Raw genomic sequence first — 72089 nt, forward strand, 5'->3', positions numbered from 1 at the left:
ATGTAAACATAAGTTATCACAAATTCAATCACACAATTTGGCACAAAGATTTAACATGGAAGCCCAATTTGGGAAAAACCACCACTAACATGCAACCAATATTCACTCTTCTGAAGTAAGCTTTGTCAGGAGCCAACCCTATTGAAGGTTATAATACATAGTGTTAAATGTAACCTTTAATAAAAGATTTCAATCACCCTATTAAAAGTGAGCTTTGTTAGAGGACTTTAGAACATTCCCTTAGAATGTCACCAGTTTAAAGGATTTACTCATGATTGTTAGGTCAACCTTAATCCAAAGGATTTATCTAGACATATAAAATTTCTAGAAAGTAATAGTAGTACTTATCTGATAAAAAAATAACTTACTTGAAAATTTTAGATCTCTTATTCAACTCTCCATTCTACTTGGCATTCATTAACCTTCATCTCTATTTGCTTGTTCACCCTTCAAGCCTTCACCTCCTTAAGTCTTATTTCTTAGTATGCTAACTATAGATTTATTCCTTTGACAACCATATGAATAAACACCTCCAAATTCCATACTTTCTCGCTCACACTTTATTTTTGGCCTTGTATCTCCTTAAATGGAGAATTTTGATCTTTTGCCACTTAATCACAATCATCCATCTTAGCGTTAGGTTAGCTTCATTGAACCCTCCTTTCTTTCCATTATGTTCCCTCTAGAAACCTCTCTTACAATCCTCATCAAATTTTTCTAAAAATAGTTTATCTTGTATTCTGTGTCACCAACTCATCATACTTATCATCAATATGATCCACATAATTCAAGAAATCAATCTATGTTGTCTTAGATTCATCAATTCTTCATTTAAACTCTTTATGTTGTCACTGAACAATAACTAATTGTTAATGCTCGATGAACACTAGGTTGTTGAGTGTAAACTAAATGTTGCTTAGTCAATATTGCCATTTATTGATGCTTGACACATATTCAATTTTACTTTTCTCAACACATAGTTAACTTTCTTGACACTTAGTCAAAACTATCTTTCTACTCGGCCTAAACTAAATTCTTGGCTTACATTGTTTGTTTGGTCAAGATTGGAAAATACATTCTTTTTGTATAGTCTTCTTCTTGTCTTTGCTTCAATATCATTTGATTGTAGCCTTAAGTAGATAAACAATACACTATATCATCAAAGTCTTACTTGGTCATAGTGCTCCTTTTATACACCATATAACTAAACCTTTCTAGATCCTTTCTTTTGAAATCCTCTTCATCAATCAATCAAATGATAGCATTTTGATCCAAGTTAGCAATTGTCTTACCAGAAAGTAGTAGACTTGACATCAGTGGAAAAATAATTATTGTACCCATGATAGGTTTCTATAATTCAACAATCTTCTTTTTCAATAATCTCCCTCATTGGCATTGATGGAAAACCAATACCAACAACAATACCAAAAATAAACTAAATACCATTTATTGAAATATCTCCCTCTATCAATATCTTTACTTACTTTGTATACGTTACCATTTTTCTTTGCAAACTCTCTTCTTCTTTAGATTAACTCTCTCTCTCTCTTTGAGAAAACTCTCCCTCTTTGACAAAAATACCAAGGACTTGTCATCTATTCATGTAGATACCTACAATTCAATTTTTCTTAATATGGTTCTCCCTATGTCATCCTATTTGTGCTTATAAATATTTTTTCTTAGTTCTTTCTCTACTTTAGGTGGTTCCTAAAGTAAGATCCACTGCATCAAGTTGTAAATTATGTCATTTGACTCAGTTGATGTAGGGTACTACTATTACTTCTTTAAGTAGCATGAGATAGGGGTATCACCCCTAGCTTACCTCTAAGATATTCATGTGCATCTTTAAAGGTAAAGCCTTCATGAATATATCAGCTATCTATTTCTTTGTATGCACATGTTCCATTCTCACTTCTTTGTCCTAAACCAATTCTCTCAAGTAATGATACTTGATTGCAATGTGCTTTTTCTTTGTGTGCATCATAGGATTCTTAGATATGTTTATAGCACTTGTATTGGCATGGTAGATTACCACAAGTTCAGTGATTTCTTCCTTAATTTCTTTAAGTAATTGTTTGATCCATACCACATTTATACAATTCATTGTAGCAGCTACATATTCAGCTTTAGTAGTAGATTGTGATATACAATTATCTTTCTTGCTAGTCCAAGAAAATAATCTTTTTCCTAAGAAAAATGCTCCACCACTTGTTCTTTTCTTGTCATCAATGTCTCCATCCCAATCAGCATTTGTATAGGCTCTAAAGTCAAACTTGGCATTCTTTTTGTAATATAAACCATAGTTTTTTATCCCTTTTAGGCATCTCATAATTCTTTTAACAACCATTAAGTGATTATGCTTAGGATTTGCAAAAAATCTTACAACAATCCCAAAAACTAGTGAAATGTAAGGTCTATTATGATCTACATATTGTAATTTTCAAATCATAGACATGTACAATGTTTGATTTACTTTTGCAGAATCATCAATTTTGATAGTTTATGTCCTATCACCGTGGGAGTACTAACTAGTGTTGAATCTTGCATACCAAAAGTATTCAAGATTTCCTTTATGTACTTGGACTAAGTAATGTAAATATCATATTTCATCTAATATACTTATAATCCAACAAAGATCTTTATTTCTCAAAATGTAGGCATCTCAAATTCCCTCATCATTTCATTTGCAAATTTCTTACATAATGCATTTTGTCCTCTAAATATGATATCATCAACAAATATTTCAGCTAATAAAATTCCCTTACCTCCTTCTATCTCCAAGGATAGATTTTTTTTGTCAGTAGTCTTCTCAAAACTAATATTCACAAGATAATTGTGCTTTCTTTCATACCATGCTCTGGGATCTTGCTTTAAACTATATAAATCTTTATGTAAACTACACACCATTTTTTTATTGTTTGTATCAACAAATCCTTTAGGTTGTTCAATGTAAACCTCCTCTTATAGTATAGCATTCAAAATTTTTTACTTAACATCCATTTGATAAAATTTGAATCCTTTATAAGTAGAATAAGCAAGTAGAGTTCTTACTCCATCCAATCTTGCAATTGGGACTAATGTCTCTCCATAATAAATTCCCTCTTCTTGTGTATATCCTTTGTAGACTAATATTTCTTCCTAATTACTTCACCATTATTGTCTAATTTATTTTTTTATACCCACTTGGTTCCAATAACATTTCTTTTATGGTCTCAGAACTAGTGTCCATGTTTTGTTCTTCTCAATCTGATCAATTTATTCATTCATGGCTTGAATCCAATCTTCATTCTCTAGTGCATCGTTCACTATTTTAGGTTCATGTATGCTTAACAAACATATTTTATTTCTTAATCTATTCCTTGTCATTAGTCCATCCTTTTTTTTCTCAATGGTTTGTTCAGTAGGATGATGTCTTCTAACATATTTTGATAAATTTGGCTCTGTTATTCTTTCTTCAACAATAGATTGTTCATGAAGTTCAATTGTAGGTTCACTGTGTGCTTCCTTGTTAGGTAACTCAACATTACTTTCCTATAAACTAATATTGGCATCGAAATATATCTCAGTTCTTGAATGTAACATGACTTCCATTATATGTGACTTGGCACTCACTGATTCTTGTTGATTAGCAGCTTGGTTCTTAGTATCATTAGTGTTAGTACATAAAAATTTTGTAATTTGCAAGTTCCTTCTTTTGTTCATCTGTATTTCTCTATATTCATCAATTATTACATTTTCACTTTCCATAACTTTGTTAGTGTTAGTGTTTAAGCACTTATAAGCTTTACTTCTTGTGGAATATGCTAGGAATATACCTTCATCACTTTTGGCATCAATTTTTCCATTTTTGTGGTCCTCTAGGATGTAACACTTTCTTACAAATACTTCAAAATATTTGACATTAGGTGAGTATCCATACCATAATTCAAAAGGTGTGAAATGTGTACCTTTCTTGACTTGAACTCAGTTCAAGGTATAGACAGTTGTAGTGATAGCTTCTCTCCAGTATTTAAACATTCTTCTCCATCATGAGTTTTTGTGCATAATCCATCACATATCTATTTATCCATTCAGCTATCCCATTTTTTAGAGGGGTCCTTGGTATAGAATTTTTTCTTTTGATTCCTCTATCATTGCAGAAATGGCTAAGTTCATTTTATGTAAACTCTCCACCTCTCTCAAATCTCAACATTTTAAGTTTTTACCAATTTCCTTTTCAAATCTTTCTAGATACCACTTAAACATTTGAAAAGGATCATATTTTTCTCTCAAAAATATCATTGTCATCATTCTAGAGTAATCATCAACAAATAGAATAAAATACTTGTCACCTATGTAGCTCTGCACATTAATTGGTCCACATAGATCAGTATGAACTAATTAAAAAATTTCATTTGAAGTATGAATCTTACTCTTAAAATGAGATTTTGTCACTTTTCTTAACTAACATTGTTTATAAATCACATTATCAAGTTTCTTCAATTTTGGCAAACCTCTGACTATTTTCATCTTATTGATACCAACCAAGTTGTCAAAATTTGCATGACATAACCTTTTTTGACATAGCTAAACATCATCAAATTGTATAAGAAGACAAGTTTCTTTAGTCATGTCAAGATAAAATAGATTACCTCTTGTCTAATCACCACTTCCTATAAGTTTTCCATCAGTATCATAGATCTTGGCCTCCTTATTTTCAAATTCAACTTTGTATCCTAAACTAGTCAATTTTGACACATTCAACATATTCTAGTTAATTCCTTCCACATAGTAACCATTGTCACAAATGATTTTGTTTATCAATCTTATTGAACCTTTACATTTCACAAGATAAGATGCATCATTATCAAATCTAACATTATTTCCATTATAATTCTCAAGAGTTATGAACTTACTTTTTTCACCAGTCATGTGATGAGAAAATCCACTGCCAATGATCTACCTATCATTTTTAGTCACATAAGATGCAAATGTAGTTGCCTCATCTTCATTTGAATCATCTTTCATAGTAACATCTAGACAACCTCATCATCTTGATCATCTGATTCACCATCAGATTCTTTTTCAAAAATGTAGTATGTTGCATTTCCCTTGTCTTTATTGTTGTTCTTAGATTGGTTTTGACAATTGAGTGTCAACACACTTAAGAAAATTCTAAGGCTGATGCAAAGTATAATATAGATGTTGAGCTACAATATGTGTCGAGTTAAAAATTCAATAGGTGCCAAGTTATTCAAGTGCTAAGAAATATTCAAGTGTCAAGTGACAATTGATGCCGAGCTAGTACATGTACCAAGTAAAGTATAAGTGCCAAGCAAGACAAAATTCCTATATGTGTTGAGCATTAGAAAATTAGTAAGCGTTGAGTAAAAAAAAATTAGCATAAGATTTTGTACCTTTACAAACTCAAATGTAAACCATTTTTTAGCTCACTCAAGATGAAACTTGAAGGATCTAAAAGATAAGATTGAATCTATTACATTCCCTATGTAATAAACATGCACCCAATTAGAAAAATGGACAGAGCATTGAACTAATCAAAAAATTGGAAAGAATTGAGTAGGAAATATGGATGAATCTCAATTGTAGATTCATATGTAACCCTAAGTCTCAAAACCTTTAAAAGGAGGTCGAAACCCCATAATTCATGTGAGTAAGAGGTCATGCAAGAATACATGAGAGAATGCTAGCAAATTTTTGAAGGAAGTAAAAGGGGTGTAAAGACATAGAGGAAGAACAATATTGTAGAATCAAGTTTATTAAAATAGAGAATCAACACCATGAATAAGGTTATATCAGATCAAGAAGGATTAGATTAGATTGAACAAAACAAAGATCTAGAATCAGCAATTGAAGATTCGTTGTAAATCTTTTAACAAGGTGACATTCCAAGTGAATGTTTGTAAATCCTTTAGACATGTCACTTTTAACAGGGTGTAAAGCCTTTAACACAGTAGGCCTTTCATAGTGCAGACCATTAATGGTGGTCAAACTTTATAACCTTAACTAGTTACATATTGCTGTAGTGATAAGTTGCGGGTGTCATCCCCACCCCAGTTTTACCTTCTCATTTTGGAGGATATTTGGATGACCAAATCTTATGTTGTCTATTTTCATGCATGTCTTTACTTTCATGTTAATTAGATATGTTAGATGCATCTAATTGATCTTAGTCAAAAAATTTAGACATAGAGTTTGTTATTTCTTATTCACTACCACCACCCCCCCCCCCCCCCCCCCCCCCCAAGAAGTAAATCTTCCCACTTGTAAATTATAACATTGGTATTAGAGCCAAGTTCTCAAAACAAGAAGCCTTACAGCTTGGAGAAAAAGATCTAGAAATGGAAGTCTACAAACTTGGGAAGATCATAAAGAACTAGAAAATTGAGATACATCTCATTCTACATTCTCTGGAAGAAGCTAGGGAAGAATTAATTAAATCCATAAAGAGAAGAAGAGAGATTTCTATAGTTTAGAATGATACACAGTACAAGGAGATTAACACCTCAAAAGTGTTTGCAAATGGAGATTCCAAGGAGTTTGATGCAGCAATAATAGATCTAATGGAGAAGAATAGAGCTCAAGTAGAAGAGATCAAAACTCTTAAGATTGAACAAGAATCTTAAGCCATGATGCTTTTTGAAGTGACTAAACAGAAGAGAAGAGATATTGAAGATAAGGCTATGATAGAAGATGACAAGAGAAACCTTGCTAACAAATTGGAGGAAAAGTCAATTGAGTTTGCAAAAATTTCCAACATGCAGCTAGACACCCTAAGCCATATGATGAATGCACATAATGAACTGAATGTCAAGGACATTGATGTTTCCATGCTGAAGATGCAATAAGAAAAACTACAAAATGACCTAAAAAGAGAGAAGGAGATTGCAGAGAGCTTCAAAAAACCCAATGAAACCATCAGGTATTTTGAATAGCTTCTGAAATCATGAAGATCCAACAATGACACTTTAGGACTAGGATACACTAGCACTAAAAAAAGGACAGTCATCCAAGACTGTAGAAGAAAGAAGCAATAAAGGTAAGAATACTAAACCTACTTGTAATTTTTGTGGTAAAAAAGGACATACCTCTAATTTTTGCAAGAGTAAGAATGCCAATTAGCATGACAAACCTAAAAACATGGGTCACTATCAAAAGTTTAACAAGCAAGGACATCAAGCACATGGCTACAGGACTAGAACCACTAGAGCACCAAGATTTGAAGGTAATTGCTACAATTACAACAAGTATGGACATAGAGCTTTTGAGTGTAGACCAAAGCCTATGTGGACACCAAACCAATCAGCAAAGACCAAAAGTCATGGACATCACTAAAATTGGGACTACAACATTAGGTAAAGCTGTCACTACTGTCAGGAGTATGGACACATTCCTAAAAATTGCATACGAACACATTTTAGTGGAAACTATAGTAGATGGTTGAGCCAAACTACATGCTTCAGTTGTTTAAAGATTGGTCACATCAGCAAGAACTACCCAACAAGGTCAAAGACACCCAACTTAGAGTTCAACAGAGGAAAAGAAAAGGTAGATGTTGAACACATCAAAAGAGAGATGAATAAAACATGGAAGAAGAAAGATGGAGGTAGCACATCCAGTGAAGGGATCACTTCACCCAAAAGGTCAAGTGGTCAAACTTCATCCAACTAAGCAAATGAAGGTATGTGGAGCTGATATACAGCTTTATCATATATCAGTTTCAAAATAAGTAAGTACTAAAAAGGAAAGATCAGCATGAATAGAGGTGCAAAGTTAAAACTTCAATTTTTACAAGTGTTGTTGAGTTGCCTTGAAATGCCAAGTAAAATCATAGTACATGCCAAGTTGTTTGCCAAAGTTAGTAGAAGTTGAGTGATTAATTACAACTAAGTTAGTAGAGGATGCCAAGTGAAGGGAAATTCTAGTTGAAGTTGAGTAAAGGAAACTCTAGTGTATGCTAAGTGTTTGAAAATCAATGGAAGCCAAGTAAAGAATAATTTCTTAAGAAGCTAAGTGGATAGCTATAAATGGACTAAGCATTAAATACTATGAAAAGATGGTATATGATCATATTTTGAATCATTTTTCACCATCAAAAACAAAGAGAAAAAGATGAGAAGAGCGTAGAATAATTTTCAAGTAGAGTTTGAAGCATTTGAGTAGATTTCCACATAGATTCAACACAATTTCGATAATTCTAGGTATTTATACTTGTGCCAAGCTACATAGTTTTGAAATTTCTTTGTCTTGAAACCCTAGATTGCACAAATGGGCTCTAGCTCTAGAAAACCTTAGGAGAAAGAGCTATTTGAAGTCTAGTTAGTGTCAAATGAAATTAAACAGCCCAATTGCTAAAGATGCCTATAAAAATGACCCTGTTTTAGCCCTATCCATAATCCCTCCTAAGGTTGTAATGGTTCAAGATGCGAGGAGATGCTACAACTAAAAAATATGTGCTATTGGAGACATGGAAATTAGGGAGACATATGATAGATTGTGTGAGAATGGACTCTTAAAGGAAGAATTTCAAATCATTGAGAAGAAGGGCTTAACCTATGCCCTAGAGTTGCCTACCATCTTTAGGACTGAATGGATTAGAATTGTACTCAATAGGATACATGATGGTAGCTTGTGGTTAGAAGATGGGCCGATTAAAATATCAAAAAGGATTATTCATAGGGTAATAGGGTATCCAACCCTAGATTGGCCCAAAATATTAAGGAGTGACTCCAAAGAAGCTATTGAAAAGCATACTGGAGCCAAGTGGAACAAGAGAGGCATGACAATAGATACCATTAAGGATGCTCTTATTGATTTTTCTATTAGATTCATTTCCCACAAATTCTACCAATCTAGAAGACTCAAAAGTGTTCCATGTATTGTAGTGGATGTTGGTTATAAACTTTTTTAAAAGGATCATACCTATGATCTAGCAAAACTGCAACTACAACAAACCAATGAAAATTTGGGAGCTATAAGAAGAACAAAAGGAGCTCAATGTAAGTTTGGAGCAATTTTGATATGTATATTCTTTTATGTACAAAATGAATTCCCATTTTTTGGAAAGGTTAGCTAAAAGACAAATAGGTCCATAGTAGCGTAGGTGAATGAATACATTGAACAAATGGGAGGCAATTTTGAGACACTCATGACTAGCTACTTTGAAGATTTCAAGAAATCTATGAAAAAAAGACCTAGGATTCTAGTTTCACTTGTGGAATAGCACATAAATGATATTTTTTTCTTGTTGATATTGACTGCACTTACATTCAAGCAACCATACCAAGGGTAAGATGGCTTAGACCACTTCAATATGAGTTAAATATTGATGAAGTATTTGCAATAATTATAGAACTACTTGTAGAGAAGGAAGATAAGAGTACTCCACACTTTGGTACATATGATGTTGTCAAGTCCAAAGTGGATATGGAACTAAAGACTACTTCTACACTAAAGAAAAAGGATAAAATAGTAAAGAAGCTCAAGGCAAAATTTGGAGAAGGCACAATAGAGGAAGAAGAAGAAGAAGAAGAGGAACAGGGGTAAGGAGCACTAGCACTAACCCAAGGCATGGGTGAAGATGCTGAAGAAGAAGGTGATGAGGAAAAAGTGGAAGCACCTAAGGTAGAGCCTGAGAAAAGGAAAACACAAAAATAGTCTGTTGCATAGCCTAAAGGCAAGAAGAAAGCAAAGTCAAGCCCAACAAAACCTACCATAAGGGCAGATACAAGGGCTACAAAAAAAGTAGCCAAAGAACAAGAAAAGAAGAAAGCCATAGAATAGGGAGGACTAGCAGAGAAAAAGAGGAGAAAATATGTATCACCTCTAGAGTCAAATGAAGAGAGGACAGAGTCAGATGACAATGGACAATTTAGAGTGGTAAGTCACACCACTAAGTCTAATCTAGAGAACATATGTGACAATATAAGAGATAATCTAGACTTGTCTAGATTAAAAAGTATTGACTTTAATAAGTTTAGTAGAGAGGAGAAAAACATAGTGGAAGAATCAGTCTACACCATGATGGCCAAGTTCAAGAATACTCCACTTGAACTAGATAATGTTATGCCTAAGGAATTATATTCCATTATAGAAAATAAATGGCATTATTGCCTAAATATGGGAAAAACAAATAAGAGAGTCAACATTGGCTTGTGTGATGCCTAACCTCAAAAAAGTTCAAATAAGTAAGGCAAGTAAGAAACATGGGAGAAAATTTGCACCTAAATACTGAGCATTTAATATTTTGCTAAATAAAATTGAGGATGTTGTAAAGAAGTCCACTCTCATGTGGAAAGTAATTTATGGCCTCCAAAAAATTAAGGAAGGACAAGAAGATCCCTTTGAGTGAAGGAATAGTGATGAGGAAGAAGAGGAAAATAAAAAGAATGAAGAAGGAGAGAAAGAAATAGAAGAAGTTACAGTGGAGAAGGAAACACAAAAGGGTGATATGGCAACAACTAAGGAGCAGCAATAGGAATAGAGTGTGCAAGGCACACAAATGCCACCACATAGTCCTCCACATGCAACATCCACACCTATAGAGACAATAATTGTGAAGGATGTTCATGACACTTCTAGTTAGAACATCAACCCATTAACTATAGAGGATATTAGAATGATCCTTCACCAAACCGCACTACAAGCACAATTATGTACCAATCCAATCTTGGTGAGTATAGAGGAACTAAAAAAGGCTATAGCTGAGATAAAAAAGGAGAAAGTGAATCCACAAGAACCGCCTTCACAAACTCCAACAGCTACAAGTGGACAACCACAAGAGCAAGTAGCTCAAGATGCATCAATTAAGGTTGATTCCATAGTCATAGTGACTTCGAGCAAGAAAAGGATAAAATAGGATAGAAACATATCACCATTCCTACAACACAAAGTCAACGTGCACCTCCTTCGATAGCTATAATTGATCAAGGTAGAACTGAAGAGGACAAAGAAGAGGAGAAGACCCCTAAGGAGAAAGAATAAGAGGCAATACAAACATTGTTTAATTTTCCTATAATAAGGACTCCCACTGGAACAACACACTAGCTGAGCACTAAGGTAGTACCACTACAAATATTAGCAGTAGGCTCGAGCTCTACCAAGTTAGCAAGGGTACTTCACTATGGAGACCCTACACTTAATGAAGAGATAGTCATTCCAAAATATGACTATGCAAATATGAACATGGATCAAATAAATGAAGTGCAAGAGGCACTTGAGAGGAAGAAAAAATAAGTGATACTTAGGAATGAGTATAGGAAAAGGAAAGAATTGGTAGAAATAAAACACATCTTTCTAGATGCTTTCAACTTGCAAGTACCTAATGAGACAAAGCCCATAATGGAGAAATTATCCAACATAGTGGACCAGGTGCAGAATGAAGACCTAGACAGAAATGGAAAATCACTTGAATTATCTAAAAAGAAATTCTAGATGAAGGTAAATGAGAAAATATCTAGTGAAATATCACTTTCTTAGGTGGAGTTAGTGAAAAAGGTTGAAAAGGTAAAACAAGTACTTGGGAATATAGTCTCACTTTACTCCAAACTATGTGATTCCTCGTACTTTACACAAGAGACCAGCCAAAGGATATTGTGCTTGGAGAGGAATCTGAAAGTATCTAGCATGCAACTACCAAAGGATCTAGCACAAAGTAAGAAGCATTTTGCTACAATGCTTCACACACAAAAGGAATTAGTTGTACTCATAGAAAATAAGGCAAACATCAAGGCAAAATAAATACAAATAGAGTCTACCATAACCCCTCACATGGAAGTTTTGCATGAAGAAATGGCCTATGACGAGAATATCTTGAAGAAATATCCCAATATTTCTACATTAGAAGGCCTAGTACACCTTGTAGTAGAGATAGTTATCTAGTTAAAAGCACTAGAAATGACATTAGACAATTGGGATGTTTCTCTAAAGATCATAATGAAGGTAAACAAATCTTTTTTGGCTAAGTATTCAATTAATGCATAGAACCCTTTGATGGAGAGATATAATAAATTGGGGAAGATAATGCATTATGAAGATAATACTTTTTGAGGGAGGTAATAAAGGAGACCCAAAAGGGGAAGATACTCAAAAAGGGGGAGATAATAAAATTTTGAGTTTTGAGGAGAGATAAAGAGATAAAGCGAAAATGATATAAAAACTGCAAGGGAAGACATGTGAAAGGGGAAGTAAAAATAGTGTAGATAAAAATAGGATAGGTAAAGGAAAGGAATGACATGAAAAATATAAAGAGTATCAGGATAATCAGCATGATACAAATTCAACATAAATAATTTTGGATACAAAAATGGCACATTAGCTTAGGGGGAGTAACAAGTTTTGAGTTATATTATAATATCTCTTCCTATATTTTCTACTAAAAACTAAGATATAGATTTGTAGATTTAATCCTGACTAGCAAACCAATATTCAACACAAATTTTAGAACCTTAAATGACTTGTAACCCACTGATTTACATTCAAAGAGACTTAGAAAACTTTGTTTATTGCTCCAATATTCAGAAAAAGTACATATATAAATTAGGAGTTAACTCAGATAACCATCAAATACATTACTATATTTTACAACAACAATACAATAACATGCTAATCACTAAATGATCCAATCTTACAAACAGTAAAAAATAGTTAGATTGGCAAATGCAGATAAAACCTATAAGAAGGCTAGGTTTGCATCCAAGCTCCCACACTTCTTCAAGGGTTTGCATCCTATAAGAAGTAACCAGAAACTATTTCCAGCTCCTAGATTAATATTTTCTTGAATATTATAATCTTTGTGTATATCTCATGTGAAGCTTGTTGTACCTTTTATCACTTTTCCCAATGTGATGCACGCCCTTGTAGGCAATGTGGGATAAAACACTTTATTTTGTCCTTTAGCCACTTAAGTGACATAGTGCCTTTTTAAAATAAAGTGATACATTACATGAACTTTAATAGTCACTTAGTGAAAACCCACATAATCATCAAGCATTAAAATAACTGATCAAATGACCTCAGATAAGCACATGCAATAGCTCGTTGAAAATCTCTCAATGAGACACTTCCAAATCAAAATTGATATATCAAGAATACTGAGCTCTATTTACTTACTAAAAATAGTAAGCATCTAGACAACCTATCAACTACTTTGATGGGTCTAGAACTGGAAATGTCTAGGCCAAATCTCTAACTTGACCCCGTAAAGAACCTTTTCACCACCAAAACCTAGCCAAAGTGAGCTAGCCACACAGAAATATAATGTCCTTGAAAAAAGGGACATTACAAATCCTCCCCTCTCAAAGATTGTTTGTCCTCAAGAAATCCACACATACCTATAGAAATCAAATGCTAGGATGCCATACTCGCCTTGAGAAGGCAATTCTACTCCTTAGTCAATGTAACCCAGCATGCAACATCTCAAATCTTGAATGGAAAAATAGTACAAGAGGAATCAATGTGCCAAATAATTGAATGCTAGGGTCCCAAGGCTCACCATTAAGGGTCACCAATTGCCACCTACTACTGCCTTGAGTACCAAAACCCTTAGTCAAAATGAATGTCTCACTCTATGAGTGACCCTACGAGTCTCTACTATCAAGTAAAAATGGGAGCTTGACACTATGCCAATATCCTCCACAAGATGATAACATCCCAATTCTCCTTCTAGCTCCCTGATGAAAGGCAATACATAAGGATGCTCTCCCTAGATCCCAAGTGAGAATTTGAGCACTATCTAAGATACCTCTGACCAACTCATGTAATATCTACACCATTGTACCCATGTACCACCCCTACAATATCTATACTGAGGATAATGATAGATCTGCCCAATCTAACTCAATCACTATATCACCCAAGTGAAAATGAAGTAATCCTAAACTCTGGAACTCTGATATGTAAGAAAGCTGAAACACATAGATCATAACCCTATGATTGTGTAACAACACAACATAAACCACCAAAAGTAAGATGCTATTAGTACCTGGATTCCTAATCAACTAATACATCATGTCAAACATGTCGCCACCTAGACCCCAAAATAATCAAACCCCACATCCATTCTCCATATAGAGGTAAAAATACCTGGTAGCACCTATAACACAACATCTCTCTATAGCTCCCACTAAACTCCCATGGATGTGATAACTGACCAACCCATCATGCTAACTGACACCATAGTCATCCTGTAACCATGTACCCATAAGAGAACTTTGTGACATAGAAGTAGCAAACCATGTTGGATACATTTAAGCATGATGTACAATTGATAGCTTTCCCTACAAGTAATCCCCCACAAATAGCGGAATTGGATGCTTGCATCCACTAATTCCACCTTTCGAAGATGGTGTATACCCATCCCACAAAGGATGATATAATTTTGGAACCACCACACACCGATGCATTATCAAGTCTTCCGTGCATGGGTCAAAATAAAAATGATGAGCACTCCTCACTATGTATTTGTAGTAAAATGATCCAACCTCTATCAATGACTCATCACTAAAAACACTTGAATCAAATAGGTTATCCCTTTGACTCTAAAAATCAACAAGCTGACACACAAAATTAGCTGCATGGAGTGAAATGACAGATTTGCTTCTAGGAGATGGAAACAAATCAGCATGAGAGCTATACTTCCAATAGGATGACACTCTATGAATGTCCTGTGTGGATGATGGATTAGTGTCATGTACTACCACACAACTCTTAGGAGAATCCACCATTGTGACACAAGAGCTAATAGTAAATTGTCTTGTATCAACTATCACGACACTAACCTTAGGAGAACTTGATACAAATAGTGGTTCTCTACTATTCTCCACCAAGGTACTCATCCCCACTGAAATATCTATGATAGATGTAACCACATTCCTAGTACAACCCATGGATATAAAATTCTTATCAATTTCCTCTATATGTAATCGTACTATATCTATAGTTAATGGAGACTATGCCAAACTCAACTCTTATGTAAGCTTCTCAATCTATAATTGTGACTGCTGAAGGGCCAACTGGGCACTCTACAAAGAGTCCATAGTCACCTCAAGCTCATAAGTGAGCTTATCAACCTTCTCCTCATTTTCCTACAATGCAACATAACAAATGTGATCCCACTTGAGAAGAAAATCTCTATCTACAAGTAGTTGTAGGTAATTTTGTTTCGTCATTCCAATCACTTCTCGGAGTGCATGTATCTCTGCAAGGGAAAAAACACTATCACCATGCTCATCTATAAAAGGATTACTCCAACCATAGGTGGCCAACATTTGATGAGAAACATCAAAATGCTTAATGGTTGTGGCAACTATCTTGTCATTAACCTTCAATTGGCTTGCTAAATGATGATCCCATTGTGATGAAACAATTCCACACAAATCTTCCAATTTGTCATCCACACTGTGATATGAGGTTGAATCCATGTCACTCACCATATGATAAGAAGCATCGTGTATGCTATCATCTGGGCACTCCTCAATATCCAGGGATTCATTGTCATCAAATGAATTTTTTGATTTGTTTTCTAAGGTCTGATTTCTTCCCTCCATAAGGTTAGTTGTATGATGGTTACTAACTACTGGGAATTCATCATAGAGACTTCTCAATACTATAGGGACTTCTTGTTCCTCTTTCTCTTCGTTCTATGATGGAGTCCTCTTAACAATGGAAACCATTCCTCATGCTACTTTATCTAGTTTTGCAGGACCTAAAATCAATTCATCCATCCTTTTCTAATTTTCATCCAACTTTTTTAAACTTTTTTTAAGCTTCTCCATACTCTTGTTCCACTACTTCTAGTTACTTGGGGTAAACATGATTAACTAACTAATTCAAACATTGCAATGATCTTCGACTATTTTGATTTTTAAATTCTAACACTACTGTATGAAGAAGATGGCTTAAAAATGATCTTGGCCCTTTTCACGTGTCTACAACTGATATCACAGATTTCCTTAGCATTATACAACTTATATTCTTCAAATTACTATATTAGGGTATTCTAAAGATAGCAATTGTATACATACAAAATTTAAGATTGATATAGAGCCAACATACAGTTCTACTATTGGAGTTTGAAACAATAGCAAATTGGTCTAATGCCAAACTTTCTCTTATACCATTGTACTATTCTACACTTAATTTCTCTTGGAATCATTGAAGGTATTAATTCAAAATAGCCTGTAAATAATGTGTTATAACCCCACTAAACTTCTGAATGCAAACTACTGATTTAGAAGTAATTTAGTCAAATAGTTCACTGTAAGATTGAATGATATTACAAGGGTATCCTTGTGATGAGTTTCAAAATTTAACCAAATAGAAGAATGTCAAAATTTTGTCAAATAGCTCATGAATAATTTGAACATATCACTATTTTCAGCATTAAGGAGATTACACCAGCCCAATCCATAGATTCAAAATTTCTATTTGTCAACTATTATCAAAGAACCTTGAATACCATATATTACTATATTGATGTCATTGAAAATGAATACAAAATCTTGCACCAGATTTCTAACTGATAAGGTTCCAGTCAAAAGAAAGTCCCAAATGCTGCAATTGTTTGCAGACTTGCTCGACACTCCCTTGACATCTACAGACTTGAATGGCACTTTAGTAGGACTTCATACTTGTATATGACCTAGTTCTAGGTATTTTGAATCTTTAAAGATGAGAAAGTTGACACTGCTCTAACCCCTAGTCACATTGGAATGCTTCTTCCAAACATGACATTGCTTCTAACATTACTGTAATGAACTAAACTCAATTTTAAGCCTGAATTACTAATGGTTTAGCTTCTAACATTAATTCAAATATTTTATAGGTAGTCTGGAATATGACTTATACCACTAAAGTTAAGGACTCAAATCTTCTACAGTGATGTTACTGATTCACAGTGTAATTTTAACAAACAAATCATAAATAGTCAAACATAAAAACTTCATTCAATGTAGACTAGTTCTTAAAAGTCATTGCCTAGCATTTTTAAATTAACTTGAACCTAGAATATTGCTTACAATGGTCAAATGAACACTTAACAACTACTATCGGCTACTTGAGACAACGCCAATGAGATATTTAATACAAATACTGGATACCTCCCTCACTCTTACTTTTTGGGTAATATATGCAATCGACTAATGGATCTCTAGTTTAAGAAGGTTTAGGAAAAACACATTAACATACCAAACTAATGACTCTTGACTATGCATCTACATATGACTGTTGGAGGAATCTTAGGTAAATGCTCAGAATGTAAAACCCATAATGCAAAGACCCATCAATATAGCTATGGTCGTTTGTAGAGATTGTGTTGAACAATGCAACAACTCTTAAGAATCTCATAACACAGCTACATCAAAGAATATCACCATGGGAATCCAACTACTACCTGAACACCATGAGCTTGACTAGTCTGACTGAGTTCCATCTATCCTCCTAGACATTCCATTATCTATTGATGTTTTTCCTCCAAATAAGAATGCGTATCAATGCACCAACTAGAAGTGTTGAATCCCGTGACCCTACTGTGACATTTCTAGAAAACCTGTTAGGCTTGGTGAAGCCACTTAAATACAGTGTTCCATGTGTTTAATCAATATTTTAGTAAATTTTCTTGAGAAGAGTGTTTACGCAAACATCCATCTAACAACCATAAACAAATCCTAACCTACAATCTTCCATACCAGTAACATGACGCTTAACTATTAAACGAATTGCAAAAGATATGGTGATTCAAATGACTCTAACTCATCAAAGTAACTATGTTTTTATGTTGTGCATGAAAGAAATACTATCTACCAATGTCCCCAACTACACACCCTGATACCTGTTGCTAGACATATAAGAGGGCAACTTAGTCCTATTCAAACTTGATGTTCAACTTGCTCATTTCATCCAATGTAAATGACCATCTTCTCCAATGTCGTTCAGTAGTGTCTTAATGTCGAATGGCACTTAAATTATTCCCTCTACAATGATGTTCAAAAGGGTGCACTAAATCTGGGTTAGAATACCAATATGCATGTTCCTCCTTTATCCCAGCCTATCAAGAGTATTTTTGGACTTAGAGGGTTTTTTGTCCTCCCAGTCCAAACCCAGTCACATTAAAGCAACCAAAACTTAGAATAATTTAGTTCAAAAATTCTCTTGTGTGTTTTATTTGCTGATATAATTTTGTAGGTTGGTAGGAAGACCAACTCTGATACCACAATAATATCCCTTCCTGGATTTTCTACTAAAAAATGAGATATAGATTTGTAGATTTAATCTTGAACAACAAACCAATATTTGACACAATTTTTAGAACCTTAAATGACTTGTAACCCATAGATTTACATTCAAAGAGACTCAAAAAACTTTGTTTATTCCTCCAATATTTAGAAAAAGTACATATATAAATCAAGAGTTAACTCAGATAACCATCAAATATGTTACTATATTTTACAAAAGCAATACAATAACATGCTAATAACCAAACGATCCAATCTTACAAATATTAAAAAAATAGTTAGATTGGCAAATGTAGATAAAACTTGTAAGAAGGCTAGGTTTGTGTCTAACCTCCCATGTTTCTTCAAGGGTTTGCATCCTAGAAGAAGTAACCAGCAATTGTTTTCAGCTCCCAGATTAATATTTGCTTGAATATTATAATCTTCATGTATATCTCATGTGAAGCTTGTAGTACCTTTTATCACTTTTCCCAATGTGATGCACACCATTGTAGGGTTTTTGGGATAAAATACTTTATTTTGACCTTTAGTCACTTAAGTGACATAGTACCTTTTTAAAATAAAGTGACACATTAAATGAACTATAATAGTCACTTAGTAAAAATCCACATAATCATCAGACATTAAAATAACTGATCAATGACCTCAGATAAGCATGTGCAATAGCTCATTGGAAATCTCTTGATGAGATGCTTCCAAATCAACATTGGGATATCAAGAATACTGAGCTCTATTTACTTGCTAAAAATAGTAAGCATCTTGACAACCTATCAACTACTATGATGGGTTTGGAACTGGAAATGTCTAGGCCAAATCTCGAACTAAACCCCATAAAAAACCTTTTCACCCACAAAACCTAGGCAAAGTGAGCTGGCCACACAAAAATATAATGTCCCAAAAAAAATGAACATTACATATATAGTCTTCTACAAAATTCTTAATTTTTGTACATATGGTGAACAAGATGAATATTGTACTCATAGAGATTAGATTCATAATTCTTAGTTAAGTGTTTTTGACAATCATGTCCAAGGGGCAGATTGTCGGTATTAGATTGGTTTTGACAATTGAGTGTCAACACACTTAAGAAAATTCTAAGGTTGATTCCAAGTATAATATAGATGTTGAGCCACAATATGTGCCTAGTCAGAAATTCAATAGGTTTGAAGTTGTTCAAGTGTCGAGAAAGTTTCAAGTGTTGAGTGACAATTGATATTGAACTAGTACATGTGCCAAGTAAAGTATAAGTGTCGAGCAAGACAAAATTCATATATGTGCTTAGCATCGAAAACCATTTTTGAGCTCACTCAAGATGAATCTCAAAAGATCTAAAAGATAAGATTGAATCTATTACATTCCCTATGGAGAGAGCATGCAACCAATCAAAAAAATTGGAAAGAATTGAGCAGGAAAGATGGATGAATCTTGATCATAGATTCATACCTAACCCTAAGTCTCAAAAACTTTAAAAGGAGGTTGAAACCTTATAATTTGTGTGAGTAAGAGGTCATGTGGGAATGCTTGAGAAAATGCTACCAAAGTTTTGAAGGAAGTGAAAGGGGTGTAAAGACTTAGAGGAAGAACAACATTGTAGAATCAAGTTGATTAGAATAGAGCATCAACACTACAAATAGGGTTATATCAGATCAAGAAGGATCAGATTAGATTGAACAAAGCAAGGATCTAGAATTAGCAATTGAAGATTGGTTGTAAATCCTTTAACATGGTGATATTCCAAGTGAATGTTTGTAAATCCTTTAGATAGGTCACTTTTAATAGGGTGTAAATCCTTTAACAGGGTAGGCCTTTCACAAGGCAGACCATTGATGGTGGTCAAACTTTGTAACCTTAACTAGTTAGAAATTGCTGCAGTTATAAGTTGTGGGTGTCATACCTAGCTTAGTTTTACCTTCTCATTTTGGAGGGTTTCCTGGGTGACCAAATCTTGTATTGTCTTTTTTCATGCATGTCTTTACTTTCGTGTTAATTAGATATATTAGATGCATGTTATTGATCTCAATTAAAAAATTTAGACATTAAAGTTGGTTACTTCTAATTCACCCCCTCCCCTCTTAGAAGTAAATCTTCCCACTTGTAAATTCTAACATTTATAGCCTTTATTTCTCTCATCTTTTCTAATTTTGTATTTGTATTCATTTCTATTGTTTTTCTTCTTAGGAAATCTTTTTGCAATATGATTAACTTCATTACAATTAAAAGATATGATGAGTAAGTTACCTTTGTATTTTCCTTTGCCTTTGTAAAATCTCCTAGCCAACAGTGCTTCATGTTCTTCTAGATCTTCATCATCTATTTCACTATCACTAGAAACATGTTTGACCTTTTTACTTCTCTTAGCTTTAGGCTCTTTGAGTGTCTATTTATCTTTGAAAGCAGAGTCAATATTCTCATTTTTTAAATTATCCAAATTTGAAAGTTCAAAAGTTGTAAATCTACAAACTAGTCCTTCAAAGATCAAATCACTACTAGGGGTACACCTCATTTATTATATAGGAAACATTCTAATAGCATACATAGGTAGAAGGGTTCTTAATACTTTGTTGATCATAGTTTCATCTTTAATCTTTCCATTTGATCCTCTAATTGCATTTACAACATCTTTGATTCTTCCACAATATTGAACTATAGTTTTACCTTGTTGAATTTTTATATCATCAAATTTCCCTCTTAGACTTTATTCCTTAGCTCTTAGCACATTCTTGTCTCCTCCATAGATTTTCTATAGAGAATCACATATTTCTTTAGTATTAGTACATTCTTCAATGTCAGATAACTCTAAATAGCTTAGGGTAGATGCAATCTTCAACATTGCCTAATTGTGTTCTTTCTTTTCTTTTAGTTTTTGAGTAGTAGGGGCTCCAACCACTTATACATATTCAGTGGTCATAATTGATTATGAAAAATATTCAAGTCCACCTAGATGTAGCTTCATCAAACTTTTCCATGTAGGAAAATTTTCCTTGTTTAGCTTGGGCACCTCCTTTCTATACATCTTGATCTTTAGCTTCAAGTACCTTCAAACTATTTCCTCACAAGAATCAAGTACTTTGATAGAAATTTTTGTAATAATTTAGAATAACTAAGAGGGGGGTGAATTGGTTATCCAAGGTCCAAATGTACAAATAAAACTTTTCAGTACTTAGTAAATATATGTGCGTGCATTGATTAGATCATCCAATATCTCAAACCTTTATATATTATTATCCTAGGTCAAATGCACTTTGCATAAATGTAAACATAAGTTATCAAAAATTCAATCACACAATTTGACGCAAGGATTTAACATGAAATCCCAATTAACGAAAAACCACCAGTGACGTGCTACCAATTTTCACTCTTGTGAAGTGAGCTCTATAAGGAACCAACCCTGTTAAAGGTTACAATACACACTATTAAATGTGAAATTGATTAAAATATTTCAATCACATTTTTAAAAGTGATCCTTGTTAGAGGACTTTACAATATTCCATTAGATTGTTACCTAGTTAAAGGATTTACTCAAGACTGTTAGGTCAACCTTAATCCAAGAAATTTATTAAGACTAATTCTAGAAAATAATAGTAGGACTTGATCTAATAACAAAACAACTCACTTGAAAATTTTAGATCTCACATTCAACTCTCCATTCTGTTTGGCATTAATTCCCCTTCATCTTTGATTTCTTGTTCACCCTTCAAGCCTTCACCTCCTTAAGCTTTCTTTCTTAGTATGTTGACTGCCAATTCATTTTTTCAGCTACCATATGAAGAAACACCTCCAATTTATAGACTCTCTCACTACCACTTTGCTTCTGGCCTTGTATATCCTTAAATAGAGAATTTTCATCTTTTTCCACTTAATCACAATCATCCATCTTAGGGTTAGGTTAGATTCATTGAATCCTCTCTTCTTTCCATTATGTTCCCTCTAGAAACTTCTCTTACAATCCTCATTAAAATTATCTAAAAAGAGTTTATCTTGAATTTTGTGCTACCATCTCATCATACTTATCATTAACACTATTCACATAATTCAAGAAATCAACTTGTGTTAGCTCAAATTTGTCAAGTCTTCATCAAACACTTTATGTTGTCACTCAACAATAGCTAACTTCTGATGCTCGATCAACACTAGGTTGCTCAGCATAAACTAAATCTCCCTTTGTCAATATTTCCATTTACTGATGCTCAACACATACTAAATTTTTCTTTTCTTGACACATACTAAACTTTTTTGACACTAGGTCATAACCATCTTTCTATTCATCCTAAACTAAATGCATGATTTACACTATTTGTTCAGTCAGGCTTGGCAAACACATTCTTTTTGTATAGTCTTCTTCTTGTCTTTGCTTTAGTATCCTTTGATTGTAGCCTAAAGTAGATAAAAAATACACTATATCATCAAAATCTTGCATGTTCTTAGTGCTCCTTTTATACACCATATAACTCAACCTTTCTCTAGGTACTATTATTATCATTTCTTTCGAAATCATCGTCATCAATCAATCAAATGATAGCATTCCAACCAAAGTTAGCAATTTTCTTACTAGCAAGTAACAAGTTTGATATCAATGAAAAAATAATTATTTTAACCATGATAGGTTTCTATACTTCAACGATCTTCTTTTTCAACAGTATCTAGCCACTTTATCAACCTCATCATCCACATGTCCAAATCTGATATCTAACTTGCATTACTCCTCAATGTAAATCTTCACAATCATGTCTTTTTGCCTCAAATTTTGTATTCTCCTCAAAAAATTAACCTTGTAATAAAAAGGGATGAAATTCTTCTTCATCTTATCTATTATCTTCACCCAAGTTCTAATATTCTCTTTTCCTCTTCTTTGTCTATCTATTTGCAAATGTTTGCAATGAAGTAAAGCATGACCCTTCAACTTGGTGACTGTTATCTTCACTTTCCTATTATTTAAAGAGCTTATCCATCTTAGAGATCCAATCCAACAAGGCATTGGTATTAAATTTTCCATCATAACTAGTAACTTCAACAACAGGTCTAGAACTTTCCCTAGAGAAAACTTTTAAAATCCTCTATTCAGCCTATTCCACTTAAGGTTTAGGATTAGGTGCCACCATAGATTCATCATCACTAACATTATCAAGATATACTTTTCTCCTTTGGGTTATCTCAACAACATCTAATCTAGCCACAATTTGTTTCAACATGTCCATAATAGCATTGTCTATATGTCCTCTACCTCAAACCATCTTCATAATAGGTTCCTACAAGATCATAACCCTCTACAAGTTATAGGTCAAAAATATGATATGTCACCTTACAACCAATCTAACTAGGGTTCACCATGATCTTAAACTCCACAATGACAAACACCTGGTTTTGATACCACCTGATACAAGGGAGGATGATAACTATTGAATTTGATGAAAGATCAACCCCATAGCTCCCAAGAATCATCTATATGCAAACAATTTTCACAAAAGAGAGAGAAGAAAAAGTTATAGAGGCTAAAATTACTAGATCCACAGATGAGACGTTCTTAATGAGGAAAAAGATAAATTTCTATTATCAAAAAGTAAATTGGTTCATAATTACAAAGAGAGATCTTCCTTATACAGCATATCAAAACCCTAAAAATGTCTAACCTAGTTTGCATCATAATAATTAATAAAAGAATTAATTATTAGATGCCTAAAATTTAGCTTAAGAAAATTGGAGTTAATCAGAAAATATCTAATTACTTTAACACCCACCTTAAGATAAATTTAGGGAGTAGCTAAAAACCTAGAAAATACTATAGAAAGTATATTTGGGTCCCAAAAAATAAATAGAGAAAACCACATGGGAAAAAATTTACTTCAAAAAGAGATGGAAATAATGTTGAAAAGAAACTAGCGAAGGACTAAATAAGCCTCCAAACTAGAGTATGCCCTAGAAGATAGGAACAAAAGATGATCATGAAGAACATCACTGAAGCATGTAGGAGCTGCAAAGATTTGTCAAAAATTAACTATTGATATGGAAAACCTCCATTGAAATAGAACCTAACCATTGAAATAGAGAATATTGTAATTTGCATTGAATTAATAGGCACACAAAGGAAAACAACTGAACTTGAAGATATAGATAGCATGAAACACCAAATCTTAAAGAGTTGATCAATTTAACCAAGGAATCATGAGAAATAATGGAAGAACCCCCCTTAATGCAGATAAGGGTGAAGTGGTAGGAAGCAAGAAAAGTGGGACAAAAGATCTGCTTGTCAATGAACCACAATGAAGATGCACAAAAGAGTACATATACATGTGTACTGAGGTGATCAATCTTGGACACATCATGAGGCTATTGGTATAGAAGGGACACTAACTGGATGAAGGAAGATGGAAAACAAAGGAAAAACATCAACCCCACATGGAAATTTAATCATGAGTAGTGCATGTACAATAAGGTACAAGACATAATGAATCCCAAGAATACAATAATCTATATGAGTGTGCTCGGATGACACTACTCGAATTAGGAGGCAAAACAAGGCAAAAATAATTGAAATAAAAATATAGATAGAATATGACACTTTATCTTAGTGTGTTTGCAAGAATGCATACAAATTATGTCCAAATAGACAAGAAGAGACATAAGACTAATATAATATATAGTACAAGTCATGAAATTTTATCTAAAGTAATGAAATTGATCCCCAAACCTAAAACAACCAAGATATCCACTAGAATGCAAAAATGCAAAAGACTAAATAGAATGTACCTAAAGAAAAATCTAAAAAAATAACTAGCATCATTCGAAAGAGCTCAGAAATACCTTTTCAACAATATAAAGAATTCTTAAATCCAAGATTGGATGCTCAAGATATGTCTCCTTGACTGCAAAACTATACCCATTACTTTGTTAGTAGAAAAAGCCATAAAAAATTATCATAATTGTAAACTAAATGTACCACTATGAAGGGCTTGGAACCAACTTTCTAGTGATATCTTTTTTTCACAAAATGCATTTTGTATGCCCAAGATATGAGAAAAAAATGCAAAGGTAGGTCCAAATAGAGCCTAAGGAGGTAACATAAGTGATGATGCAATGCTAATGTCAATAAGTGACAAACATGAATTTGATGGTCAAACGACTGTTAAGGAAAAAAAATGCTTGAAAATTACCCCTATTGGAAAACAAATCCGGCCATCAAAACAAATGTCAAGCAAAGAGCCATTACCAAAAAAAATTGGCTAGCCAAAGAAAATCACATTTGTTTAAAAATAAAACATCAAAGTATTGAGTGATGACACAAAGAATTAATAGGGTGCGAGCTATAATTTTGTGCTAAGAACAAACAAAAATTTGCCCTTCTAGCTCTTATTTTGAAAAATAAAGTTCATCACCTTGATTTGAGTGCCCAAGTTAAAATGACTTGGGTGAAAAATAAAATTAAAACTTTTGCTTCAGATTTCAACAACATCCATAAAATTAAAAAATTATATGAAAATGGGGGTTTTCGTGTTCTTTGAGCTCAATAGTGATGTCTATTTGGGCTCAAAGTGCTCCAAAAATAAGTCCTCTCTAGATCCAATATAAAATATTTCTAAAAATTGAAACCCTCTGAAAGAGAAAATTTGGCTCTTAAAAACAAATGTCAAATCTCTCACAAATAGAACAAGGGCATGAAGATCTAGAGCTCTAATACCATGTTGAAGTTGATAAAAGATCAACCCCACAACTCCCAAGAATCACCTGCATGCAAACACCTGTCACAGAAGAGAGAAGTTGAAGCTATGGAGACCGAAATTGCCAAATCCATAGATGAGACATTCTTGATGAGAAAAAAGATAAATTTCTATTATCAAGAAGTGAATTGGTTCATAATTACAAAAAGAGATCATCCTTATAAAGGAGATCAAAACTGTAAAATGGTCTAACCTAGGTTGCATCATAATAATTAACAAAAGACTTAATTATTAGATACCTAAAGTTTAGCTTAAGCAAACTAGAGTTTACCTAGACACCATGAAACCTTTCTTAGTTAATACAACTTAAGCAAAATAACCAAGAGAGAACAAGAAAAAGAGGGAACAACATATCTTTATTGATTCAACAATTTACTTCATACATGTTGGATTGTAAGGTCTTCTTGGTTGAGGTTAGTTACAAGGATTCAATTACACAAAAAAAAAATCTCATACATCATGTGTGATCAATGATCTTCCAGACTCCTTTACACACCTAAACATAACACACAACTCCCTATTTATACTTTCCAACGACTTACAAAAGATTCTAGAATTTTACTAGATAAAGAAATGACCCAAAATAGGTCCACATCCTTCCTGATGATCAATCTTAATCATTAAATACAAATAATAAATAGAATACATAGGTTGACTCTTAATGAACCAAATTGACAACTCAGTAAACAAAGGAACAAGCATCACCAAACGAACAAGCCAAGCCACTGAGCACACTCAATAAATGAATCAAAAAATAACTCGATGAGTAAAGGAAAGGATTACTCAGCTAACATATACACCAAGTCAAACCAAACCAACTGAATGAAGAATATGGAAAAAAAACCACCAAGACAAATTTTAAAAACTACTACCAAGAAGGTGCAAGGAAGTAATTGGGAACATCCAAACTCACTTGAGTAGGATAACCAAAAATCCCAAGATACTCTGTCATCAATACCACTCAAAAATAAGTCATCAAAATTTTAAAAAATATGCCCTACCTTATACTTGTGCACTAAACTATAAGGAAAATCAGGCGCAGAAACAACTTTCTACACTAATTCCTTAAGGAAAATATTGTGCAAATTCTATTTAAATCCTTAGAATTTTAGATTTGATATTATGTAAAGAATAATATTGCATCCAACCATGAATACAAAAAATAGATAGAGAAAGAAAACACAAACAAAAAGATATGCTGGTGGAGAAAAACCTTTGGTAAAAAAACCCCACCCCTCAAAAACCTCAACTATGTATTATCTTCAATACAAAGGTTACAACACACTTGTAATGTAAGTTCTTTTAGGACACAAAAGACAAATCCAGTCACAACAAAAAACTACCAATAATACACATTCACTCTCCACCATTGCAACCCTTAAGTCAGGCAACTTCCAAAGAAGAATCATATTAGGGGTTTACCATTTTCTAGAAAAGTAGGAACCCAAAACTTTTTTTGAGGTGATGCCTTGAACCCTATGCACTAGATGGAGACTTGAGTATATAGTACTCAATGATCAATTTGCACATGTCTTCACGTCTTCACCCATCATCATATATTCCAAAGATAGATCTTATGTGTCATGGGAATTTGTTATAACCATTTTAGTCATGATCTCCTTACACACTATTCAATATGCTAACACATGGAAGTCGAGTGACACATCAACATGTCAACTAGACATGTATAGTCATACTTAATTATATTATTTGCAAAAAAATTCAATTTAAAAGAAAGAAAGAATAAGAACTATCCAAGGTTGGGACACCTCATTCCTAATATTCTCCCACTTGTCAAACACCTTGTAAGAGCAACATGAACATAACAGGAACTAACCAATATAGGCCAAAAGGTCTCTAGACTTCAAACACCATCTAAACTTCTCTGTGCCCACTAGTTTCATCAATGCATCTGTAACATTCTTTATAGTATCTACCTTCTCCAAATTTAACTTTCCATCTTCAACCATATCTCTCACAAAGCGTAACTGCACATCAATGTGCTTCATTATAGCATGGAAAGTTGGATTATTTCCAAGGTAAATAGCACTTTGACTATCGCACCAAATAGTAATCTGTCCTGTATTAACACCAATATCAAAACATAATTTCCTAAGCCAAATGGATTCCTTACAAGCATGAGTAGCAACCATGTACTCAGCTTCTATAGTGGACAAAGCAACCACAAGTTGTCGCTTACTCATCCAACTAATGGCACCACCAAACATAGTGATCACATAAGCACTAGTGGATCTCTTTCTATCAATATCACCTACCCAATCTAAATCCACAAACCTATGAATACAAACTGAATGTGGAGCTCCAAAATATTTACCATGATAAAAAATGGAGTAATTTGATGTACCCCTCAAATATTTGAACACTCACTTAACTGCATCCCAATGTACCCATTCAGGATTAGCCATAAACCAGCTTAGACCACCCACTACTTGGACAATGTCTAGTCAAGTATAGACCATAGCATACATAAGACTTCTAATTGCACTAGCATAAGGTAATCTACTCATGTCTTCTACCTCACAAGGAGATTTTGGAAAATTATCTATAGATAACTTTTTTCCCATAGAAACAGGAACACACAATGGTCTACAATCTGCCATGCTAAACTTGTCCAACACAGACTTCACATACTTACTCTAGCTCAACTAATTTTTTTTGTTAGACCTATCTCTACTGATTTCCATACCCAAGATATACCTTGTTTCCCCAAGATCTTTCATCTCAAATCGTGCTGACAACTAAGATTTAAAATTAGAAATCATACCCTTACCCTTCCCAAACAACAAGCTATTATCAACATATAATGCAAGAATAAGAAGGCGATCATTTTCAACTCTAAAATAAACACAATGATCTAATTTCAATCATACAAATCCAATTGACAACACAAAGGCATCAAAATTAAGGTACCACACCTAAGGAGATTGTTTTAAACCATATAAAAGCTTCTTTAATGTTCAAACCAAAGATTCTTTACCTTTAACAATGTAGTGCTTAGGTTGTGACATATAAATCTCTTCCTCCAAATCACCATGAAGGAAAGATGTCTTCACATCCATTTGTTCTATCTCTAAATCATATGATGTAGCAAGAGATAAATGAAATCTAATAGATGTCAACTTTTCAATAGGAGAGAATATTTCACCATAATCTATTAACTCTACCTATGAGTACCCCTTTGCAACTAATCTAGCTTTGTACCTTTCAACACTACCATCTGCACATAATTTCTTCTTGAACACCCATTCGCTACCAACAAGTATTCATCCTTTAAGAAAAGGTACAAGGTCCCAAGTTTTGTTTTTATCCAATGAAGCCATCTCATCCTCCGTGGCCTTAATTGAGGAACCTACATCTTCCATATCCAAAGCCTCTTTCATAGATCTAGGCTCATTAGTGTTAGTAATCAAAGCAAAAGAACAACTGGAATCTAACATAGAATAACCAAAACTTTCTGGTTTCTTTCTTACTCTCATGGATCTCATCAAGGGTTGAAGTTGACGTTGTTCTTCCTCTTCTTCTAAACTATCAGAGCTACTAGAGCTCCTCATCATTAGACCCAACATAGTCTTTATGCTGAGTCTTCTGAGGGGTAGGAGGCAAATAAACAATATCTTCCTTCTTTTCTTTTTCATCTGGTTCTAGTATAGTAGGAGAAGATGTTAGCTCCCTAAAAATAAAATTTCTACTATACAACACCTTACTAGTCACCAAGTCATAAAGCTTGTATCTTCACAACCAAAACCATAAATATGTCTAATTGAAGACTTCTTATAGACCGCACCTCCATGGGTGTCTTACCAACAAGGGCTGATGTAGGAGATCTATTAACCAGATAGCAAGCAGTGGCCACAACTTCAGCCCAAAATATTTATTCAAGACCAGCTCCACTAAGCATACTCCTAGCCTTCTCCATCAGTGTCTTATTCATTCTTTCTTATTTTTCAGGGTTCTGAGATCTTTCTCACCAATGTGGCCAAATCTCATATGCCACAAGATTGTCTTTTCTGTAGGAAGCTTTCCTTCCAATATGTTTGCACCCTTAGGTACACATGTTTTATTTCCATTAGAACTAATAACCATAGTCCGTTTTACTACTCATTTAGATGGTGGGGATGAAGTGATAGCTACTCTCTTCTTTGAAACAGAAAAACTATTGCACTGATAAATGCATGCATCATGCTAAAATAGAGTACCTCTCCTAGTACCCTTAGCAAGCACCATAGCTCCTCTCATCATCTTACATCCATCTTTAGAAAAAACAACTTGCATACCTACACCATTCAACATACTTACAAATAATAGGTTTTCTGGCAAACTAGGAATGTGCATTGCCCTGTTGATCTACTTTGCTCATCTATCAGGGAATCTAATAGTGACCCATCCTTATCCAACTATCTTTAGGTGAGAATCATCACCCAAGTAAACCTTTCGACCGTTGAAAATTTCATACTTTGAGAACCAACTTCTATGAGAGGTCATGTAGAAAGAAGCACCCAAGTCTATCAACCACACATGATTAGATGCATTGACTACCAAGGCTAAAATAAAAGCATCGCCATCTTCTTGAGATTTTTTTGAACCTAAATCTGAGGTTGTCTTCTTCTTCTTTGGCTCTTTACAGTCTCTATGGAAGTGCCTAGTCTTATCACAGTTCTAGCATTTTGCCTTGAACTTTCCACGAGTCTTTGATCTTCCACAATATTTTGATCTACCCTTTCCAAACTTGTTGTCAAATTTTGTTTCCCTCTATCATTGGACCTACCACAAATAGCAAGAGCTTCCTTAGCTGAATCTGAAGATTTTCTCTGCGTCTCCTTAGAAAATAGCAAAGACACCACATCATCCATTCTGAAAGTGACTAAAGTACTTCCAAGAGCCATCACAAAATGGTCCCATGAATCCAACTAGGAACATAATAGGGTCATACATTGATCCTCCTCCTCTATCTTGACACCAGATGATGTCAACTATGCAATCAATAAATTAAAAGCATTTTGACAATCTATAATAGATCCTCCTTCCTCCATTCTTAGAGAATACAACTTCTTCCTCAAGAACAACTTGTTCACTAGAGATTTGACTTGATAAATAGACCCAAGTTGTGTCCACAAATTATTTGCGATCTTCTCATCAAGAACATTCAATAGAACTAAATCAGCTAGACATAGTCTAATGAGACCCTTTAGCTTTCTAATCTATGATATCCCAATCTACTTGAGATATTTTTGTAGGTCTCACATCAAGTGAAGCCACCTCCCATAGATCATGATCTTCAAGCAAGTCTTCCATCCCGAGTTGCCACAACTCACAATTACTGCCATTAAATTTCTCCAACTCCATTTTTTCGTGTAATGAACTAGCCATCTCAATCTAAAAATAAGATTCATAATTCTCTATACAAAAAAATCCCACTCAACTTGAGATTAGCTCAAAAAACCCTACCCAACAACTAAGATCAAAGGTTAATCAAGCTCTGATACCACTTGTAAGAAAACTCAGGTGCAAAAATAGCTTCCTACACTAATCCCTTAAGGAAAGTATTGTGCAAATTCTATTTAAATCCTTAAAATTTTAGATATGATATTATGTAAACAACAATATTGCAGCCAGCCATGAATATAAAAAATAGATAGAGAAAGAAAAAGCAAACTTCAAGATATGTCGATGGGGAAAAACCTTTTGGTAAAACAACCCCACCCCTCCAAAACCTGCACAATGTATTATCTTCAACACAAAGGTTACAACACACTTACAATGCAAGTTCTTTCGAGAAATAGAAGACAAATCTAGTCGCAACAAAACACTACCAACAATACACTTTCACTCTACACTATCTGCAACCCTTAGGTCACTTATATCATGTGCTTTCAATTTTAGGGCAACTTCCAAAGAAGAACCATATTAGGGTTTTACCATTCTCTAGAAAAGTAGGAACCCAAAAAAAATTCGGAGTGATGCCCCAGACCCTATGCACTAGATGGAGGCTTGAATGTACAATACTCAATGATCAATTGCCACATGTCTTCACATCTTCACCCATCATCATATCTTCAAAAGATAGCTCTTACGCATCATAGGAATCCATCATAACTATTTCAATCACGATCTCCTTACACACTATTCAAGATGCCAACAAATGCAAGTGGAGTGACACATCAACATGCCAACTAGAGATGTACATTAACACTTAATTACATTATTTGCAAAAAGTACATATACAAAAAATATTAATAAGAATAGAAATCATCCAAGGTTGAGACACCTTATTCCTAACGTCAACCACATTTTTCACTATGTAAGGTTCTCAATGTACAAATGAGGGGCTTAACTAGGCTTTTGGGGTATTTATGGTTGTTGGGGCTACTTGGTCTAGTAGGATGCACCACATGGCCCATGCAACACCTACATGGACTTATCACATATTGTTTGGCCAAGTTATTCTACTTAGTTCTAGTTATGAAACTCAAGTGTGCTTTCAGACATAGATTTGTTAAATTTGATATTCCTTTTGTAAAGTGGAAGTGGTGAAAGAATTCAAATATATAAAATATTTTGAAGAAATAGAAAAATATATAAAATAATTTTAAATATATGATGATCTCACAATTCAAGTGAGTATGGAGAAGTCTTATCCACTAGCACTTGTACCTGTAAGAGGTTCAAGGGATAAGATGATGGAGTATTTTATGAATATTATCATTGTTTGTAATTTCATAGATCACCAAAAGGTTCAACATATTTTTCTTATGATTTATGGAATATTTGGTCATGAAACAATAATGGTTAGGTAAGTGCTTCACAACAAAGGTATCCCTATACATAGTTGGAGGGCCCTCCCTATGCAATTGGAGGGCCCCCTTAGGGGCTTTTTCGACTCCTCAAGTTATCTCTACCTATTAGACTTTCACAACACTTATATTTTCAACTTCCCAAGTTATCATTTTCACAAATAGTGTATTGTTGATTTGATTATCTTTTTGATTTTAGGTGAGTTTTTGACATGTTTTTGAAGTGATGTAAACCCCATTATAATTTTCTTGATTAAGTTATGGATGTGATTGTGTAAAATGAATTTATTAGTGATATTTTACATTTTAATAATATTGATTAACTTGTGGATATGATTGTGTAAAATAATTTTATTAGCAATATTTAAAAATATATTTCACGATTCATCATTAGTGTGAAAACTTTCAAGGTTTAGGTTACCTTTTAAAAATTTTCATCCTATGATGAATTACCAAGTGTGATTCCAAATCATTGATTATAATAAAAAAAATAGAAGATAAACAAGTAAATGGTGTGCTAATGACTTGCATAATGTTTGTATCTATGCCCTCAAAGGTCTTCAATTAAGCTTGTTGGCATGTCAAGATAGGCTCATGATGGGGCAATACCAAAAACCCTACAAGGGATGCTACGTTATCCTCCAATGATTAGAAAGTTAGAACCGTCATTGATTTTGGTAAATCTTGTAACTATATTGTTGAATACTTTCCAATAGAACATGTTTTAAAGGGCACATATTTATTTATTTGATCATAATGAATGAAACTATATTGTTTTCAATTCCTTTTATCTTTTTATCTTTATAAATTTTTAGGTTAAAATTAATTTTTTAATTCTCAAAAATATTTTTATTAGAAAATATTTATTCTTTCTTATAAAGTATTAAGAGTGAACTTTTATGTTGGTTAATGATATTTATTATAAACTTTTATAATAAATTTGTTTTGTCTTTTTCCAAACATAGACTTAAGTAATGAAATATTTGAAATGCATTTCTAAAAAAGTCACCTTAAATAATTAATTTATTAAATTTATTTAAATTTATATTTAAAATTTTATTGGAGATTTTTATTAACTTCAATTAAATTAACTCCAATAAAGTAGTTATATAATCTTTTATAAGTTATATATATATATATATATATATATATATATATATTTCTATTAATAATCATAAAAAAAATTAAAGATAAGTTATGTAACGTTTAATTTTTTTGTTAAAAGCTTTATATATATGTATGTGTGTGTGTGTGTTTGTGTACATATATATACATATATATACATATATGTACATATATACATATACATATATGCACATATATACATACATACATACATACATACATATATATATATATATGTGTGTGTGTGTGTGTGTGTATAAAATTTAATAGATTGTAAAAAATATTAGTTCAAATCTAATAATATTAAGTAGGTTGGAAATATGATATTTTTGTTTGGAAAAAATTTTAAATAATGAATATTGTAAGAATTTGGTTTAGGCCAAAATTCACCCAATAACTAAAGAACTCAATACAAGCATACAGTAGATCAAAATAGATAGAGTATGATCAGAATGATGATATTTATTCAATAACTAGTTGAGAGTACACTAGGAGTTCCTGAGGCCTCAGAAGAGCTTCTAGAATCCATAGAGGTTAGCATCATGATATGTCATACAACCAGGCACATGTCCACTAGATATGGGTTATCCTCCATTAAGCATGAGATTAAGTGTGATAATGTGAGGATAAGCCTACAATGGTGTAGCATGCAAATCAGTGGTGTAGACAAGATGTGCTAAATGAGGAGTGCGGATAACTGTATTTTCATCATGACAACTCAGTGAATGATGCATACTCTTGTGTTGTAGACACCATGTGCATAATTAGAGTTGTGTAACTCAATGAGAGTACACAAACTCCTAAGTGTCTCACCTAAAATAATAATAAAATAATGCATTAACCTAAGTAAACTTAAGTAAGTGTAATAAGTAAATACTTATTTACACCAACACCCCCACCTAAGTGCAACTTAGGGGAATGCCCTTAAGCTTACAAAATCTAGGATGATATGCAATATGGGTCCCGGCTACTAGGCCATATTAGGTACCCATGTACATAATGATATGCAATCTCTCATAAAGCGGAGAAAGAGGGAAAATATCATAGGAAAAACCCTCCCCCAAAAAGAGAGATAAATAAGGATGCATGGATGGATGGAGTAATCAAGACCCCCCATTATGACATACATCTAGTATATACATAAGAGAATGATAAGAAAAGGAAGAGAGACATGATGGGCTCCCCCCCCAAAAGAAGAATGTCAAAAAATGACTGCTCCAATGAAGAAGCTAATCCAAGACTATAGAATGGTGTTCCTCCCCTTAGGAAGAAACAATACCAAGGGTACAAATGAGATGCTTCCGCTATGCATGGAAAGAATCTCGTGGATGAGTGATGTCTCTGAAACCTGCTTAGCTAGCTAAAGAACCTATCCCAAAGAACTATCTGACTTTGCAACTGATGAAGAACCCTACTACAACTGTTGATCATAAGTATCCACAATCACTTCAACCTATGAGGATTGATCATGTAGAGAATGAAGAAGAGAGTCAAATGGAGCTCTTGTGACAACTGAAGAAGGTAATTCTGCATCAAGAAGAAGAGGCAAATCATGAATACTATCCCCCAAATCTGTCACTAAACCTATATCTAGAAGACTAAATGTACCTTTTTGTTCTAGACCTATCACTGTGGCAATGTATGCATGTGGACTGAATTGATGAAGTGACCTCTCACTGTATCTGTCGACAGAACCCCATGTGTCTGAATCTATTGAAGCACTATTGCTGAAATCACTATCAGTATCCACACTATATGATGTATGAAGAGGAGTAGAAGACAAGCTGGGAGAACTTTCCTCGAAGTATGCATCATTCTCGACAAAAATTTGATGAGTCTCTGGATCTAGAAGTTTATATGCCTTCACACCATCTTCATAACCAATGAAGGTACAAGGTCAAGATGACTTTGCCTTGCATCCCCTAGAAGATTTGTTTGCCCATGCAGGACAACCAAAGACTCTGAAGTGTGTCACAATAGGTTTTTTGCCGCACCATGCCTCAAAAGGAGTTTTTCCATCTAAGGATGGATGGGGAGAACAATTAAGAATGTGAGTGGTACTGGAGATTGCTTCGACTTCTAATAATGGATCTAGAGACTTGGCATGAATCATGCAACTTGCCATAGACTTTAGAGTCCTGATCCTCAAGGTTGCAACATCCATCTTATATGGACTAAATGCTAAAGGAGTCTAAAGATCAATGCCCTCATGTCTGCAAAAGTCCATAAGTCTTATGTTCACATCCATGTTTCCATTGTCCATTCAGAGTACTTTGATGGCTTTCCTGGATTTTCATTCTACATGAGTCTTGAAGTCTAGAAACTTGTCCAACACTTCATGTAGTGACCCTAGCAGAATGCAAAAGGACCTACTAATACCATGTGAACCATTTGGAGAACACCAGTTGCTCTAGAAGACTTCCCTCTCTGTAACTTTCCCTCTAGATGCATATCCATTGAATCTGTTGATCATTTACCCTTAGAAAAGTTGATTTGAGGTAGACCTTTGACCATGTGGTATGTGCAAAGTTGTTGAAGATAGCGGTAGTCAAGATGACCATACTGCTCATGCCATAATTACATGTTTGAATTTGATTGTGATAACAAGGCCTTTGAAGGAGACTTGGGTACAAAATGAGAGAAAGAGTACAACCTCATGTGATCATTCACTTTCCCCACCACAACAAAGGAATCATCTTTAAGACTGTGCACTTTTACTAAGTCTAGAAAGAACTCAACTCTATGTCCATCTCCTAGGTGAGTGATTTGGTAGATTTAAAGGAGATTTGAACTTAGCTTTGGAACATAGAGAACCTCTTGAAACTCTCCATTTTCCATCTCCACGTTTCCTTTTCCTTCAACTTCCATTTTTCCATCATTCCCCATGAATATGTGCGGTACCTTTGAGTGATTCAATGAAGAAAAATCCTCCTTTGATGAACCCATGTGATATGAGGCACCTGAGTCAAATATCCATTCCTTTGAAGAGTTTGCATTTGCCATGAATGTTTTCCCTTTGCCTTTTGAATTTGAAGAAAACCCTTCCCCTTGTAAGCATTAGGAAATGGAACATTATTTTTCTTCATGATGTTGGCTAACTCATCAATCTTCTTGAGATAACACTCATGCTCTTCATGACCTAATTTCCTGCAATAAGTACACTTCTTCTTCTCCTTATTGTTGTTCCCCTTCTTGTTGGAATTCGAGGATTTTCCTTGTTGATTGGATTGTGGTGTTGTCTTTTCTGCATCCTCAGATTTATCCTTCTTCCATTTCTTCTTACCCTTTCCTTTATTTGAAGACTATCCAGTTAAATTTTGAGAACCCTCATTGTTGGCCACCAATTCTTTAGATTGAGGTGATTTGAGAATCCCCATTGATTTCAACTTCTTTTCTTCATCATCCAACAGTTTAGCATATTCATTAAAAGTGACTTTCTTGTAGGCAGACCCTAAGGTAGTCTTTGAGGTGTTAAAAGAAGATACAAATGTGGAATATTTCGATGGTAGCTTGTTATGAATGAGATAGATCAGTCTGTCATATTTGATAGAACTCCCAAAATCAGTAAGTTTTGTCCTTAGTTCATTCACCTTGATGGTGAAATCTTGTATGGATTTATATGACTTAGGATCTAAGGATACAAACTCATCTTCAATTTTGAAAACATCCTCTTTAGAAACTTTACCATATAGGCTTTCGAGGGTATCCCAAGCTTCCTTGGATGTAGTACATTTCTTAATTTGATACATGATCTTATCATCTACCCCCAAACATATGTCACCTAGGGCTTTCCTATCCATGGCTACCCAATCTGAAATTTCACTTGTTGATACATTATTACCTGCTAGTTTAGGAAGAGTACCATCTACATATTGTGAAACTCCATTATGCATTAAGTGATACAACATTTTGATTAACCACAAAGCATATATATGAGGAGTTAATTTAGGAAACTTAAACTTGCCCATAATGTAGAAAATGAAAGAAAATTGTAGAAAAGAGAGAACATAACACCAAGAGCAACCCCCCTTTTCACTAAATCAAGAAACCCCCCTAAAATAGATGCTTTGGGCACTTTAATAGTAGTGCAATTACAATGGGCCACTTGCCAATTTTGGCCTTTGTGGACTTCTAATTTTTTTTGTTACAACCTCTTAATAGAGTTACTTTACAATGTGCTACAATACTAAAGCATTACAAAGCAAAGAAAGGCCCTGTTGCTGAAAGTGACAATTTTTTCCAGACAACATGACAATCTGATGCTAGATCTGAAAAGTAGACAAAAAAATACAGAATTTCAAAAAAAATAGAACCTATTTTCTACTCTAGATGTGCCCGTACGGAGCGTTTGAAGTTGTAAAATGTAGGATTATCCAAGTACAGCCACCAAAAAATGTAATTTTTGAACAATCCATGCACTCAAACCAGAAACTAGTTGCACCACTAAAACATTTAAAAGATTCTATCCAATTTCAAAAAAAATTGCACTTGATTTGAAGTCTGGATGACCAAGTTATGGCCTCTTGAAGTAGGACCGCAAAATTGAAAATGAATCAATAGAGGGGTTGCATCAGTGAATCATGAGGTTAAATTTGATGGTCCTACGATCATCACAGTAGTTATAATTTGACCTATTTTGATGTCTAGATGGGCGTCAATTTTAAGCACCTATACAGGATGAAGTCAGCAAAATCTCAGCCAGTGATGATGTGGCAGCTGATTTGGAATGTCGTACAGTATGGAATCATATAAAAAATGCACATGTGTAATGCTGACTAGGTCAATGACATGGCCTAGCTGAGGTGGTTGACAATAGGTGCACTGATTTGGACTTGACGTGTCAGGCAGATCAAACGATGCTGCATGTCTGTGACTGTGTAGTCTAGCGCAATAACTTCTGTGGCATTTTACCACGTGTCCGTTGTGTATTGGCGCAAACTATGGGGTTTTATTCCATGTGGCAAGCTCCGCTCACACCACATGTCGCCGAGGTTAGGGGCCTTTGCAATGCACAGCTCCCGGAATATGTTGGTCACTGCCAGAATTACTACTATGGAGATCACGCCAGAGGTTGGGATTTTTTTGTCGGAGTTTAGTCAATAGCCCCACATTCATGGGTGTGGCGCTTGATGCACTATTTAAAATATAGCTATTGTGCAAGGTTACACAAAGGCAATCCATCAAAAGTTGAATCGATCACGAGATCACTATCGGCGGTTGAATACTTGTTGAAAAATAAGAGTAGGGTGCGTAGTATGGTGGCCACTATGTCTTGGCCGGATTTAATGTGAAGCACTCATATTATTATTAATAAAACCCTACAATTATAATATAAAATCCACCAAAATATAGAGCCGAGCCGGGGTGTCACTGCTTGGTTCGGCCAAAAAAATTTCTTTAAAAATTATAGAGAATTAAAATGATTTAGATTCGAACAATAATTAAATAGATCCAAAATTGATTATACCTAGACTACAAATTGGGGCCTACGAGTTTCGATTTGCCAAAAAAAAAAAAAATTTGCCTCACAATCAACTTTCACCCAACATAGGCAATTTTATAGTCGATCTTCACCAAATTGACACTCTAGATGCAACAGTGAGGTTAGATTTGGCTCTAGACGCTCCCAATTTTTGCAGATCCTCTAAATTCATGTCGAAGTGTTGAAGCGTGAATGGTCTCAAACGACTATGTGATGAGAATCTCCCTTAGCTCTGATACCATGTAAGAATTTTGTTTAGGCCAAAATTCACCCAAGAACTAAAGAACTCAACACAAGCACACTATAGACCAAAATAGATAGAGTATGATCAGAATGATGATATTCATTTAATAACTGGTTGAGAGTACACTAGGAGTGCCTAAATATAAAGGCCTTAGAAGAGCTTTTAGAATGAATAGAAGTTAGCATCATGATATGTCATACAACCAGGCACATGTCCACCAGATATGGGTTATCCTCCATTGAGCACAGGATTAAGTGCGATGATGTGAGAATAAGCTTACAATGGTGTAGCATGCAAATCAGTGGTGTAGACAACATATGCTAAATGAGGAGTGTGGATAACTGTGTTGTCATCATGACAACTCAGTGAATGATGCATACTCTTGTGTTGTAGACACCATGTGCATAATTGGAGTTGCATAACTCAATGAGAGTACACAAACTCTTAAAATAATAATAAAATAATTAAATAATGCATTAACCTAAGTAAACTTAAGTAAGTGTAATAAGTAAATACTTATTTACACCAACAAATATGTTATGTTATATAAATATTATTTAAATTTTTATTAGAATAATAGTAATTCTCTAGTTTAAGTTAAATTGTTGAAAATATTTGAATTGCTCATAAAAAATTAAATTAGATTATAAAATTTATTTTCAAAAAATATTAGAAAATGTTAAACATTTTTCTTGAAAGATCAAAGGAGAACATGAAGGCAAAGATAGAAGGAAGAATTATTTGGAGGACGTGAATGAAAATAGAATAACTCAAAATTCAAATGAAACTAAGAGAATAATATATGCCACATCACATGGTAGGATAGACATGTTTTATATTGGTTGATGATTTTTTCTAGTGGAGGTGAAACAACAAGGATTGAAGAGTTTGTCAAACAAAAAAATATTTGTTGATCAAGTGAAAAGAACCGGCAATTTTGTAGGCAAAAAGAAGGTGGGATTTTTAAAAATACCAGTAGTTTGGACGTGAGACATGGTTTGAACGTGAAATAGTAAATTGCATTTATGATAGGAGGTTCCCTCCAAAGGAGAAGCCTATCAACTTAAATATAAAAGAATTACGCAAACATAATATAACTTAAGAAAAGCGAGCAATATATCTTTATGATTGTTACTTTAATCACTAATTATTTTGAATATTTAATCACTAATTATCTTGAATATTTATAGACAATTCATAGAAGTTCTATAATTTTATTACAATGCAATATGACTTTATGATTATTGCTTTAATCAGTAGTAGTGTTGAATATTTATAGACAATTCTGATAGAAGTGTATTTTATTACAGTGCAATATGCCTTTATGATTATTACTTTACTCACTGGTTATCTTGAATATTTATAGAGAATTCTGACTTATGTCACGTAATTTTATTATGTTATGATCATTAAAGAAAAATGCCCCTATTTTACTAATTCATCCTTATGAACATGACCATTTTATAATTCTGCAGATGTCAGTATACTATTTGTATGATTTTACTTGACAAGAATATAGATGTCCTATTTTTAGGAACATTCTCATTACAATCTAGAGGTTATAAAAACTTGTACTGACAGATGAGGGCCGAGGCTCATGAGTGAATCTTGAAAAGCTTCACCATATAAGGAACATCGTAACAGTCACAACTTAACTTTTCGTTGTTATTCCATTTCATGCTGATTTTCTTTTTAGTGTTCAAGATACGACAACCTCAGAATTTGGAAATATATAACTCGGAACCATTTAAGACCATGCTCAATTGAAAGCTCTTCCAAAATATTTATACCATTTTACTGTTTTCTTTTCTGACAACTGACAATAAAACTACGGAGCCATAATCTCCACTAAATCAGCATTTGGCAGATACTCCTGCTACACGACAGCCATTGTATTCACAATCTTTGCCAAGTTCTCCGTGCTACTTTTTGAATTAAGATGTCATACCAAATTGCACTCGTGCCAGCAAAGAGGACATCTGTTTTGAGCAGCTCAACGGTCCAGTCAATAAAAGTAGAAAATACTCATCTTGCATAGCAATACAGTTCCTCGTTGTCCAAATTGTGCTATTAATTGTGCACTGCCAACAATAGATATTTTTTATTCTGCAAACGATTCTATCTGATTCTATTTATAAATGTGGGAGTATGAAAATTTAATTGCACGCAATGATATAATGCAATCTGGGCATTGGGTTTTCAGTATCTGGCTACATAGTCGAGTTTGACTGCTTTACACTGCGCAGACAATAGGAAAAAAAAAAACCTTTTCACTGACTCCATACAAATCATAGACCTCTTCTTCGTGTGGCGCACCGTCTGCATCCACTTCAAATCTCGTCCACCTCTTCCTGGTAAATTCCATGGAGTTTCTATCGTCATCCTCCTCTTTATTCAAGAGAAGTCGGGATACAATGCCTCGATTTCCACTTGTTGTTGGCATTGATCCATCCGTTTCGTGTTCTGATGCCTTCATCAGCTATATCGACTCAGATTTCGACAACACAGTGGGCACGATAGTTGAGAAGATGTTACAATATTTAGGGTTGAATGTTTTCCTACACTTGGGAGTTATTCCATTGGAACCGGCCGATCCCGCCAATATGAAAGAAGCCATTAGCAGCTGTTTAGTGCATGTTGCCATCATCTGTAGTGAGTATGCCAAGTCACCCTCTTGTTTGGGTGTACTTCAGCTCATGCTGAAACAAGGAGCAAAGATAAATCCCATATTTTACAATGTGGTCCCTTCTGACCTTCACTCCATTGAAAATGGAGTATTTGCGGCTGCATTCGCTGCACATGCAAAAGACAACAGGTACACCGACAAGCTGAAAGGATGGACAGATGCCCTTCATGATGTCTCCTTGATCCCTGGTATACAATTCAATTCACATAATGGGTAAGCCTCTTTTATGCTTAAATTGATTTGTAAATCTTTATTTTTTATTTTTAGATTTCTTCGTGATCAATATATCTTTAAGTTATTTGTGCTAAAATTGATTTGCAAATCTTTATTTTCATTTTTAAATTTGTTTGTGATTACTACACAGGACGTTTTTTAAAATTTTTTTGTGAGTCCTAACTGAGGTTTATTAACAGGAACCTTGGTACTTTATACACAAATACTGTGGATATGGTGATTGAAGAAGTAATCAAGGTTACAAGTAACCTAGAGTTAAAAGTTGCAAAACATCCAGTTGGACTCGATACAGTCATTGTAGAGCTTGAAACTAAAATATCAGCATTAAGAGGGAAACGTAAAAACAACTGTCAGATTGTTGGGATAGTAGGAGCTACTGGACTGGGAAAGTCAGTTCTTGCCAAAATGTTTTACAACCTACAACATCCCAAATACCTAAAATCAAGCTACTTAGCCGAGGTAAGCCAAGCAAACAAAAATAAAAAAATGATGGAGTTGCGAGAAAAACTGATGCATGACGTAATCATGCCACTTCAAGTTTCCAGTATTGTCTTTCGACTCAGCGAGCCAAGAGAAGACCTTGAGGTAGAGAAGCTCACATCTTAGCTTGAGCGCTTGCATTCAAAGCCATTAATCATTCTAGACGGCATCGACAGTTGTGATCAGCTGGAAGTGCTAGCGGTCAATGACTTTCTTAATCATGGAGCACTGGTCCTTGTGACATGCCGTGACGCAAGTATTTTGAAGACATTTAAAAATTCTATAATTTATGAGATGAAAGCAATGGATGATTCTTGTGCTAGAGAGCTCATATGCTGGCATGCATTCCACCAACCGTATCCGCCGGAGGGAGAAGAGGATAGGATTGAAAAATGCTTGCAAGCTTCCTTTGGCTCTCCCTTCACCATAAAATGCTTTGGAGATTGCATTTCTTCTGTACAAACACCGACAGAATAACAACCATAGGCGACAAAATTTTTGGGTCGAAGTCTATTTTTCTTTTTCCTTCTTTGATTTCTTTGTTAGCAATAGGTTTAAAGTGTGATAATTTTTTTTGTAGAGAGCAACATTTAAGGTCAGAGTAGCATTCACATCTCCGAAATACAAAACAAAGAGAAGTATGACTATCTTGCAAATGTTCCAACAATTGTGGACATCTCCATGTGTTTATATTCCTATGTAGACCATTGCTTGCAGTCTTGTAGCATTTGAATTTGTCTTAAATTAATTCGATGCTGATGTTCATAGAGAACATGGATACTTTTTTTTTTTTAATTAACATTGGTCAATGAGTTTGATTCAAAATCACACAGATATAATAGCAATATCACAATTTTCAACAGTTTAGTAGGATGCAAATGGAAATGGAAATGATAAATCAGTTTTAACCGTTCAAAGAGTTCTTTCTTTCCCATTTGTAAAACAGGGACACATATCCGTGTTCAGTGTTGAGGAATTGCATAATGTCACTGTGAAAAAAATTGGAAATTATTGAGCTTGCTATAGCATGTTTATTAACGACTAACATAATGTATTATATATATATGATTTAAGATGTTGTGCATGCATGTACTTTCGAAGCACAATTCTTTTAATACTTAATTTCTTTCTTTCTTTCTTTGCAATAAAGGACAGACTATGTTCTTCTGATTATTGCCATATTGTGATTTTTGTCATTAACAAGAGAAAGCATTTATTATCTGTTAAATTCACATAGATACATTGCCATAGGCCATGTTTTCTTGGTGCGTTTCTATTTTCAATAATTTACTTGGAAAGTTTGTATCCATTAATTCGAATAATTGAGCAGAATCTTTTCGAGAAAATATGCATAAAATGAACTTATATGTTTTCCTTAGCATGCATCACTACTCAAAGAGGCAGAAAACAAGATTACGGAGATGCAAATAGAATATAGGGTAGGAAGTTTACAGTATAATGTAACAAATTAAATTTGGCCTTTCATTGGCATGCAATTTGATCATCATCCCATTTTTCCAAAATTTGCAAGGTACACAGTTTTGGAAATTCTAAAGTCCTCACCAAAAAATCACACTTTAAATAGGGATGCTTATTCAAAATGTGGTAGAAATGATCATGAACACACATGCTCAATGGAAACAAAAATGTGACCAATCTCAGACATCAGAGACCACTACACTATCCAACGATGACATCAGAGAAAACATTCTAACAAAGGTCTTCAAGATATTCATGTGCACTACTATATCTTATCCTGACAATGAAAGCAAGCATATAAACATATTCTATCAAGGACTATAATATTGCAATGGAATGCATTCTGATTGATCCTTCATTGTGTATCCTACTGAACTTCTGGAATTAAATGGGTCATGAAATTCTGGTTGGCTACCCGTATTAACATTTGAAATTTGTAGGATTTGTGAATTTGGCATTGGGTTTATTGAGCTGGAAAAATGAAAATTTAAATTTGGTTTAATTCCCATCTCTTGAGATGGAACTAACAATTTGAAAATTCGAAATTCGTATTCCAATTCAGTGACACATCCAAACTGTAGATTAAAACATTTTAAAATTTGTTCCTACCACAATTGTCCAAACTAACAACAAACATACAAAGCAATTATATTATAATATCTATTGGTATGTTCATGGACCATAATCTTGATAGTCATTATTCTATTCTTTGAGAACTATTAAGATATTATGCTAATGACTACTTTCTAATTTCTTATGAGCTTTTTCTATGCCTATCCTTATATTATTGCATGTTTACTCAAGTAGTAATGGTCTTCAAATTTTTATTATATATACAACCCATCAAATGAATGGTGAATGACAATGTCCTATTTCAACTATTAAACTTATATATAAATTGAGATTTTATGGAACGACAAGATAAGCTTCAATATGTGTTCTTAATATAAGTAAACTTTATATGATTTTCTTATACTAGCTATAGGAAGGAAAGTTATTAGATCATATATTCATGATTAACTAGTAGTTGCGACAAGGAGCTGATAGGAAATTTGATTTTCATCTTATAAAACTTTCTGTCATATAAAGAAGTAACTCTAATAAGGAAAAGTTGGCAGATAATATTACAATATATACCAGTGAATTTACTTTTTGATGTCACTTACAATTTCATTTTATAATATTTTACTATTTTAAAGTCTCCATTTCTTCTTACCCTTTCCTTTATTTGAAGACTGTCCAGTTAAATTTTGAGAACCCTCATTGTTGGCCACCAATGCTTTAGATTGAGGTGATTTGAGAATCCCCATTGATTTCAACTTCTTTTCTTCATCATCCAACAGTTTAGCATATTCATTAAAAGTGACTTTCTTGTAGGCAAACCCTAAGGTAGTCTTTGATGTGTTAAAAGAAGATACAAATGTGGAATATTTCGATGGTAGCTTGTTATGAATGAGATAGATCAGTCTGTCATATTTGATAGAACTCCCACAATCAGTAAGTTTTGTCCTTAGTTCATTCACCTTGATGGTGAAATCTTGTATGGATTTATATGACTTAGGATCTAAGGATACAAACTCATCTTCAATTTTGAAAACATCCTCTTTAGAAACTTTACCTAGTAGGCTTTCGAGGGTATCCCAAGCTTCCTTGGATGTAGTACATTTCTTAATTTGATACATGATCTTATCATCCACCCCCAAACATATGTCACCTAGGGCTTTCCTATCCATGGCTACCCAATCTGAAATTTCACTTGTTGATACATTATCACCTGCTAGTTTAGGAAGAGTGCCATCTACATATTGTGAAACTCCATTATGCATTAAGTGATACCAAATTTTGATTGACCACAAAGCATATATATGAGGAGTTAATTTAGGAAAGTTAAAGTTACCCATAATGTAGAAAATGAAAGAAAATTGTAGAAAAGAGAGAACATAACACCAAGAACACCCCCCCTTTTCACTAAATCAAGAAACCCCCCTAAAATAGATGCTTTGGGCACTTTAATAGTAGTGCAATTACAATGGGCCACTTGCCAATTTTGGCCCTTCTGGACTTCTAATTTTTCTTGTTACAACCTCTTAATAGAGTTACTTTACAATGTGCTACAATACTAAAGCATTACAAAGCAAAGAAAGGCCCTATTGCTGAAAGTGACAATTTTTTCCAGACAACATGACAATCTGATGCTAGATCTGAAAAGTAGACAAAAAAATACACAATTTCAAAAAAAATAGAACCTATTTTCGACTCCAGATGTGCCCGTACGGAGCGTTTGAAGTTGTAAAATGTAGGATTATCCAAGTACAGCCACCAAAAAATGTAATTTTTGAACAATCCATGCACTCAAACCAGAAACTAGCTGCACCACTAAAACATTTGAAAGATTCTATCCAATTTCAAAATAAATTGCACTTGATTTGAAGTCTGGATGACCAAGTTATGGCCTCTCGAAGTCGGACTGCAAAATTGAAAATGAATCAATAGAGGGGTTGCATCAGTGAATCACGAGGTTAAATTTGATGGTTCTATGATCATCACAGTAGTTATAATTTGACCTATTTTGATGTCTAGATGGGCGTCAATTTTAAGCACCTATACAGGATGATGAAGTCAGCAAAATCTCAGCCAGTGATGATGTGGCAGCTGATTTGGAATGTCGTACAGTATGGAATCATATAAAAATTGCACATGTGTAATGTTGACTAGGTCAATGACATTGCCTAGCTGAGGTTAGATTTGGCTCTAGACGCTCCCAATTTTTGCATATCCTCTAAATTCATGTCGAAGTGTTGAAGCGTGAACGGTCTCAAACGACTATGTGATGAGAATCTCCCTTAGCTCTGATACCATGTAAGAATTTTGTTTAGGCCAAAATTCACCCAAGAACTAAAGAACTCAACACAAGCACACAATAGACCAAAATGGATAAAGTATGATCAGAATGATGATATTCATTTAATAACTGGTTGAGAGTACACTTGGACTGCCTAAATATAAAGGCCTTAGAAGAGCTTTTAGAATGAATAGAAGTTAGCATCATGATATGTCATACAACCAGGAACATGTCCACCAGATATGGGTTATCCTCCATTGATCACGGGATTCAGTACGATGATGTGAGAATAAGCTTACAATGGTGTAGCATGCAAATCAGTGGTGTAGACAACATGTGCTAAATGAGGAGTGTGGATAACTGTGTTGTCATCATGACAACTCAGTGAATGATGCATACTCTTGTGTTGTAGACACCATGTGCATAATTGGAGTTGCATAACTCAATGAGAGTACACAAACTCTTAAAATAATAATAAAATAATTAAATAATGCATTAACCTAAGTAAACTTAAGTAAGTGTAATAAGTAAATACTTATTTACACCAACAAATATGTTAAGTTATATAAATATTATTTAAATTTTTATTAGAATAATAGTAATTCTCTAGTTTAAGTTAAATTGTTGAAAATATTTGAATTGCTCATAAGAAATTAAATTAGATTATAAAATTTATTTTCAAAAAATATTAGAAAATGTTAAACATTTTTCTTGAAAGATCAAAGGAGAACATGAAGGCAAAGATAGAAGGAAGAATTATTTGGAGGACGTGAATGAAAATAGAATAACTCAAAATTCAAATGAAACTAAGAGAATAATATATGCCACATCACATGGTAGGATAGACATGTTTTATATTGGTTGATGATTTTTTCTAGTGGAGGTGGAACAACAAGGATTGAAGAGTTTGTCAAACAAAAAAATATTTGTTGATCAAGCAAAAAGAACCGGCAATTTTGTAGGCAAAAAGAAGTTGGGATTTTTAAAAATACCACTAGTTTGGACGTGAGACATGGTTTGAACGTGAAACAGTAAATTGCATTTATGATAGGAGGTTCCCTCCAAAGGAGAAGCCTATCAACTTAAATATAAAAGAATTACGCAAACATAATATAACTTAAGAAAAGCGAGCAATATATCTTTATGATTGTTACTTTAATCACTAATTATTTTGAATATTTAATCACTAATTATCTTGAACATTTACAGACAATTAATAGAAGTTCTATAATTTTATTACAATGCAATATGACTTTATGATTATTTCTTTAATCAGTAGTAGTGTTGAATATTTATAGACAATTCTGATAGAAGTGTATTGTATTACAGTGCAATATGCCTTTATGATTATTACTTTACTCACTGTTTATCTTGAATATTTATAGAGAATTCTGACTTATGTCACGTAATTTTATTATGTTATGATCATTAAAGAAAAATGCCCCTATTTTACTCATTCATCCTTATGAACATGACAAGATTTACTATTTATCATGGCCATTTTATAATTCTGCAGATGTCAGTATACTTTTTGTATGATTTTACTTGACAAGAATATAGATGTCCTATTTTTAGGAACATTCTCATTACAATCTAGAGGTTATAAAAACTTGTACTGACAGATGAGGGCCGAGGCTCATGAGTGAATCTTTAAAAGCTTCACCATATAAGGAACATCGTAACAGTCACAACTTAACTTTTCGTTGTTATTGCGTTTCATGCTGATTTTCTTTTTAGTGTTCAAGATACGACGACCTCAGAATCTGGAAATATATAACTCGGAACCATTTAAGACCATGCTCGATTGAAAGCTCTTCCAAAATATTTGATACCATTTTACTGTTTTCTTTTATGACAACTGACAATAAAACTACGGAGCCATAATCTCCACTAAATCAGCATTTGGCAGATACTCCTGCTACACGACAGCCATTGTATTCACAATCTTTGCCAAGTTCTCCGTGCTGCTTTTTGAATTAAGATGTCATACCAAATTGCACTCGTGCCAGCAAGGAGTACATCTGTTTTGAGCAGCTCAACGGTCCAGTCAATAAAAGCAGAAAATACTCATCTTGCATAGCAATACAGTTCCTCGTTGTCCAAATTGTGCTATTAATTGTGCACTGCCAACAATAGATATTTTTTCTTCTGCAAACGATTCTATCTGATTCTATTTATAAATGTGGGAGTATGAAAATTTAATTGCACGCAATGATATAATGCAATCTGGGCATTGGGTTTTCAATATCTGGCTGCATAGTCGAGTTTGACTGCTTTACACTGTGCAGACATTAGGAAAAAAAAAAAAACCTTTTCACCAACTCCATACAAATCATAGACCTCTTCTTCGTGTGGCGCACCGTCTACATCCACTTCAAATCTCGTCCACCTCTTCCCTGTAAATTCCATGGAGTTTCTATCGTCGTCCTCCTCTTTATTCAAGAAAAGTCAGGATACGATGCCTCGATTTCCACTTGTTGTTGGCATTGATCCATCCGTTTCGTGTTCTGATGCCTTCATCAGCTATATCGACTCAGATTCTGACAACACAGTGGGCACGATAGTTGAGAAGATGTTACAATATTTAGGGTTGAATGTTTTCCTAGACTCGGGAGTTATTCCATTGGAACTGGCCGATCCCACCAATATAAAAGAAGCCATTAGCAGCTGTTTAGTGCATGTTGCCATCATCTGCAGTGAGTATGCCAAGTCACCCTCTTGTTTGGGTGTACTTCGGCTCATGCTGAAACAAGGAGCAAAGATAAATTGCATATTTTACAATGTGGTCCCTTCTGACCATCCCTCCATTGAAAATGGAGTATTTGCGGCTGCATTCGCTGCACATGCAAAAGACAACAGCTACATCGACAAGTTGAAAGGATGGACAGATGCCCTTCATGATGTGTCCTTGATCCCTGGTATACAATTCAATTCACATAATGGGTAAGCCTCTTTTATGCTTAAATTGATTTGTAAATCTTTATTTTTATTTTTTAGATTTGTTCGTGATCAATATATCTTTAAGTTATTTGAGCTAAAATTGATTTGCAAATCTTTATTTTCATTTTTAAATTTGTTTGTGATTACTACACAGGAGGCTTTTTTTTAACATTTTGTGAGTCCTAACTGAGGTTTATTAACAGGAACCTTGGTACTTTGTACACAATTACTGTGGATATGGTGATTGAAGAAGTAATCAAGGTTACAAGTAAGCTAGAGTTAAAAGTTGCAGAACATCCAGTTGGACTCGATAGAGTCATTGTAGAGCTTGAAACTACAATATCAGCATTATGAGGGAAACCAACTGTCAGATTGTTGGGATAGTAGGAGCTGCTGGACTGGGAAAATCAGTTCTTGCCAAAATGTTTTACAACCTACAACATCCCAAATACCTGAAATCAAGCTACTTAGCCGAGGTAAGCCAAGCAAACAAAAATAAAAAAATGATGGAGTTGCGAGAAAAACTGATGCATGACGTAATAATGCCACTTCAAGTTTCCAGTATTGTCTTTCGACCCAGCGAGCCAAGAGAAGACCTTGAGGTAGAGAATCTCACATCTCCGCTTGAGCACTTGCATTCAAAGCCATTAATCGTTCTAGACGGCGTCGACAGTTGTGATCAGCTAGAAGTGCTAGCGGTCAATGACTTTCTTAATCATGGAGCACTGGTCGTTGTGACATGCCGTGACGCAAGTATTTTGAAGACATTTAAAAATGCTATAATTTATGAGATGAAAGCAATGGATGATTCTTGTGCTAGAGAGCTCATATGCTGGAATGCATTCCACCAACCGTATCCGCCCGAGGGAGAAGAGGATAGGATTGAACAATGCTTGCAAGTTTCGTTTGGCTCTCCCTTCACCATAAAATGCTTTGGAGATTGCATTTCTTCTGTATAAACACCGACAGACTGACAGTCATAGGCGACGAAATTTTTGGGTCGAAGTCTATTTTTCTTTTTCCTTCTTTGATTTCTTTGTTAGCAATAGGTTTAAAGTGTGATAAATTTTTTTGTAGAGAGCAACATTTAAGGTCAGAGTAGCATTCACATCTCCGAAATACAAAACAAAGAGAAGTATGACTATCTTGCAAATGTACCAACAATCGTGGACATCTCCATGTGTTTATATTCCTATGTAGACCATTGCTTGCAGTCTTGTAGCATTTGAATTTGTCTTAAATTAATTTGATGCTGATGTTCATAGAGAACATGGATACTTAATTTTTTTTAATTAACATTGGTCAATGAGTTTGATTCAAAATCACACAGATATAATAGCAATATCACAATTTTCAACAGTTTAGTAGGATGGAAATGGAAATGGAAATATTAAATCAGTTTTAACCGTTCAAAGAGCTCTTTCTTTCCCATTTGTAAAATAGGGACACATATCCGTGTTCGGTGTTGAGGAATTGCATAATGTCACTGTGAAAAAAATTGGAAATTATTGAGCTTGCTATAGCATGTTTATTAACGACTAACATAATGTTTTATATATATATGATTTAAGATGTTGTGCATGCATGTACTTTCGAAGAAGAATTCTTTTAGTACTTAATTTCTTTCTTTCTTTCTTTGCAATAAAGGATAGGCTATGTTGTTCTGATTATTGCCATATTGTGATTTTTGTCATTAACAGGAGAAAGCATTTATTATCTGTTAAATTGACATAGAAACATTGACATAGGCCATGTTTTCTTGGTGCATTTCTATTTTCAATAATTTACTTGGAAAGTTTGTATCCATTAATTCGAATAATTGAGCAGAATCTTTTCAAGAAAATATGCATAAAATGAACTTATATGTTTTCCTTAGCATGCATCACTACTCAAAGAGGCAGAAAACAAGATTACGGAGATGCAAATAGAATATAGGGTAGGAAGTTTACGGTATAATGTAACAAATTAAATTTGGCCTTTCATTGGCATGCAATCTGATCGTCATCCCACTTTTCCAAAATTTGCAAGGTACACAGTTTTGGAAATTCTAAAATCCTCACCAAAAAATTACACTTTAAACAGGCATGCTTATTCAAAATGCGGTAGAAATGATCATGAACACACATGCTCACTGGAAACAAAAATGTGACCAATCTCAGACATCAGAGACCACTAAACTATCCAACGATGACATCAGAGAAAACATTCTAACAAAGGTCTTCAAGATATTCATGTGCACTACTATATCTTATCCTGACAATGAAAGCAAGCATATAAACATATTCTATCAAGGACTGTAATATTGCAATGGAATGCACTCTGATTGTCTACTACTATGGATCATAGACATTAAGTTCCCTTATAAACTCACGTAATCGCCAACGATTGATCCTTCATTGTGTATCCTACTGAACTACTAGAATTAAATGGGTCATGAAATTCTGGTTGGCTGCCCGTATTAACATTTGAAATTTGTAGGATTTGTGAATTTTGCATTGGGTTTATTGAGCTGGAAAAATGAAAATTTAAATTTGGTTTAATTCCCATCTCTTGAGATGGAATTAACAATTTGAAAATTCAAAATTCGTATTCCAATTCAGTGACACATCCAAACTGTAGATTAAAACATTTTAAAATTTGTTCCTACCACAATTGTCCAAACTAACAACAAACATACAAAGCAATTATATTATAATATCTATTGGTATGTTCATGGACCATAATCTTGATAGTCATTATTGTATTCTTTGAGAACTATTAAGATATTATGCTAATGAGTACTTTCTAATTTCTTATGAGCTTTTTCTATGCCTGTCCTTATATTATTGCATGTTTACTCAAGTAGCAATGGACTTCAAATTTTTATTATATATACAACCCATCAAATGAATGGTGAATGACAATGCCCTATTTCAACTATTAAACCTATATATAAATTGAGATTTTATGGAACGACAAGATAAGCTTCAATATGTGTTCTTAATATAAGTAAACTTTATATGATTTTCTTATACTAGCTATAGGAAGGAAAGTTATTCGATCATATATTCATGATTAACTAGCAGTTGCGCAAGGAGCTGATAGGAAATTTGATTTTCATCTTATAAAACTTTCTGTCATATAAAGAAGTAACTCTAATAAGGAAAAGTTGGCAGATAATATTACAATATATACCAGTGAATTTACTTTTTGATGTCACTTACAATTTCATTTTATAATATTTTACTATTTTAAAGTCTCCATTTCTTCTTACCCTTTCCTTTATTTGAAGACTGTCCAGTTAAATTTTGAGAACCCTCATTGTTGACCACCATTGCTTTAGATTGAGGTGATTTGAGAATCCCCATTGATTTCAACTTCTTTTCTTCATCATCCAACAGTTTAGCATATTCATTAAAAGTGACTTTCTTGTAGGCGGACCCTAAGGTAGTCTTTGAGGTGTTAAAAGAAGATACAAATGTGGAATATTTTGATGGTAGGTTGTTATGAATGAGATAGATCAGTCTTTCATATTTGATAGAACTCCCACAATCAGTAAGTTTTGTCCTTAGTTCATTCACCTTGATGGTGAAATCTTGTATGGATTTATATGACTTAGGATCTAAGGATACAAACTCATCTTCAATTTTGAAAACATCCTCTTTAGAAACTTTACCATATAGGCTTTCGAGGGTATCCCAAGCTTCCTTGGATGTAGTACATTTCTTAATTTGATACATGATCTTATCATCTACCCCCAAACATATGTCACCTATGGCTTTCCTATCCATGGCTACCCAATCTGAAATTTCACTTGTTGATACATTATCACCTGCTAGTTTAGGAAGAGTACCATCTACATATTGTGAAACTCCATTATGCATTAAGTGATACAACATTTTGATTGACCACAAAGCATATATATGAGGAGTTAATTTAGGAAACTTAAAGTTGCCCATAATGTAGAAAATGAAAGAAAATTGTAGAAAAGAGAGAACATAACACCAAGAACAACCCCCCTTTTCACTAAATGAAGAAACCCCCCTAAAATATATGCTTTGGGCACTCTAATAGTAGTGCAATTACAATGGGCCACTTGCCAATTTTGGCCTTTGTGGACTTCTAATTTTTCTTGTTACAACCTCTTAATAGAGTTACTTTACAATGTGCTACAATACTAAAGCATTACAAAGCAAAGAAAGGCCCTATTGCTGAAAGTGACAACTTTTTCCAGACAATATGACAATCTGATGCTAGATCTGAAAAGTAGAAAAAAAAATACGCAATTTCAAAAAAAATAGAACCTGTTTTCGACTCCAGATGTGCCCGTACGGAGCGTTTGAAGTTGTAAAATGTAGGATTATCCAAGTACAGCCACCAAAAAATGTAATTTTTGAACAATCCATGCACTCAAACCAGAAACTAGCTGCACCACTAAAAAATTTAAAATATTCTATCCAATTTCAAAAAAAATTGCACTTGATTTGAAGTCTGGATGACCAAGTTAAGGCCTCTCGAAGTCGGACTGCAAAATTGAAAATGAATCAATAGAGGGGTTGCATCAATGAATCGCGAGGTTAAATTTGATGGTCCTACGATCATCACAGTAGTTATAATTTGACCTGTTTTGATGTCTAGATGGGCGTCAATTTTAAGCACCTATACAGGATGAAGTCAGCAGAATCTCAGCCAGTGATGATGTGGCAGCAGATTTGGAATGTCGTACAATATGGAATCATATAAAAACTGCACATGTGTAATGCTGACTAGGTCAATGACATGGCCTAGTTGAGGTGGTTGACACTAGGTGCACTGATTTGGACTTGACGTGTCAGGCAGATCAAACGATGCCGCATGTTTGTGACTGTGTAGTCTAGCGCAATAACTTCTGTGGCATTTTACCACGTGTCCGCTGTGTATTGGCGCAAACTGTGGGGTTTTATTCCATGTGGCAAGCTCCGCTCACACCACATGTCACCGAGGTTAGGGGCCTTTGCAATGCACAGCTCCCGAAATATGTTGGTCACTGCCAGAATTACTACTATGGAGATCACGCCAGAGGTTGGGATTTTGTTGTCGGAGTTTAGGCAATAGTCCCACATTCATGGGTGTGGTGCTTGATGCACTATTTAAAATATAGCTATTGTGCAAGGTTACACAAAGGCAATCCATCAAAAGATGAATCGATCACGAGATCACTATCGACGGTTGAATACTTGTTGAAAAATAAGAGTAGGGTGCGTAGTATGGTGGCTACTGTGTCTTGGCCAGATTTAATGTGAAGCACTCATATTATTATTAATAAAACCCTACAATTATAATATAAAATCCACCAAAATATAGAGCCGAGCCGGGGTGTCACTGCTTGGTTCGGCCAAAAAAATTTCTCTAAAAATTATAGAGAATTAAAATGATTTAGATTCGAACAATAATTAAATATATCCAAAATTGATTATACCCAGACTACAAATTGGGGCCTGCGAGTTTCGATTTGCCAAAAAAAAAAAAAGTTCGCCTCACATTCAACTTTCACCCAACATAGGCAATTTTATAGTTGATCTTCACCAAATTGACACTCTAGATGCAACAGTGAGGTTAGATTTGGCTCTAGACGCTCCCAATTTTTGCAGATCCTCTAAATTCATGTCGAAGTGTTGAAGCGTGAACGGTCTCAAACGACTATGTGATGAGAATCTCCCTTAGCACTGATACCATGTAAGAATTTTGTTTAGGCCAAAATTCATCCAAGAACTAAAGAACTCAACACAAGCACACAATAGACCAAAATAGATAGAGTATGGTCAGAATGATGATATTCATTTAATAACTGGTTGAGAGTACACTAGGAGTGCCTAAATATAAAGGTCTTAGAAGAGCTTTTAGAATGAATAGAAGTTAGCATCATGATATGTCATACAACCAGGCACATGTCCACCAGATATGGGTTATCCTCCATTGAGCACGGGATTAAGTGCGATGATGTGAGAATAAGCTTACAATGGTGTAGCATGCAAATCAGTGGTGTAGACAACATGTGCTAAATGAGGAGTGTGGATAACTGTGTTGTCATCATGACAACTCAGTGAATGATGCATACTCTTGTGTTGTAGACACCATGTGCATAATTGGAGTTGCATAACTCAATGAGAGTACACAAACTCTTAAAATAATAATTAAATAATTAAATAATGCATTAACCTAAGTAAACTTAAGTAAGTGTAATAAGTAAATATTTGAATTGCTCATAAAAAATTAAATTAGATTATAAAATTTATTTTCAAAAAATATTAGAAAATGTTAAACATTTTTCTTGAAAGATCAAAGGAGAACATGAAGGCAAAGATAGAAGGAAGAATTATTTGGAGGACGTGAATGAAAATAGAATAACTCAAAATTCAAATGAAACTAAGAGAATAATATATGCCACATCACATGGTAGGATAGACATGTTTTATATTGGTTGATGATTTTTTCTAGTGGAGGTGGAACAACAAGGATTGAAGAGTTTGTCAAACAAAAAAATATTTGTTGATCAAGTGAAAAGAACCGGCAATTTTGTAGGCAAAAAGAAGGTGGGATTTTTAAAAATACCACTAGTTTGGACGTGAGACATGGTTTGAACATGAAACAGTAAATTGCATTTATGATAGGAGGTTCCCTCCAAAGGAGAAGCCTATCAACTTAAATATAAAAGAATTACGCAAACATAATATAACTTAAGAAAAGCAAGCAATATATCTTTATGATTGTTACTTTAATCACTAATTATTTTGAATATTTAATCACTAATTATCTTGAATATTTATAGACAATTCATAGAAGTTCTATAATTTTATTACAATGCAATATGACTTTATGATTATTGCTTTAATCAGTAGTAGTGTTGAATATTTATAGACAATTCTAATAGAAGTGTATTTTATTACAGTGCAATATGCCTTTATGATTATTACTTTACTCACTGGTTATCTTGAATATTTATAGAGAATTCTGACTTATGTCACGTAATTTTATTATGTTATGATCATTAAAGAAAAATGCCCCTATTTTACTCATTCATCCTTATGAACATGACAAGATTTACTATTTATCATGGCCATTTTATAATTCTGCAGATGTCAGTATACTTTTTGTATGATTTTAGTTGACGAGAATATAGATGTCCTATTTTTAGGAACATTCTCATTACAATCTAGAGGTTATAAAAACTTGTACTAACAGATGAGCGCCGAGGATCATGAGTGAATCTTGAAAAGCTTCACCATATAAGGAACATCGTAACAATCACAACTTAACTTTTCGTTGTTATTGCGTTTCATGCTGATTTTCTTTTTAGTGTTCAAGATACGACGACCTCAGAATTTGGAAATATATAACTCGGAACCGTTTAAGACCATGCTCGATTGAAAGCTCTTCCAAAATATTTGATACCATTTTACTATTTTCTTTTCTGACAACTGACAATCAAACTACGGAGCCATAATCTCCACTAAATCAGCATTTGGCAGATACTCCTGCTACACGACAGCCATTGTATTCACAATCTTTGCCAAGTTCTCCATGCTGCTTTTTGAATTAAGATGTCATACCAAATTGCACTTGTGCCAGCAAGGAGGACATCCGTTTTGAGCAGCTCAACGGTCCTGTCAATAAAAGCAGAAAATACTCATCTTGCATAGCAATACAGTTCCTCGTTGTCCAAATTGTGCTATTAATGGTGCACTGCCAACAATAGATATTTTTTATTCTGCAAACGATTCTATCTGATTCTATTTATAAATGTGGGAGTATGAAAATTTAATTGCGCGCAATGATATAATGCAATCTGGGCATTGGGTTTTCAGTATCTGGCTGCATAGTCGAGTTTGACTGCTTTACACTGCGCAGACATTAGGAAAAAAAAAAACCTTTTCACTGAATCCATACAAATCATAGACCTCTTCTTCGTGTGGCGCACCGTCTGCATCCACTTCAAATCTCTTCCACCTCTTCCCTGTAAATTCCATGGAGTTTCTATCGTCGTCCTCCTCTTTATTCAAGAGAAGTCGGGATACGATGCCTCGATTTCCACTTGTTGTTGGCATTGATCCATCCGTTCCGTGTTCTGATGCCTTCATCAGCTATATCGACTCAGATTTCGACAACACAGTGGGCACGATAGTTGAGAAGATGTTACAATATTTAGGGTTGAATGTTTTCCTAGACTCGGGAGTTATTCCATTGGAACCGGCCGATCCCGCCAATATAAAAGAAGCCATTAGCAGCTATTTAATGCATGTTGCCATCATCTGCAATGAGTATGCCAAGTCACCCTCTTGTTTGGGTGTACTTTGGCTCATGCTGAAACAAGGAGCAAAGATAAATCCCATATTTTACAATGTGGTCCCTTCTAACTATCGCTCCATTGAAAATGGAGTATTTGCGGCTGCATTCGCTGCACATGCAAAAGACAACAGGTACACCGACAAGCTGAAAGGATGGACAGATGCCCTTCATGATGTCTCCTTGATCCCTGGTATACAATTCAATTCACATAATGGGTAAGCCTCTTTTATGGTTAAATTGATTTGTATATCTTTATTTTATTTTTTTAGATTTGTTCGTGATCAATATATCTTTAAGTTATTTGTGCTAAAATTGATTTGCAAATCTTTATTTTCATTTTTAAATTTGTTTGTAATTACTACACAGGAGGTTTTTTAAAAAAAATTTGTGAGTCCTAACTGAGGTTTATTAACAGGAACCTTGGTACTTTATACACAAATACTGTGGATATGGTGATTGAAGAAGTAATCAAGGTTACAAGTAAGCTAGAGTTAAAAGTTGCAGAACATCCAGTTGGACTCGATAGAGTCATTGTAGAGCTTGAAACTACAATATCAGCATTATGAGGGAAACCAACTATCAGATTTTTGGGATAGTAGGAGCTGCTGGACTGGGAAAGTCAGTTCTTGCCAAAATGTTTTACAACCTACAACATCCCAAATACCTGAAATCAAGCTACTTAGCCGAGGTAAGCCAAGCAAACAAAAATTAAAAAATGATGGAGTTGCGAGAAAAACTGATGCATGACGTAATCATGCCACTTCAAGTTTCCAGTATTGTCTTTCGACCCAGCGAGCCAAGAGAAGACCTTGAGGTAGAGAAGCTCACATCTCCGCTTGAGCACTTGCATTCAAAGCCATTAATCGTTCTAGACGGCGTCGACAGTTGTGATCGGCTGGAAGCGCTAGTGGTCAATGACTTTCTTAATCATGGAGCACTGGTCGTTGTGACATGCCGTGACGCAAGTATTTTGAAGACATTTAAAAATGCTATAATTTATGAGATGAAAGCAATGGATGATTCTTGTGCTAGAGAGGTCATATTCTGGCATGCATTCCACCAATCGTATCCGCCCGAGGGAGAAGAGGATAGGATTGAACAATGCTTGCAAGCTTCCTTTGGCTCTCCCTTCACCATAAAATGCTTTGGAGATTGCATTTCTTCTATACAAACACCGATAGACTGACAGTCATAGGCGACGAAATTTCTGGGTCGAAGTCTATTTTTCTTTTTCCTTCTTTAATTTCTATGTTAGCAATAGGTTTAAAGTGTGATAAATTTTTTTGTAGAGAGCAACATTTAAGGTCAGAGTAGCATTCACATCTCCGAAATACCAAACAAAGAGAAGTATGACTATCTTGCAAATGTACCAACAATCGTGGACATCTCCATGTGTTTATATTCCTATGTAGACCATTGCTTGCAGTCTTGTAGCATTTGAATTTGTCTTAAATTAATTCGATGCTGATGTTCATAGAGAACATGGATACTTAATTTTTTTTAATTAACATTGGTCAATGAGTTTGATTCAAAATCACACAGATATAATAGCAATATCACAATTTTCAACAATTTAGTAGGATGGAAATGGAAATGGAAATGATAAATCAGTTTTAACCGTTCAAAGAGTTCTTTCTTTCCCATTTGTAAAACAGGGACACATATCCGTGTTCGGTGTTGAGGAATTGCATAATGTCACTGTGAAAAAAATTGGAAATTATTGAGCTTGCTATAGCATGTTTATTAACGACTAACATAATGTATTATATATATATGATTTAAGATGTTGTGCATGCATGTACTTTCGAAGCAAAATTCTTTTAGTACTTAATTTCTTTCTTTCTTTCTTTGCGATAAAGGACAGGCTATGTTGTTCTAATTATTGCCATATTATGATTTTTGTCATTAACAGGAGAAAGCATTTATTATCTGTTAAATTGACATAGAAACATTGACATAGGCCATGTTTTCTTGGTGCGTTTCTATTTTCAATAATTTACTTGGAAAGTTTGTATCCATTAATTCAAATAATTAAGCAGAATCTTTTCGGGAAAATATGCATAAAATGAACTTATATGTTTTCCTTAGCATGCATCACTACTCAAAGAGGCAGAAAACAAGATTACGGAGATGCAAATAGAATATAGGGTAGGAAGTTTACGGTATAATGTAACAAATTAAATTTGGCCTTTCATTATCATGCAATCTGATCGTCATCCCATTTTTCCAAAATTTGCAAGGTACATAGTTTTGGAAATTCTAAAATCCTCACCAAAAAATCGCACTTTAAACAGGCATGCTTATTCAAAATGCGGTAGAAATGATCATGAACACACATGCTCACTGGAAACAAAAATGTGACCAATCTCAGACATCAGAGACCACTAAACTATCCAACGATGACATCAGAGAAAACATTCTAACAAAGGTCTTCAGGATATTCATGTGCACTACTATATCTTATCCTGACAATGAAAGCAAGCATATAAACATATTCTATCAAGGACTGTAATATTGCAATGGAATGCACTCTGATTGTCTACTACTATGGATCATAGACGTTAAGTTCCCTTATAAACTCACGTAATCGCCAACGATTGATCCTTCATTGTGTATCCTACTGAACTACTGGAATTAAATGGGTCATGAAATTCTGGTTGGCTGCCCGTATTAACATTTGAAATTTGTAGGATTTGTGAATTTTGCATTGGGTTTATTAAGCTGGAAAAATGAAAATTTAAATTGTGTTTAATTCCCATCTCTTGAGATGGAATTAACAATTTGAAAATTCAAAATTCGTATTCCAATTCAGTGACACATCCAAACTGTAGATTAAAACATTTTAAAATTTGTTCCTACCACAATTGTCCAAACTAACAACAAATGTACAAAGTAATTATATTATAATATCTATTGGTATGTTCATGGACCATAATCTTGATAGTCATTATTGTATTCTTTGAGAACTATTAAGATATTATGCTAATGACTACTTTCTAATTTCTTATGAGCTTTTTCTATGCCTGTCTTTATATTATTGTATGTTTACTCAAGTAGTAATGGTCTTCAAATTTTTATTATATATACAACCCATCAAATGAATGGTGAATGACAATTCCCTATTTCAACTATTAAACCTATATATAAATTGAGATTTTATGGAACGACAAGATAAGCTTCAATATGTGTTCTTAATATAAGTAAACTTTATATGATTTTCTTATACTAGCTATAGGAAGGAAAGTTATTAGATCATATATTCATGATTAACTAGCAGTTGCGACAAGGAGCTGATAGGAAATTTGATTTTCATCTTATAAAACTTTCTGTCATATAAAGAAGTAACTCTAATAAGGAAAAGTTGGCAGATAATATTACAATATATACCAGTGAATTTACTTTTTGATGTCACTTACAATTTCATTTTATAATATTTTTCTATTTTAAAGTCTCCATTTCTTCTTACCCTTTCCTTTATTTGAAGACTGTCCAGTTAAATTTTGAGAACCCTCATTGTTGGCCACCAATGCTTTAGATTGAGGTGATTTGAGAATCCCCATTGATTTCAACTTCTTTTCTTCATCATCCAACAGTTTAGCATATTCATTAAAAGTGACTTTCTTGTAGGCAGACCCTAAGGTAGTCTTTGATGTGTTAAAAGAAGATACAAATGCGGAATATTTTGATGGTAGCTTGTTATGAATGAGATAGATCAGTCTGTCATATTTGATAGAACTCCCACAATCAGTAAGTTTTGTCCTTAGTTCATTCACCTTGATGGTGAAATCTTGTATGGATTTATATGACTTAGGATCTAAGGATACAAACTCATCTTCAATTTTGAAAACATCCTCTTTAGAAACTTTACCATATAGGCTTTCGAGGGTATCCCAAGCTTCCTTGGATGTAGTACATTTCTTAATTTGATACATGATTTTATCATCTACCCCCAAACATATGTCACCTAGGGCTTTCCTATCCATGGCTACCCAATCTGAAATTTCACTTGTTGATACATTATCACCTGCTAGTTTAGGAAGAGTACCATCTACATATTGTGAAACTCCATTATGCATTAAGTGATACAACATTTTCATTTGACCACAAAGGATATATATGAGGAGTTAATTTAGGAAACCTTAAAGTTGCCCATAAAGTAGAAAATGAAAGAAAATTGTAGAAAAGAGAGAACATAACACCAAGAACACCCCCCCTTTTCACTAAATCAAGAAACCCCCCTAAAATAGATGTTTTGGGCACTTTAATAGTAGTGCAATTACAATGGGCCACTTGCCAATTTTGGCCTTTGTGGACTTCTAATTTTTCTTGTTACAACCTCTTAATAGAGTTACTTTACAATGTGCTACAATACTAAAGCATTACAAAGCAAAGAAAGGCCCTATTGCTGAAAGTGACAATTTTTTCCAGACAACATGACAATCTGATGCTAGATCTGAAAAGTAGACAAAAAAATACGCAATTTCAAAAAAAATAGAACCTGTTTTCGACTCCAGATGTGCCCGTACGGAGCATTTGAAGTTGTAAAATGTAGGATTATCCAAGTACAGCCACCAAAAAATGTAATTTTTGAACAATCCATGCACTCAAACCAGAAACTAGCTGCACCACTAAAAAATTTAAAAGATTCTATCCAATTTCAAAAAAAATTGCACTTGAGTTGAAGTCTGGATGACCAAGTTATGGCCTCTCGAAGTCGGACTGCAAAATTGAAAATGAATCAATAGAGGGGTTGCATCAGTGAATCACGAGGTTAAATTTTGATGGTCCTACGATCATCACAGTAGTTATAGTTTGACCTGTTTTGATGTCTAGATGGTCATCTATTTTAAGCACCTATACAGGATGAAGTCAGCAAAATCTCAGCCAGTGATGATGTGGCAGCTGATTTGGAATGTCGTACAGTATGGAATCATATAAAAATTGCACATGTGTAATGCTGACTAGGTCAATGACATTGCCTAGCTGAGGTGGTTGACAATAGGTGCACTGATTTGGACTTGACGTGTCAAGCAGATCAAACGATGCCACATGTCTGTGACTGTGTAGTCTAGCGCAATAACTTCTGTGGCATTTTACCACATGTCCGTTGTGTATTGGCGCAAACTGTGGGGTTTTATTCCATGTGGCAAGCTCCGCTCACACCACATGTCACCGAGGTTAGGGGCCTTTGCAATGCACAGCTCCCGGAATATGTTGGTCACTGCCATAATTACTACTATGGAGATCACGCCAGAGGTTGGGATTTTGTTGTCGGAGTTTAGGCAATAGTCCCACATTCATGGGTGTGGTGCTTGATGCACTATTTAAAATATAGCTATTGTGCAAGGTTACACAAAGGCAATCCATCAAAAGTTGAATCGGTCACGAGATCACTATCGGCGATTGAATACTTGTTGAAAAATAAGAGTAGGGTGCGTAGTATGGTGGCCACTGTGTCTTGGCCGGATTTAATGTGAAGCACTCATATTATTATTAATAAAACCCTACAATTATAATATAAAATCCACCAAAATATAGAGCCGAGCCGGGGTGTCACTGCTTGGTTCGGCCAATAAAATTTCTCTAAAAATTATAGAGAATTAAAATGATTTAGATTCGAGCAATAATTAAATAGATCCAAAATTGATTATACCCAGACTACAAATTGGGGCCTGCAAGTTTCGATTTGCCAAAAAAAAAAATAGTTTGCCTCACAATCAACTTTCACCCAACATAGGCAATTTTACAGTCGATCTTCACCAAATTGACACTCTAGATGCAACAGTGAGGTTAGATTTGGCTCTAGACGCTCCCAATTTTTGCAGATCCTCTAAATTCATGTCGAAGTGTTGAAGCGTGAACGGTCTCAAATGACTATGTGATGAGAATCTCCCTTAGCTCTGATACCATGTAAGAATTTTGTTTAGGCCAAAATTCACCCAAGAACTAAAGAACTCAACACAAGCACACAATAGACCAAAATAGATAGAGTATGATCAGAATGATGATATTTATTTAATAACTAGTTGAGAGTACACTAGGAGTGCCTAAATATAAAGGTCTTAGAAGAGCTTTTAGAATGAATAGAAGTTAGCATCATGATATGTCATACAACCAGGCACATGTCCACCAGATATGGGTTATCCTCCATTGAGCATGGGATTAAGTGCGATAATGTGAGAATAAGCTTACAATGGTGTAGCATGCAAATCAGTGGTGTAGACAACATGTGCTAAATGAGGAGTGTGGATAACTATGTTGTCATCATGACAACTCAGTGAATGATGCATACTCTTGTGTTGTAGACACCATGTGCATAATTGGAGTTGCATAATTCAATGAGAGTACACAAACTCTTAAAATAATAATAAAATAATTAAATAATGCATTAACCTAAGTAAACTTAAGTAAGTGTAATAAGTAAATACTTATTTACACCAAAAAATATGTTAAGTTATATAAATATTATTTAAATTTTTGTTAGAATAATAGTAATTCTCTAGTTTAAGTTAAATTGTTGAAAATATTTGAATTGCTCATAAAAAATTAAATTAGATTATAAAATTTATTTTCAAAAAATATTAGAAAATGTTAAACATTTTTCTTGAAAGATCAAAGGAGAACATGAAGGCAAAGATAGAAGGAAGAATTATTTGGAGGACGTGAATGAAAATAGAATAACTCAAATTTCAAATGAAACTAAGAGAATAATATATGCCACATCACAAGGTAGGATAGACATGTTTTATATTGGTTGATGATTTTTTCTAGTGGAGGTGGAACAACAAGGATTGAAGAGTTTGTCAAACAAAAAAATATTTGTTGATCAAGCAAAAAGAACCGGCAATTTTGTAGGCAAAAAGAAGCTAGGATTTTTTAAAATACCACTAGTTTGGACATGAGACATGGTTTGAACGTGAAATAGTAAATTGCATTTATGATAGGAGGTTCCCTCCAAAGGAGAAGCCTATCAACTTAAATATAAAAGAATTACACAAACATAATATAACTTAAGAAAAGCGAGCAATATATCTTTATGATTATTACTTTAATCACTAATTATTTTGAATATTTAATCACTAATTATCTTGAATATTTACAGACAATTCATAGAAGTTCTATAATTTTATTACAATGCAATATGACTTTATGATTATTGCTTTAATCAGTAGTAGTGTTGAATATTTATAGACAATTCTGATAGAAGTGTATTTTATTGCAGTGCAATATGCCTTTATGATTATTACTTTACTCACTGGTTATCTTGAATATTTATAGAGAATTCTGAATTATGTCACGTAATTTTATTATGTTATGATCATTAAATCAAAATGCCCCTATTTTACTCATTCATCCTTATGAACATGACAAGATTTACTATTTATCATGGCCATTTTATAATTCTGCAGATGTCAGTATACTTTTTGTATGCTTTTACTTGACGAGAATATAGATGTCCTATTTTTAGGAACATTTTGATTACAATCTAGAGGTTATAAAAACTTGTACTGACAGATGAGGGCCGAAGCTCATGAGTGAATCTTGAAAAGCTTCACCATATAAGGAACATCGTAACAGTCACAACTTAACTTTTCGTTGTTATTGCGTTTCATGCTGATTTTCTTTTTAGTGTTCAAGATACGACGACCTCAGAATTTGGAAATATATAACTCGGAACCATTTAAGACCATGCTCGATTGAAAGCTCTTCCAAAATATTTGATACCATTTTACTGTTTTGTTTTCTGACAGCTGACAATCAAACTACGGAGCCATAATCTCCACTAAATAAGCATTTGGCAGATACTCCTGCTACACGACAGCCATTGTATTCACAATCTTTGCCAAGTTCTCCGTGCTGCTTTTTGAATTAAGATGTCATACCAAATTGCACTCGTGCCAGCAAGGAGGACGTCTGTTTTGAGTAGCTCAATAGTCCAGTCAATAAAAGCAGAAAATACTCATCTTGCATAGCAATACAGTTCCTCGTTTTCCAAATTGTGCTATTAATTGTGCACTACCAACATAGATATTTTTTATTCTGCAAACGATTCTATCTGATTCTATTTATAAATGTGGGAGTATGAAAAATTAATTGCGCACAACGATATAATGCAATCTGGGCATTGGGTTTTCAGTATCTGGCTGCATAGTCGAGTTTGACTGCTTTACACTGTGCAAACATTAGGAAAAAAAAAAACCTTTTCACCGACTCCATACAAATCATAGACCTCTTCTTCGTGTGGCGCACCGTCTGCGTCCACTTCAAATCTCTTCCACTTCTTCCCTGTAAATTCCATGGAGTTTCTATCGTCGTCCTCCTCTTTATTCAAGAGAAGTCGGGATACGATGCCTCGATTTCCACATGCTGTTGGCATTGATCCATCTGTTCCCTGTTCTGATGCCTTCATCAACTATATCAACTCAGATTTCGACAACACAGTGGGCATGATAGTTGAGAAGATGTTACAATATTTAGGGTTGAATGTTTTCCTAGACTTGAGAGTTATTCCATTGGAACCGGCCGATCCCGCCAATATAAAAGAAGCCATTAGCAGCTGTTTAGTGTATGTTGCCATCATCTGCAGTGAGTATGCCAAGTCACCCTCTTGTTTGGGTGTACTTCGGCTCATGCTGAAATAAGGAGGAAAGATAAATCCCATATTTTACAATGTGGTCCCTTCTGACCTTCGCTCCATTGAAAATGGAGTATTTGCGGCTGCATTCGCTGCACATGCAAAAGACAATAGGTACACCGACAAGCTGAAAGGATGGACAGATGCCCTTCATGATGTCTCCATGATCCCTAGTATACAATTCAATTCACATAATGGGTAAGCCTCTTTTATGCTTAAATTGATTTGTAAATCTTTATTTTTTTTTTTTAGATTTGTTCGTGATCAATATATCTTTAAGTTATTTGTGCTAAAATTGATTTGCAAATCTTTATTTTCATTTTTAAATTTTTTTGTGATTACTACACAGGAGGTTTTTTAAAATTTGTTTGTGAGTCCTAACTGAGGTTTATTAACAGGAACCTTGGTACTTTATACACAAATACTGTGGATATGGTGATTGAAGAAGTAATCAAGGTTACAAGTAAGCTAGAGTTAAAAGTTGCAGAACATCCAGTTGGACTCGATAGAGTCATTGTAGAGCTTGAAACTACAATATCACTGTTAAGAGGGAAACGTAAAAACAACTGTCAGATTGTTGGGATAGTAGGAGCTGTTGGATTGGGAAAGTCAGTTCTTGCCAAAATGTTTTACAACCTACAACATCCCAAATACCTGAAATCAAGCTACTTAGCCGAGGTAAGCCAAGCAAACAAAAATAAAAAAATGATGGAGTTGCGAGAAAAACTGATGCATGATGTAATCATGCCACTTCAAGTTTCCAGTATTGTCTTTCGACCTAGCGAGTCAAGAGAAGACCTTGAGGTAGAGAAGCTCACATCTCAGCTTGAGCGCTTGCATTTAAAGCCATTAATAGTTCTAGACGGCGTCGACAGTTGTGATCAGCTAGAAGCGCTAGCGGTCAATGACTTTCTTAATCATGGAGCACTGGTCGTTGTGACATGCCGTGACGCAAGTATTTTGAAGACATTTAAAAATGCTATAATTTATGAGATGAAAGCAATGGATGATTCTTGTGCTAGAGAGCTCATATGCTGGCATGCATTCCACCAATCGTATCTGCCCGAGGGAGAAGAGGATAGGATTGAACAATGCTTGCAAGCTTCCTTCGGCTCTCCCTTCACCATAAAATGCTTTGGAGATTGCATTTCTTCTGTACAAACACTGACAGACTGACAGTCATAGGCGACAAAATTTTTGGGTCGAAGTCTATTTTTCTTTTTCCTTCTTTGATTTCTTTGTTAGCAATAGGTTTAAAGTGTGATAAATTTTTTGTAGAGAGCAACATTTAAGGTCAGAGTAGCATTCACATCTCCGAAATAAAAAACAAAGAGAAGTATGACAATCTTGCAAATGTACCAACAATTGTGGACATCTCCATGTGTTTATATTCCTATGTAGACCATTGCTTGCAGTCTTGTAGCATTTGAATTTGTCTTAAATTAATTCGATGCTGATGTTCATAGAGAACATGGATACTTAATTTTTTTTAATTAACATTGGTCAATGAGTTTGATTCAAAATCACACAGATTTAATAGCAATATCACAATTTTCAACAGTTTAGTAGGATGGAAATGGAAATGGAAATGATAAATCAGTTTTAACCGTTCAAAGAGTTCTTTCTTTCCCATTTGTAAAACAGGGACACATATCCGTGTTCGGTGTTGAGGAATTGCATAATGTCACTGTGAAAAAAAATGGAAATTATTGAGCTTGCTATAGCATGTTTATTAATGACTAACATAATGTATTATATATATATGATTTAAGATGTTGTGCATGCATGTACTTTCGAAGCAGAATTCTTTTAGTACTTAATTTCTTTCTTTCTTTCTTTGCAATAAAGGACAGGCTATGTTGTTCTGATTATTGCCATATTGTGATTTTTGTCATTAACAGGAGAAAGCATTTATTATCTGTTAAATTGACATAAAAACATTGCCATAGGCCATGTTTTCTTGGTGCGTTTCTATTTTCAATAATTTACTTGGAAAGTTTGTATCCATTAATTCGAATAATTGAGCAGAATCTTTTCGAGAAAATATGCATAAAATGAACTTATATGTTTTCCTTAGCATGCATCACTACTCAAAGAGGCAGAAAACAAGATTACGGAGATGCAAATAGAATATAGGGTAGGAAGTTTACAGTATAATGTAACAAATTAAATTTGGCCTTTCATTGGCATGCAATCTTATCGTCATCCCATTTTTCCAAAATTTGCAAGGTACACAGTTTTGGAAATTCTAAAATCCTCACCAAAAAATCACACTTTAAACAGGCATGCTTATTCAAAATGCGGTAGAAATGATCATGAACACACATGTTCACTGGAAACAAAAATGTGACCAATCTCAGACATCAGAGACCACTAAACTATCCAACGATGACATCAGAGAAAACATTCTAACAAAGGTCTTCAGGATATTCATGTGCACTACTATATCTTATCCTAACAATGAAAGAAAGCATATAAACATATTCTATCAAGGACTGTAATATTGCAATGGAATGCACTCTGATTGTCTACTACTATGGATCATAGACGTTAAGTTCCCTTATAAACTCACGTAATCGCCAACGATTGATCCTTCATTGTGTATCCTACTGAACTACTGGAATTAAATGGGTCATGAAATTCTGGTTGGCTGCCCGTATTAACATTTGAAATTTGTAGGATTTGTGAATTTGGCATTGGGTTTATTGAGCTGGAAAAATGAAAATTTAAATTTGGTTTAATTCCCATCTCTTGAGATGGAATTAACAATTTGAAAATTCGAAATTCGTATTCCAATTCAGTGACACATCCAAACTGTAGATTAAAACATTTTAAAATTTGTTCCTACCACAATTGTCCAAACTAACAACAAACGTACAAAGCAATTATATTATAATATCTATTGGTATGTTCATGGACCATAATCTTGATAGTCATTATTGTATTCTTTGAGAACTATTAAGATATTATGCTAATGACTACTTTCTAATTTCTTATGAACTTTTTCTATGCCTGTCCTTATATTATTGCATGTTTACTCAAGTAGTAATGGTCTTCAAATTTTTATTATATATACAACCCATCAAATGAATGGTGAATGACAATGCCCTATTTCAACTATTAAACCTATATATAAATTGAGATTTTATGGAATGACAAGATAAGCTTCAATATGTGTTCTTAATATAAGTAAAATTTATATGATTTTCTTATACTAGCTATAGGAAGGAAAGTTATTAGATCATATATTCATGATTAACTAGCAGTTGCGACAAGGAGCTGATAGGAAATTTGATTTTCATCTTATAAAACTTTCTGTCATATAAAGAAGTAACTCTAATAAGGAAAAGTTGGCAGATAATATTACAATATATACCAGTGAATTTACTTTTTGATGTCACTTACAACTTCATTTTATAATATTTTACTATTTTAAAGTGTCCAACTACATTTCCTAATTCTTTCTATATTTAATTAATCAAAATACAAAATATCAGTTACAAGGTCAATTTTTGAAACAGTTTCAGCAATACTCATTAAATAATAAGGGGACACAAATGTCAAAGTTCTTTGTTATCCACCATTTGTCTATATCTAATCATATTGACACATCTATCTCCATCATGATCTACTCTTCGGTGAAAAGCACACATATTCTATCTTTTTGGAGTAGGTTCAATTGCTAGTCTCTATTGAATAGGTGGTATTTAAAATGATTTACCTCCATTTGTATTTCTATAACTTTCCTGATGTGGTTGATACATAGGTCTGCTAATTTGTTTCTTTAATGAAATGAGCTCATTAGACAGTTTTTTAAGCATCACTTCTATAGTATTGGAATTACTAGCTATATTGCCCACATTTCTAGATTGAAACTCTCTTTTCCACTTATCAAAGGCTATCATGTCATCCTCCATCTCCATAGCTAGTGTTTAAGAAGCTTGCAAGTTAGCTACATTTTCTCTTCGAATCTCTTATCCTAGATCAAGTGTCATTGAGCTAATGTAGAAAGTTTTTGTATTATCATTAGTAGGTGCACTTGCTGAAAGAATTATTTTGAGAAGTTTATTGAATTTTTCCTTGAAATATATCATAGAAACTAAGGTTTCTTGAACTTTATTTGTGCCAATTGTAATAACAAGGTTTGTACATCTTCTTTACTTTTATAATGTTCCTCAAACCCTTTTTTTATGGTGCTCCAATTTGTGATGCATCCTATAGGTAGGTCTTGTAACCAATCAGTAGCATTCTCTACCAATGTATCAACAAACATCCTAACTACCACATCCTCATATTGAGGATTTAATACACCAAAAGCCTTATGAAAAGCACTCAATTGTTGTTCTAGAGAACTAGATCCATATCCATTAAGTCTTGGAAATTTTTTCCTTGATGCTCTTGGTAAATCATTATTAGCCCTAAGGGGAAGAGGATCAATTAAATTTCCCCATGGTTGTGCCATAACTGTTGGATTCTAATTGTCCTAAAAGGTAACAAAAAGTGGAAATGTTGCACCAATCAACAATAAACATCAAAAGTAGGATGAATGGAATTTTTGATGACCAGAGGAGTAGAAGATTGAGTTCTTTGTGTTCTATTAGGAGGAATAATTGTAGATAAAAGAGTATATTGCATTCTTTTTGTTTATAGATTCCCTTACATGTGTTCTTCCTCTTCTGTAAAGGTCTTGTAGGATAGAAAAGTTAGCCTTCTTGAACTCTTCATATATTGGGCCAATCTTTCCTTTCTCCTTGGCACTCCTAGTATATTTGGAATCTAGAGTGTACCAAATGGTGTTTTTCAAATTTATTTTACTAGTCTTCAACTTAAAAAAAAATTCTACACTTCTTCAATAGGTTGAGGCTATAAACTTGTATCAAGTTC

The 72089-nt window shown here is 34.1% G+C and overlaps 6 protein-coding genes across 6 annotated transcripts; all 6 read left to right on the forward strand.

Annotated features, from left to right (window-relative positions):
- Positions 1-42019: 42019 nt before the first annotated feature.
- Positions 42020-43482, forward strand: LOC149545500 (putative disease resistance protein At4g19530). Its single transcript, XM_089793781.1, has 3 exons — positions 42020-42504; positions 42705-42914; positions 43182-43482. The coding sequence occupies exons 1-3, from the start codon at positions 42020-42022 to the stop codon at positions 43480-43482; spliced, it is 996 nt and encodes a 331-aa protein (XP_089649907.1).
- Positions 43483-49784: 6302 nt separating this feature from the next.
- Positions 49785-50620, forward strand: LOC149545501 (putative 2' cyclic ADP-D-ribose synthase BdTIR). The gene is made up of 2 exons (XM_089793782.1): positions 49785-50269; positions 50470-50620. The coding sequence occupies exons 1-2, from the start codon at positions 49785-49787 to the stop codon at positions 50618-50620; spliced, it is 636 nt and encodes a 211-aa protein (XP_089649908.1).
- On the forward strand, positions 50617-51225 carry LOC149545502 (disease resistance protein RPV1-like). The gene has a single exon (XM_089793783.1). It carries the CDS (start codon positions 50617-50619, stop codon positions 51223-51225), a length of 609 nt encoding a protein of 202 aa, XP_089649909.1.
- Positions 51226-58300: 7075 nt separating this feature from the next.
- On the forward strand, positions 58301-59136 carry LOC149545503 (putative disease resistance protein At4g19530). The gene is made up of 2 exons (XM_089793784.1): positions 58301-58785; positions 58986-59136. Exons 1-2 carry the CDS (start codon positions 58301-58303, stop codon positions 59134-59136), a joined length of 636 nt encoding a protein of 211 aa, XP_089649910.1.
- A 188-nt stretch (positions 59137-59324) lies between these two features.
- Positions 59325-59756, forward strand: LOC149545504 (disease resistance protein RLM3-like). The gene has a single exon (XM_089793785.1). The coding sequence runs from the start codon at positions 59325-59327 to the stop codon at positions 59754-59756; it is 432 nt and encodes a 143-aa protein (XP_089649911.1).
- A 7881-nt stretch (positions 59757-67637) lies between these two features.
- Positions 67638-68381, forward strand: LOC149545505 (TMV resistance protein N-like). Its single transcript, XM_089793786.1, has one exon. It carries the CDS (start codon positions 67638-67640, stop codon positions 68379-68381), a length of 744 nt encoding a protein of 247 aa, XP_089649912.1.
- The last annotated feature ends 3708 nt before the right edge of the window (positions 68382-72089 follow it).

Source organism: Cupressus sempervirens, chromosome 7, assembly GCF_028749045.1.
Source record: "Cupressus sempervirens isolate cs-2001-9-10 chromosome 7, ASM2874904v1, whole genome shotgun sequence".
Lineage (NCBI taxonomy): Eukaryota > Viridiplantae > Streptophyta > Pinopsida > Cupressales > Cupressaceae > Cupressus > Cupressus sempervirens.

What these genes read in the sequence shown, in the direction of transcription:
- LOC149545500 (XM_089793781.1), top strand. Translation starts at nt 42,020, where the DNA reads ATGCCTCGATTTCCACTTGTTGTTGGCATTGATCCATCCGTTTCGTGT. An exon ending in CAATTCAATTCACATAATGG is followed by an intron (nt 42,505 to 42,704) that starts GTAAGCCTCTTT and finishes GTTTATTAACAG; the next exon opens with GAACCTTGGTACTTTATACA. An exon ending in GGAGCTACTGGACTGGGAAA is followed by an intron (nt 42,915 to 43,181) that starts GTCAGTTCTTGC and finishes CGGCATCGACAG; the next exon opens with TTGTGATCAGCTGGAAGTGC.
- LOC149545501 (XM_089793782.1), top strand. Translation starts at nt 49,785, where the DNA reads ATGCCTCGATTTCCACTTGTTGTTGGCATTGATCCATCCGTTTCGTGT. An exon ending in CAATTCAATTCACATAATGG is followed by an intron (nt 50,270 to 50,469) that starts GTAAGCCTCTTT and finishes GTTTATTAACAG; the next exon opens with GAACCTTGGTACTTTGTACA.
- LOC149545502 (XM_089793783.1), top strand. Translation starts at nt 50,617, where the DNA reads ATGAGGGAAACCAACTGTCAGATTGTTGGGATAGTAGGAGCTGCTGGA.
- LOC149545503 (XM_089793784.1), top strand. Translation starts at nt 58,301, where the DNA reads ATGCCTCGATTTCCACTTGTTGTTGGCATTGATCCATCCGTTCCGTGT. An exon ending in CAATTCAATTCACATAATGG is followed by an intron (nt 58,786 to 58,985) that starts GTAAGCCTCTTT and finishes GTTTATTAACAG; the next exon opens with GAACCTTGGTACTTTATACA.
- LOC149545504 (XM_089793785.1), top strand. Translation starts at nt 59,325, where the DNA reads ATGCCACTTCAAGTTTCCAGTATTGTCTTTCGACCCAGCGAGCCAAGA.
- LOC149545505 (XM_089793786.1), top strand. Translation starts at nt 67,638, where the DNA reads ATGGTGATTGAAGAAGTAATCAAGGTTACAAGTAAGCTAGAGTTAAAA.